Genomic DNA, 72,089 nt, shown 5'->3' with positions numbered 1-72,089 from the left:
GAGCAGGAGGGGAGCAGGAGTGCAGGCATCCTACAACAGATTCCAAGTTGTATGTGGTATTCAAACGTCCCTTTGTTAATTAGCATAGGTGAAAACCTTGTTTTTAATGATCTGAGCCTGGGACCAAATTCTATTTCACAGCAAACACAATGCGCAGGGGCTTGTGTGTGTGTATTGTTTTTTTGTTTTGGGGGGGGTGTGGTTTTGGCTGCAATGCGCAGCTTGTGGGACCTTAGTTCCGCAACCAGGGACTGAACCTGGGCCCTCAGCAGAGAGAGCGTGCGGAGTCCTAACCACTGGACTGCCAGGGAATTTGGGGGGGCTTGTTTTGTTTTGTTAATTTTTAATGGGCTTTGTTTTAGTTTTAGGTTTACAGAAAATTTGTGCAGAAATTATACTAAGTACCTTTATACTTCCTCCCCCCAACACACCCAGTTTCTTCTATTAACACCTTGCATTAGTGTGATACATTTGTTACAACTGATGAGCTGATGCTGATACATCATTTTTAACCAAAGTCCATAGTTTACATTAAGATTCACTCTTTGTGTTGCAAGGTTCTGTGGATTTTGACAAATGCACAATGTCTTGTATCCACCATGACAGTATCACACAGAAGGGTTTCATTGCCCTAAAAATGCCCTGTGCGCCGTCTATTCATCCTCCTCCCCCAAATCCTTGGCAACCACTGATCTTTTTATTGTCTATAATTTTGCCTTTTCCAGCATAGTATTTGCTTGGTTTTAATATACAGTGAATCTGCCAGGAAAGCAACCACCACATTAGTTGGGAACAGACCAGGCTGTGCTTGGTTCAAAATTTTACCTAGAACCACTCACATTCTGGACCACCATGGCCATGCATGTGGTGTTTGAGTTGTCAGAACTCCTGATTCAGCCCCCAGTTTCACAGTGATTCTACCCACATCCATGCCTTCCCGACTACAGTCGTCCCTTGGTATCCGAGGGGGATTGGTTCCAGGACTTCCCGCAGATACCAAAATCCGCGGATGCTGAAGTCCCTTATATAAAACAATGTAGTATTTGCATATAACATATGCACATCCTCCCATATACTTTAAATCATCTCTAGCTTACTTATAATACCTAATACAATGTAAATGCCACGTAAGTAGTTGCCAGTACGTGGCAAATTCATGTTTTGCTTTTTTAGGACTTTCTGAAAAAAAAATTTTTTTTTCTAATATTTTCAGTCCGAGGTTGGTTGAATCCTCAGATATGGAGGACTGACTGTACTTTGTGACAATACTGTGCCCAGATATTTATGTGTTGATTTATTCTAAATTACTTTCATTTTACTTTCTTTTATATTACAATTAAGGTATTATTTATGTTTAAAAATATGTGTCAATAGATTATATTATTTGTGAATTTCATTTTAGAAAAGAAGCGTTATAATTATGGTTAAAAGGAACACTGGGTCCCGATTTCAACCCACTGTTACACTGCATGACAATCACGGCTGCAGCAAGCACTGAGGAGTGCCACCCCTCATAAGGTACTGTGCTAGGAAAGCGACTTGCACGTATGAATCATTACATCTGCAGTTCCCTTACCAGGTGCTACACAGTGTGTAGTTTTACCCCATTTTACAGAGGGAGAAACTGAGGTTCAAGCAGAATAAGGTCCCTGAGTGGGACTGGAAATTGAATCCAAACCCATGCTTCTAACCCCCCAGCATCCAGCAGTGGATTTCCTTGGCCTCCTGGAAAGACCATGCTGTGCGAGCTAATCATCCTCAGGCCTTAAGGCCCCAGGAAAGGGTGGAGGCACATGGGGCAGCAGAGAGGTCAAGAGAACAGGTTATGACCTGGGTTGTCACTTACTCATGTGTGACCCTGGACAGTCGCTCCCCCTCTCTGAGGATTAGTGGTCTCACCTGTAAAATGGGGGTAATGTCACCAAAGTGTGGTAGGTACTGTCCCTTTCCACGTTACCAATGTTGAAACTATGGCTCATAGAGGGGAAGTGACCTACCCAGTGTGAAATGAGGGATGATGGGATTGTCCTCTAAGGACACACTCCATTGCCCCATAAGGTCCCCATGGCTCCTTCAAAGCCCAATTCAAGACTCACAGGTCACCAGGCAAAGGTCAGGGTCACCTGCCCTAGGCACCCATTCCCCAACCCAACCACCCACATGTGATTCCCACAAGGTAGAAGTATCTGAAAGCCCCCAGTGGGCTTGGAGATCTGGGGGGCTGTCTGTGGAAGCACTGGACCTCAGTTTCCCTGTGCTGGACTCCAGCTCCAAAACACAGCCCAAATCAATCCATTCCTCTCCATCTCCCCTACTGCTTCTACTCAAGTCTATGACACCATCACTTCTCACACAGCCCACCCCCTGCTCCCCTCCTCCTTGCTCCCCACCTAGGAGCCAAGGAAATCTTTCATGAGTGAAAAATCATATAAAGTCACCCCCTTGCTTAAACCTTCCATGGCTCCCTATTGCTCTTAAGCCAAATGCCTCTGTCCACCTCCCTCATCTCATTTCTCCCAATGTCCCCTCCACTCTCCCACCCGCCTCATGTATGTTCAGGTCCCACTGGTCTCCTCCACATGCCTTTAGGGCAACAGCATGCTCCTCTCTTAGGACCTGTGGCCAAGCTGTTCCTCCTCCTTGGTCAGCCCAGTCACGGCCCCCTCCTTGCCTTTACTGGGCAAACTCTTCCTCCCTCCCTACCCTAAGACAGCTTTTCCTGCTATGCATGCTCTTACACCACTCACTCATAGCCTAGCAAGAAGCCCAGTTGGTGATGGTAGATTTATCTGGTTATCTTCTCCCCGCTTGACTTAGGTCCACCAGGCCAAGGACACTGACTTGTTTCCTTTGTGTACTGAGAACCTAGAAGTGTCTGCCCAGAGTTGGCACTCAGGAAAACCTGCTGAATGGTAGAGTGCAGGCGTGAGTGGCCACCCAAAGGATAGGGTTGCCCATCTCCTCCGCCATGTGGACTAAGACACCCAGGACAACTTGAAGAAGAATGTGGGGGAGGGGAGAGAAGCTGGGGATGGAAGGCAGAGGAAATCCCAGGCGCAGCTCAGTCTGCTGTTCAGCATGAGCCTACATGTGGCAGATGCCATGCTGTGCGCTGGGGACAGTATGTACGCTGGGTTAGTGAGAGAACAAGCTCTGAGCCGCACTGCCTGGCCTCAGAGCCCAACTCACTGCTCACTAGCTGTGCAAGTTTGGGCAAGTCACTAAACCTCTCTGAACCTTGGTGTCCCCAACTACCAAAGAGGAGAAGTTACTTGATTACAGAAAACCCATGCCTTAGGGCATTAGAACTTAATATGCCCTTGACACTCCAGTGGACCCAGCAGTCCTATTTGGTTACTATTGCTGAATCACAACCACTCCAATCTTTAGTGGCTTAAAACAACCATTTTTTCCTCACTATCATGTGAATCAGGAGTTTGAAAGGATCAGGGGACAGCTCTTGCTTGGTTGCAGTCAGATGTTGGCAGGGGCCATGCTTATCTGAAGGCTCAATGGCTGGCTGTTGGCTGGAAGAACCAACAGGTGGCTTTTCTACCATGGTGGCCCAGGGAAGGCAACGTGTCACATTCGTTACCTGCACCCCTTCCTTTATCTCAATTTCTAGCAGCCAGCTCAATGACAGTTGCCTCCTATCTTTCTAGCTCACTCTATCCAGTACCCCAATGCCAACGACCCTTCAGCCCTACTGGGAGCTCTGATCCGTTGAGCCTATCACCTTTTCCCTTGTGTCCTCATTTGTCTTCTTGCTGAGTAAAGCCACAGGGCAGCATTATTCCCATGCACTGCACACCCGAGATGGCCCTGCCCCTCTCTGGCTAAACACCCACCAGTTGACACCCTCTGTCCCTCTGTGCTTGTTCTCCTACAGTAGAATGTGGCTAGGGATCAACACACCACCACGTGGGCTGGTCTGACTTTACATGATGGCTAGTCTCAATGAGGTCTTTAGCTCTGCCTGACAATTACGCTAGAGTTCTCTTGTCCATTAATTCTCCTCAGGCACTTCCTTCCTCTTTTCTCCTCAAACCTCTATCACCTTCTCCTCCGTTCTCACTCTTAGCTGAGGACCCTGCTTCCTATTCCACAGGGAAAACTGTAGCAATTAGAAAATACTTCCACAAGCTTCCACTACACAGCTACCTGCCTACCCTCATTGGGACCCACTTATAAATACTCTGCCTTCTCTTCTGTGACCAGGGACCAACTACCTGTGCTCCAAGCCATGGTCAACCCTCCACTGTGTACAGATCCCACCATCTTTCTCCCTTCTAGCCACTCTCTTCTCCCTCTTGCATCATCATCATTTCCAATCTACTGAATCATTCTCATCAACATAAAAACATGCTAGTATTTCTGCATTTGAGTAACTTCTCTTGACCCCCGTTTGCTCTCCACCTACCACCCCATCCTCAGTCCCACAGCAAAACTCCTCAAAAATTGTCCACACCACTGCCTCCATGTCTCTCCGTTACAGAAAAGGTACAAAAATAGTACAAAGAATAACCAAATACCAGTCACCCAGATTTTACCACCTTTGCTGTATCATTCTCTCTCTCTCTTCCTCCTTTTCCTGAACTCTTATACAGTAAGTTGCAGACATGATTCCCTTTACCCCTAAAAACAAGTGTGTATTTCCTAAAAGCAAGGACATTCTCTTACAATAATCAAGATCAGAAATTTTTACATTGATACAATTATCTGATCTACAGACCTTATTCAAATTTCACCAGTTGTCCCACTAATATCTTCTACAGTAAGTGAAAATTTTTTCCTGGTCCAGGATCTCACATCACATTCTAGTTCTTGTGTCTCTTTAGTCTCCTTAACCTAGAACTGCTCCTTAGTCTGTCTTTCTTTCATGAGCTCAGCATTTCTGAAGAGTACAAGCCAGTCATTCCGCAGAAACATCCCTCAATTTGGGTTTGTCTAATGTTTCCTCATGAATCAGTTATGCATTTTTGGCAGAAATACCACTGAAAGGATGCTGTGATCCCCTCAGTGCATCACAGGAGGCGGGACATGAGGTCAATGTGCCCCATTACTGGTGATGCTCACTTCATCACTTGGTTGATGTGGTGTCTGCTGGGTTTCTCCACTGTAAAGTTACTATTTTACTCTTTGTAATTAATAAGTATCTTGTGAGGAGATACTCTAAGACTATGCAGATATCCTGTTTCTTGTGAAACTTTAATCCACTATTGCAGCATCCATTAATGATTCTCTCCTGAAACAATGATTACTAGGGTGGTTGCCAAATGGTAAATTTCTAATTCCTCTTTTTCTGCATTTATTAGTTGTCCTTTTACTGTTAAGAGCTTTCCTTTCCCCTTATGTGTGTATGTATGTATTTATATCTTGATCTTTATAGACTCTCTCTTAATCCCACTCCAATAGGCTTTTGCTCCCACCATTCTACCTAAACTCTTTCCTGTCAAAGTAACAATGCCCTCCACTTGGCTGAATCAGTTCTTGGTCCTCACCTTCCCTGACCTCTCAGCAGCACTTGACATAGATCAGCAATTCTCCCCCCTTGAAATGTTTTCCTTACTTGGTTCCCAGGACACTTCCTTGTCTCTTAAGGTTGGGGGCCCGGGGTCTCAGTCCTTTGTCCCTGCCCTCTTCTTTGTCTATGCTCACTCTGTTGGAGATCTCACCCAGACTCATGGCTTTAGAAACCATTTCCACAATGATGACTCCTGTATTAATCTACTCTGCCATAACAAGATACCACAGACTGGGTGGCTTAAAAACAGAAATGTATTTTTTTATTTCTCACAGTTCTGGAGGTTGAAAGTCCAAGATAAAGGTGCCAGCAGGGTTGGTTTCTGTTGCGAATTCTCTTCCTGGTTTGCCACCCTCTTCATGTGTCCTCACATGACCTTTCTTCTGTACAAACACACACACACACACACACACATACACACAGGGAAAAAGAAAGAGATGGGGGGCACTCAGATGTCTCTTCCTCTTCTTATAAGGATTATCGGATTAAGGCCCCACCCTTGTGACTTTCATTTAATCTTAATTACCTCCTTATAGGCCCTATCTCCAAACACAGTCATATTGGGGGGTTAGAGTTTCAACATATAAATTTTGGGGAGACATAATTCAGTCCATAACAATTCCCAAAATTACAACTCCAGCTTGGGCTCAGATTCATACACGCAACTTCTAACTAGGCATCTCCACTTGGAAGTCTGATCGGTGCCTCAAATTTAACAAGTTCCAAATGGAACCGGTAATTCTCCCCTCCTTTCCCCTGAAACAAAGTTCTCCTCCTATAGCCTTCCTCATCTCAGTGAATGGCAACTTCCTTCTTTCATTCTTCTGGGCAACAACCTTGGAGTCATCCTCAATTCCTTTCTTTCTCAAACACTCCATACTCAATCTGTCCCTTTGGCTTTACTTTCAAAATAACCCCAAAGTCTAACCTTGGTTCAAACCATCACCGTCTTTTGTCTGGATTGTGGCGGTAGCCTCTTACCTGGTCTCCCTGCTTCAGTCCTCATTTATATTCCATTTATTCTACACCCAGCAGTTACAGAGATCCTGTAAAAATGCAAAGCAGGTCCTGTCCTCTTTCTGGTCAAAACCCTCCAATACGGCCCACCTCACTCACAGCAGAAGCCAAAGTCCTTACAATGACCCACAAACTGTACATGAACTAGTCCCAGGGGAATCTCCCTGATGTCATATTCAGCTCAGCTACCCTATCTACTGGCTGTTCCTTAAACCCACCAGGCATGAGTCCACTTTATGGTCTTTGCCCACCCTCTACTTGGAACAATCTTCTCCCATATACCCTCATGACTCCCTGCCTCACCTCTTCCAGGTGTTTCTTCAAGAATCACCTTCCCAGCAAGGCTTTCATTGACCACCTATTTGAATTTACACCACAGCACCCCTTCTCCCTTCCCTGTTTCATTTTCCTCCATAGCGCTCATCACCATCTGACAGAGTATACATCTCTCCACATGTCAGATGTGACACCATCTGACACATCTCTCCACAAAACATGAGATCCGTGAGAACAGGGACTGTTTTGTTCACAGTTGCACCCCCAATAATAATCACTCACATTGATGGTACCCTTGCTATATGTCAGCATATTTTTAAGGGCTTTACCGTATCACTTATTTAATCCTAACAAGGACCCTATGAGATGGGTATATCATAATAATAATGTTACATAACAAACCACCCCAAATGTCTGTGCCTTACAGCAGCAAATATTGATTTCTCCTTCTCCCTCTCCCATTTGGGGTTTGGCTGATCTTGCCTGGGTTCTGCTGGGTTTGGCTACTCTACGTGTCTTCTCATTCTTCTGGACCAGCCTGTTTGATGTTGGGGATTTGGATGGAAGCTATTGTTTCCCTAAATTGACACAGAACACTCTCTTCCTACCTCTTTAGCTTCCTGACATTCAAAAGAGATAGAGTTCATGAAAAAAAATACAATTTAAAATTTAATACAGGGAATTCCCTGGCAGTCCAGTGGTTTGGACTCTGCGCTCTCACTGCCAGGGGCCCAGGTTCAATCCCTGGTTGGGGAACTAAGATCCTGCAAGCCATGTGGTGCAGCTGACCAAAATAATAATAATAATAATACAAACTAAACACTAAACTACAAAACTATTTTTATCCCAGACTTTGCTATGGCAACTTTGATGTGAACTCTGTTTCAAAAGATGGAATGCGGGCCTCCCTGGTGGCGCAGTGGTTAAGAGTCCGCCTGCCGATGCAGGGGATACGGGTTCGTGCCCCGGTCTGGGAGGATCCCATATGCCGCGGAGCGGCTGGGCCCGTGAGCCATGGCCGCTGGGCCTGCGCATCCGGAGCCTGTGCTCCGCAACGGGAGAGGCCACAACAGTGAGAGGCCCGCATACCGCAAAAAGAAAAAAAAAAAAAAAAAAAAAAAGATGGAATGCACTAATGACAGCCCCATCCTTAAGGCAGAGGTGGAAATTCCAAGGGGGCAATTGAAAACATGAGAGATCTCTTAAGGCCTCGGCTGAACTTGCACATTGTCACTTTCATCCACATTCCACTGGCCAAAGCAAATCACATGGCCGTATCTAATACCAACGGAAAAGGGAGTATCAATCAGTCCTGACTGCAGGAGAGACTGAGTCATTGAATAGTAATCTAATTTGCTGCAAGATAGGTCATGCTGCACCCCAATGTTCACAGTGGCACTATTTACAATAGCCAAGAAATGGAAGCAGCCTAGGCTGCTTCCATTTCTTGGCTATTGTAAATAGTATGTGTATGTGTGTGTGTGTGTGTGTGTGTGTGTATACACAAAATGGAATATTACTCCGCCATAAAAGAAGAATAAAATATTGCCATTTGAAGCAACATGAATGGACCTAGAGATTATCATACTAACTGAAGTAAGTTAGAGAAAGATAAATATTATATGATACCACTTACATGTGGAAACTAAAAAATAAAACAAATGAACTTATTTACAAAACAGAAACAGGGCCTCCCTGGTGGCGCAGTGGTTAAGAGTCCGCCTGCCGATGCAGGGGATACGGGTTCGTGCCCCGGTCTGGGAGGATCCCATATGCCGCGGAGCGGCTGGGCCCGTGAGCCATGGCCGCTGGGCCTGCGCATCCGGAGCCTGTGCTCCGCAACGGGAGAGGCCACAACAGTGAGAGGCCCACATACCGCAAAAAAGAAAAAAAAAAAAAAAAAAACAGAAACAGATCCACAGACATAGAAAATAAACTTATGGTTATCAAAGGAGAAGTGGGGAGGGATAAATTAGGAATATGGGATTAACAGATGCACACTACCATATATAAAATAGATAAACAACAGGGATTTACTGCATAGCACAGGGAACTATATTCAGTATCATATCCTCTCCCCTTTCTTTCTTCCTTCTTTCTTCTTCTCTCTCTCCCTCTCTGTTTTTCTTAACAGGTAAGGAAACTAAGGCTCTGAGAGGTCAAATACAATAACTTCTCCAAGATTATACTGCTAGTAAATGACAGAGCTGGAATCCAACCAAGTTGGAGTCAACTTTACACATGCCATATACACAAGGCCAAGAGGTTTGGACTTTCTCTGAAGGTGACGTAATGCCACTGAAAACTCTTGAGCAAGAAAGATACATGGTGGTTAATAAACTTTCCTCCAGTAGCAGTGTGCAGAGCACATGGGAGGGGGAGAAAGCAGGGGGCCCCTACGGTAGTCACAAAACTTCAGGCCAGAATTGAAAAGGGGATGGGCTGGGGTAGTGTCAAAAAGAAAAAAACAACAAAAAAAAACGGTAAATGTAAAACCCAAATAGACAGAAGTGAGAGACAAGTTGAAGAACATTTTTTAAATGCTTTTTCCTTTGTTCAGTGTTGAAATAAAAATTCATGTGTGTTGCAAAAAGAAAAAATCAAACAAAAAATTCACACAGGGCAGGCACAAGTGTTTAAAGTTCTCTCCTCTTCCTGTCTCCTGAGATAAGCTCCATTAAGAGTTTGTGGGGCCTTCACTGGTGGTCCAGTAGCTAAGACTCCATACTCCCGGGTTCGATCCCTGGTCAGGGAACTAGATTCCCACATGCCACAACTAAGAGTTCACGTGTCACAACTAAAGATCCCATGCGCCGCAACTAAGACTTGATGCAGCCAAATAAATAAATATTAAAAAAAAAAGTTTGTGGTAAATCCTTTCTGAACTTTGTCTAAAACTATATAATACATATACATATACCCTTTTTTTTTTTTTTTTTTTTTTTTGCGGTACGCGGGCCTCTCACTGTTGTGGCCTCTCCCGTTGCGGAGCACAGGCTCCGGTCGCGCAGGCCCAGCGGCCATGGCTCATGGGCACAGCCGCTCCGCGGCACGTGGGATCTTCCCAGACCGGGGCATGAACCCGTGTCCCCTGCATCGGCAGGCGGACTCTCAACCACTGCGCCACCAGGGAAGCCCCATATACCCATTTTTAAGTGTGTTTTTAAAATGTGTTCTCACCAAACTCTTGTTTTGTCTCTTGCTTTTCCTCACATAATAGTATGGCAAGGTCAGCTTTCCATGTCCAGAAATTAAATGATCCTCATCACTTTTAACAGCTTTGCCACTTACTAGCTGTGTGACCTTGCACACATGGTTTAACCTGAGACTTGGTGTGCTTCATCTGTAGATGGGGATAAACATGTAACTGTGACATAGGGCTATTGTGAGGATTAAATGAGTTAACCCACGTAAAGCACCTTGTATAGTGTCTGACACATACTAAGTGCTCTCCCTGAGCACCATGTTTAGCTGTACCATAACTTACTTAACCAGTTCTGTACTCATGGTCACTTAGTGTGCTATGTTGTTTACAAAGATGGCCACAATGATCCCCCCACCCCCACACATGACTCTTTGCAATATGACTTTGATGTTTTTTCCATCAAGAGATGGAGTCTATTTCTAGTCTCCTTGAATCTGAGCTGGCCATGTGACAGGATTTGATCAATAAAATGCAGTGAAAGTGATGCTACAGCTCTTCCGAGCCTAGGCCTCAAGAGGCCTTGCTGCTTTCGTTCTTTTCCTTTCAGACGCCATCATGAAGAAGCCTGAGCTAGCTTGCTGAAGAAGCCACATGGAGAAGAACCTAGGCACTCACGCCAGTAGGCCCAGCCACCTGCCAGACCTGTGAACGAGGCCATATAGGACCAGTGAGCTTGCCGACTGGCTAACTGACTGCAAATACAGAAGCAAGCCTGGCCAAGACCACGTACGGCAGAAAAGAGCTGTCTCAGCTGAGACATGTCCAAGTTGCCAATCCATGCAAACGTAACCAAAAATTTATTGTCGTTTTAAACCACTCTTGTTTTGGGGTGATTTGTTGAGCAACAATAGAAAGCTGATATGCTGAGGCTCTTCTTATGCAGTGCCTATGGCCCTGGTTGGAATGTAAGCTCCATCTCTTGTATGTGACCTTGGGCATGTCCTGTAATCTGACTGAACCTCAGTTTCCTGGTCTGTACAGTGGGATACTTTTAGTTCCTACCTCATCAGGCTGATGTGAGGATTAAGTGAGATGATGAACATTCAATGTGTGGCACAGGACAAGTACTGTGAACATCTTAACTGTGGTTGTGGCTGTTGTTATTGTTGTTTGAAGGAAGTCTAGCCTGAGACTTGTGCCATGGGGGTCAGGAAGTGAGTATTAAAGATAACTGAGCTGGTCTTTGGAGGCTCCATAACTAGTGAACACTGGAGACTGATAGCTTTTTGGAACTAGAGACCTATACCAGGCTAGCCTGAGATGGCAGGGGCTGGGTCTCCACTGTGTCCTACAAAGTGCAAAGGGTTGTATGTCTGCGCCTTCGTGAGCCCTCTGAATCATGTCAGGGATGGAGGATGGAATTGGGTAGAAGAATGAAGAACTGAGGCTGTAGGAGGGGCCGAGATCATAGGAAAGGTGTGAGGGCTAAGTCTTGGGACTTACCCCCACTCTTTTCAAATGAAATTCCAGACTCCTAATCATGGCCTGAATGCCTTGGCCACCTCTCCCACCATATTTCCTACCCTTCTTCCCTTCACTCACAGTGCTTCAGCCCCCCTGGCCTCCTTCCTCAAACTTATCAAGCTCTTTCCTGCCTCAGGACCTTTGTTCTTACTTTTTTTTCTCAGAGGGAACTTCTGAACCACTCAAGCTAAAGTTCTCCCCTCTTTCATTCTTTTTCACAGCTACTTATATTTTTCCTTCACAGTACTTCTTCATTTTTTTATCTGTGCATTATTTGTTTATCACTTTAGAAGGTGAATTTCAGGAGAAACTGGTATCTGTCTTGCTCATGCCACATCCCCAGCGTCTAGCACACTGTCTGGCTCATGGCAAGTGATCAACAGCTGTGAATTGAATAAATGTGAATAAAGATAGGGGAAAAGGAGCCACAAGAGCTGAAAAGACATTATCCAAAAGCTAAGTGAAGGCCTCATTTCCTGGAAGACGGCCTCACAGAAACCTTGGAATCATCTTGTCTAACCTTCTCAGTCCACAAGTGGGGAAACCAAGACCCATAACGGAGAAATAACGGGGAAATAGCCATTTCTGTGGACTCTCAGCCCATTGCGGTCAAATGCCACAGACCTGCCAGATGAGGCTCAGAAAAGGTCATGGCCACCTCCCTGAGCCCATCACTATAGGTCTGCAGCTGCCACCATCCCATCCCACAGGGGAGGAGATTGTCTCTTTGGGAGCAGAGGCGCCAGTCAGCTGATGAACTGTGCAAGGAGGGCTAGGGAGGGTGGGGAGGCCCATCCTGGGTAGCAGCTATTCTGGGGCAGCTCAGGGATAAAAGCAGGTACCAAAATAATCCAACCTTCTAACACTTGTTCCAGACCTCACACCTCTGCCCTACCAGAGGTGAGGCTAACACTTGAATTCCTCTCAGTAACACACACACAAGCTTTTAGCAGGGCCTGCAGGGAACAGGGTGATCATCAGACTCAGCCCTGTCCACCAGGGGCTCACAGTGTGATGGAACAGGCAAGCTAGGGACCAGTCAGGTTGCTGAGTGATGGTGCCTAGGTCTGAGGGAACTAAAGGTAGGGAAGATCCCGAGAGGAAAGGATTAGCCCGATGGACATACAGAAGTTAGCCAGTCCAGGAGGTGACAGGAACAGAAGTAACTGCCAGTGCAAAGAGAGGGAGGCTGACAAGTTCCAAGAATAGTCTGCAGTTTTAGTGGGTGGGAGCATCATGAAATTGAAATGAGAGGGGCAGAAGAGGCGGCTTGGGGGCGAAGGGAGTGTCCAAATTATGCAGGAACTTGGATATCAAGTGAAGAGCTCGGGCTATCTTTGGTGCACAAAGGCAAGACTTGGGAGGTTTTAACCAAGAGGACGTCATGATCAGTTTTGCAAGATAGAAACTGCCCTATACCTGCCCTGGAGCCGTTGCCCAGGCAAGCGGGGTGGAGGGAGGCAGATCGAAGGGAGAAAACAGTGTATTCTGTCTGGATGGGCAGCTCTGCAAAGGGCCCCTGTAAGAGGCATGAATTGGGTCTCAGTCTCTAGAGGGCTAGTACCGTCACTTCCTCGACTGCTGCGCCACACCACTCCCGGGGTCCAACTTTCGTTCACTTGTTCCGGAACTCGAAGTTTGAGTAGAAAAAAACGTGCTGCTGGAACCCCAACCCTAGACGAGGGGCCTGAGCAGCAGACTTCAACTCCCAAAACGCTTCGCTCTCCAGCTCTGAACGTCGCGCATGCTTCTTTCCAAGAAAGGCGGGCCGGCTTGCCGACTGGTAAAACTCGCCAGCCGGGTGAAGTGCGGGAAACCTAGGGACCGCCATCTTACCTTGGGTCAAACCAATTATACACTTAGTGGGAGGTTCGTGTTCTCTCTCTCGTCAGTTCGTACAGGTACTGAAATAAAATGCGCTTAGTTACTGCAAGTCTCCTTATTATGCTTTACGTGGAGAACTTGTTCCATTTTGCGCCCCAGTCCGGAACTGAACTCCGAGGAATACAATGACACATCCCAGCATGGCACCGCACTCTGCGAGATTCCGCTGGGGGAGGAGTCGGAAGCGGTCCCGCCCCGCCTCCCGGTCGGAGGGGGGTTCCGCTTCCGGCAACGGCGGCTGCAGCCTCGCTCTGGTCCCTGCGGCTGGCGGCCGAGCCGTGTGTCTCCTGCTCCGCCGCCGCCATATTGTCTGTGTGAAGAGAGGGGAGAGCGGCCGCCGCCGCTGCAGCTTCCACCACAGGTACCGTGGGAGCCGCCAGGCGAGGTCGTTGGGGGGTGCGGGTGGGCCCAGGATGGGGCAGTGGGGCGCGGCCGCCTCTAACGCTTCCAGCAGACTCCCGAGCGGCCCTTCGCCTTCCCCTGCCCCCCCCAACACACACTAGCCGAGGCTCCTGCAGCCCATCGGGGAGGCCCTGGGCCACCCCCCAGGGCGAGGAGTGAGACTTGGGGGCAGAGGCTGATAGGAGGGTGGGAACTGGCTCTCGAGAGTCCAGCTTGTTGCGGGGGAGAGGGCTGGGCTGGGGCGGGGACTAGGGGGCAAGTTGGAGGAGGGGGTCGCCAGAGGGGGAAGCGAGCTGGAGGGGTGGGGCCGCCGGGGGGGATGCTGGGGGAGGGTGCCTAGGGGAGTGGTGCCCGCAGTGTAGGCTGGGGTGGACCCTCCCGCGGAGCAGAGCAGCTGTAGTGGGGGCCTTCTAAGGTCCCTCTAGGCGAAATTGGGCTTCCCACCTGCACACTGGGGTACAAGGTGAAGGGGACCCGGGGCGAGGTCGCTGAGGATAAAGGGGAAGGGACCATGAAGTGGGGCAGAACGGGTGGAGTTGGAGTTAAGGGTTAGTTGGGAGCCTGGATGGAAGAGGAGAGGTATGTAGAATGAAAGGTTGGCTAAGAGTGTGCCTGTTAGTTTGTGATCTTTGAAGAGTAGGACTTTTGTTTTTGTTTTTCGGTTTTTGTTTATATTTTTGCAGCGTTGGAACATTTCTAGCCTTGGCAGGTGATGGGTGGAGCTTATGTAGTTTGTTTTTGGGAAGGAAGGGTCAGGAGAAGTTGCTTCTCGGCTGTTGCTATTGTGGGAAGGAAAGAGTTCTGGAAAGGAGGTAGCAAATTAATTGAGGAAGACCTGATTACCTTTCAGCTGCTAAATTCTATTGAGAAGTGGGTGTGAGGAGAGGAAATGAAAAGAAAGCTAGAAAGGGAAGATTTTTCTAAGAGTTGGAAGACCCCATTCCATCTAAGGAGTGGCAGTAAATATCTGGATTATCAAATATAAGTGCCACTGTTATTTAGCTGTGTGACCTAACTTCTGTAAACCTCAGTTTTCCTATCTGTAAAATGGGGGTGATAATATTTCCTAGATGGTAAGTTTATGGTGAGGAGTAAATAAGATAATTTGTGTCAAGTGCTTACCACAGTGCCTGGTAGGTAGTAAGTGCTCCATAGACCTTACCTGTCACTTTTATTAAAGGGACTAGCTGCTATATATGGGGTTCCTTCAATCTAGGTAAAGTTTATGGTCAATAATCTGACAATAGGCAAGGCTTCAGAAAATTATATTTGTAGTTGTTGAGGTGTTTTTCTTTTGTTGTAAGTCAGTTGGCTTAACTGGCTTGGTGGACCTTGAGCTGAAAGACCAGGACCAATACTAGTTCTGCCTCGTGTGGTTTTTAAAAGTTCATCAGCAGCTTTACCTGGGCAGTTGTATCCTTCTGTGACTTTGAAATACTTGCCTTTCATTTGCTATTGGGGGAGGGTGTATGACTTGAAGAAAGAATGAAAATATCTGAAGTTTGCTTAGATTGGTTTATCAGCTGATTACAAAATTAGGTCACCCTAATTTTGACCAAGTTTGGGTAACTTTTGTTTGAAGACCAAGTTTTGGGTAACTTTTGTTTAAATGCAAAAACCAAACATGCCTAGTTATATCCTGTTATATGGAATACAGTAGAGAAGAGGCGCACACATTTAAGGGGGAGCAATAGGTTAGTTTCTACCTAATGGGTTAATTGCCTAGCTGTTTGGGAATGACACAAGTTGCTTCTTTTTTTACAGTGTATTTTTGGTTCTTTTGCTTAGCCACAGTCTTCCAGGGTGAGAGTCCTTGATTTTACCATTGTCTCTGTCTCTGAACATATAGCTTTACTTCACATACTCTTTTGGAGAAAGGAGAAGTTTTCTTTGGTAACTAAGTTTAAAACTTTACATAGGATTTGGGTTTGTAGTAGGCACAGTGACCACCACCACCACCCCCAAGATGTCTAAACTCTAATTCCCAGAATCTGTAAATATGTTACTTGGTAAAAGGGACTTTGCAGATGTAGTTAAATATCTTAAGATAGGAAGATCATCCTGGATTTAGTGGGTAGGCCCAGTCTACCCTTAAAAGCAGAGAACTTTCTCCAGCTGGGAGTCGAGAGAGATGGGGCAGAAGGGGAAATCAGAATCGAATCATGAGAGGGACTCCATTTGCTGTTGCTAGAGGGGGCCACGTGGAAAGCATGAGAAGGAATGCGGGGAGCCTCTAGTAGCAAAGACCAGCCCCAGCTGACAGCCAGCAAGGAAATGGAGACCTCAGTCCTACAACCACGAGGAACTGAATTTGGCCAACAACCTGAATGAGCTTGAAAGTGGATTCTTCCCCAGTTTCCAGCAAGGATAACACCTTGATTTTGGCCTTGTGAGACCCTAAGCAGAAGACCTAGCCAAGCCCACCCAACTTCTGACCTACAGAAACTGTGAGACAATAAATTTCTATTGTTTTAAAGCCGCTACGTTTGTGGTTTTGTTACGGCAGCAGTAGAACACTAGTGTAGATTTTGGTACCAAGAGTGGGGTACTATTACCTGAAAATGTGAAAGCGGCAGTAGAAGAGGCCAGCAAATTTTTGAGGAGCATAATAGAAAAGACCTAGAACAGATCATTAGTAGAAGTAGTGAGGGCTGAGGTGGAAGTGAGGTGTGCATTGGAAACTGGAGGAAAGAGGATCTTTGTTACATAGTGGCAAATAAGCTTAGAATTGTGTCCTGTGGTCAGGTGGAAAAGAAAACTTATAAGTGATGAACTTGGATATTTAGCTGAGATTTCCAAGCGAAGTATTGAAGGTACAGCCTGGTTTATTTGTGGGGTATGAGTCTCAGTGAGCTCATGTGAAATTCATGTGAAGCCCACTAGGTTCTTGAGCGTTTTATACTAGGAAAAACAGTGCCAGCTTGGATTGGAAAACACGAAGTAGTAAATTAAAGAGAGCTCTCAACCCCCCCCAACCCCCACCCCCAGTTTTACTGGTAGGAAGCAGGCTGGTAAAAAAAAACTACTTAGATGTGAATGTGCTCCTTTTCATCAAAAAAGAAGAATGACTCAGAGGGTGGAACCAAGAGCCCAAAGAGGTGGAGTCTGAAGGCCGCAGAAGAGTTTTCCCTGGCTTTGAAATGGAATGGAGTTTGCCCACATTTTGAAACTGCTTTGGACCGATGGATCTGCTTTTTCTTATATTTTACGTACTTTCTTTTATATTTTCCCTGTTTGAACTAGAATGTCTATAAGTTGCCTTATGCTGGTCTCAACATTGTATGTTGGGAACAGATAACTTTTTTTTTTTTCCTAGGAATTGTGCTCCAGAGGTTGCGCTTAATGTATTACAACCAGAGCTTCATCCACATTTGATTTAGATGGTGAGATTTGGGAATTTTGAATTGATGAGCTTTAGATGAGATTTTTGGACTTTAAGTTGATGCTTTAACGGAATGAGACCTTAGGATAGAATGGATATATTTGCATTTGGGGGAGATATGAGTCTTTGGAGCCCATAGGGTGGACTGTGTTAGGTAGAATGACCCCCCAAAGATGTGCCCTAACCTCTGGAATCTGAATTTGTTACTGTTTTGTGGCAAAAGGGACTTTGCAGATGTAACTGTGGTTTAAGGATCCTAAGATAGGATCCTTATCTTATCCTTATCCTGGATTTTCTGGGTAGGTCCAGTCTATGCACAAGAAAGCAGAGAACTTTATCCAGCTGGAGTTAGATTTGAAGCAGGAGAGGGACTCACCCTGCCATTACTGGAGGGGACCACGTGGAAAGCACAAGAAGGAATGCTGACAGCCCCAGCTGACAGCCAGCAAGGAAATGGGGACCTCAGCCCTACATCCGCAAGGAACCACATTCAGCCAACAATCCGAATGAGCTTGAAAGCAGATTCCCCACCCCAGAACTTCCACCAAGGAACACAGCCCTATGGACACCTTGATTTTTGGCCTTGCAGGACCATAAGTAGAGGATCCAGCCAAGCCTACCTCACTTCTAGCCTTTAGAAACTGTAAGATAATAAATTGTGTTGTTTTATGTTTGCGGTAGTTTGTTACAGCAACAATAGAAAACCAATTAGAAAATTTAAAAATTCTAAGAAAAAGAAAACTAATTCGAGGGGTTTTGCTGATTTTATTTAAGAATCTTTGGGGGATTATTTTCTAGAGAACAAAGGCAGCAAAGATTATTCTGTAGTGATTTGGTTCTGGAAGACTTCACAGAATAATGGTGTTGAGAGGAACCTAGGCCTCTTCCCTAGATGTTTAAGCATCCTGTTACTGTCATTAGATGCAATTTGAAGGGGCTAAATGACCAGCTCAGTAAAACGTAGATTCTAGAGCTCTAGGCCATTCTGGTAGAATTTCTATAAATTGATAATTCTTCCATGCCTATAATAAACGTCTTGGATAATTCCTTCATTCATCTTTATCGGCTGAATAAGGCATTGAGTTTATTTGACAACCCTTTGTAGACTTAATTCCTATTTCTTAGAAGAGATGGAAATGAGTGATTATTTTTTATGAATGGATAACCACTACTATATACAGTAGTCTGTCTGGTCTTTCATACCTCCCACCCCAACCCAAAGTTGTCGTAAGGTCTTTTCTCCCTGTCATTGTCATTTGAGGTTAGTAAGATTTGGGTGTGTAACTAAATCACTTTGCTGTACACCTGAAACTATTACAATATTGTAAATCAACTATACTTCAATTTCTAAAAAAGCCAATACAGTTAAAAAAAAAGAATAAAGTTTTGTGATCATAATTGCAGAATAGAGTTCTAGCTTTTAAGAAAGGCTTTTTTGTTGTTTATCTGTATGCTATTGATTAGATTCATAAAACGTGGACTCTCAACTTTAGTGAAGGGAACTTCAGAGGATGGAGGAAATAAGGCAGTTTCTCTTTGAGTTAGTTACCTGAATAGAAGGATGATTACAGAATTAGAGCATTTCAGGGTACGAAGGACTTTTGTGATTATCTGTTTGACTTTTAGGTTTGGAGTAAAAGAAATTGGGCCACATGAAGGTTAAGTGACTAAACCAAGTATCTCAGCCCTACAGCTGGCCTAGAATCCTGGTCCAGGCAATGGGGATTCACGGCTTTTAAACTATATTCCCTGTGTACCCCTGCCTTGTCCTTTTTTTAGATTTTACCTTAGGTTATCTCTCTGTGCCTCAGTTTCCTCATGAGGGTCATTGTGAAGATTAGTTGAGATAATGCACGTAACACATTTAGCATAGTACCTAACACAGTTGAATGCCCAAAAGATGTTCACTGTTATAACATTTATGATAATTGTTTTGACAACTGTATGACAGCTTTTACGTAAATATTACAGTACAATTTGTACAAGTTCAGAAACTGAGAATGATATGATTTGGCATTGGATTAGGTAAGGAATTAGCATTTTAAGGTAATGCTTGTGATACTTGGTTTAAAATGAGAAACCGGATTTGATCGTCGGTCTATCACAATTCATTGGGTGACTTGGGCCAAGTTTGTTTCACAAGGGTGTTAGTGTGTTCATACACCTAAATTTCTTTGAACTCTTAAGATGGATAATTTCAAAGGTAGTACTATATCATTTAGTTGTTTCTTATTAGAGAGAAATCTAGGCCAGCTAGCTTTTCAAATGAAGAAATTCCTCTAGGATTATTAAGAAAAGGAACTGCTGTCATTTGTCACTGTAACAAATATTTACATTGGGTTATAGACAACTGGTAGTTTTTCTTAAATATTTGGTATGATCCAGGGTAGATTGCAGCTGACCAATTTGTTGAGCAAACTTTTTTTCCTTTACATTATAGAAATCAGACTGAGTTTTTTTAAAAGTTTAAGGTGAAAGAATTAACAGTATCCTACTAGGAGTGAGATTTCACTGGTTTCTACAAATTCTGTGTCTTTCAGCCTTAGACATAAGTGTACTTAGCAATGGTTACTGTGGTGGGCAAGCTTTTTTTTACATTAATGGTGATAGTGTTTTCTTGCATAGGGTTTTCTTGCATAGGTTTCTTGGTTTTAGGGTTAAATACCAGGGTACACTTAGAATAATGTTTTATAATTTTATGTGTCACATCTTAAATGCCTTTATATTGGCCACTTTCTTCTTTTCATACTTTCTGGTCTTGTGGATTTTCTGACAGGTTTTTATTAGCTGAAACATTTTAATCTGCTTGGAAAAGTGAACACTTGAAATTTTTCTGAAGTTATGACTAATGCACTAATGGGCATTTCTCAATTTAGCTAGCTCATTAATATTATATAATTTTTAAGAAAGCAACCTTGTTAAAAATGAATGTGTAAATTATTTTCCTAAAAATTTAATCATGTCATATCAGAAAGTACAAACTAGCCATTTGGCTTTATTGAATTTATAACCAGTTTTAAACAATGTTACTCTTTCAACAAGCCCTGAGTTCTTGCTACATTTCAGGTAGGTGCTGTGCTGAAGCTAAATTATCCCTGACATCAAATTTAGCCCTGAGGCTAAATTATCCCTGACATTGTAAATTTGTCCAGTGACATTTTGTAATAATGCATCATTCCATAACTTAGTAGCTTTCTGGAGTGTTTTCTTATGAAAACTCCTTTGGCTTTGTATCTTAGGTATAGTTTCTGAAACAGCTGCAGAAATTTGGTGGGCAGTGGATTGAGAATTCCTCATTCTGAATGGAATTCTTTAACAGATTACTGGGAGGACTGGGGGAAGGAGGCAACAGGATAGTTGGGAAGAGCTCCAGCTTTGGAGTGAGACAGACCAAGTTTGGGTTAAGTAACCAAGGTTACTTAACTTACTCTTAAGCCTGGATTTTGTCATCTCTGCAGTTAGGATAACAACTACCTTGGGCACAACTTTTTTTTTTTTTTTTTTTTTTTTTTTTGTGAGGTACGCGGGCCTCTCACTGTTGTGGCCTCTCCCGTTGCAGACCACAGGCTCCGGACGTGCAGGCTCAGTGGCCATGGCTCACGGGCCCAGCCGCTCCGTGGCATGTGGGATCTTCCCAGACCAGGGCACGAACCCGTGTCCCCTGCATCAGCAGGCGGACTCTCAACCACTGCGCCACCAGGGAAGCCCAGCACAACTTATTTATTATTAGCCTTCTGTTTCTTCATCTGTAAAATGGGGGTCAGTACTTACCTCAGAATATTCTTGTGAGGATTAATAGCTAAAGTGCCAGCTAATGTTATCTCAGGGTAACTCTGAGTATTAAAGGAGATAATTTATAAAATGCCAGGTGCCTTTCCTTTCCCTGTCAGTGAAGACAGTGTGTTCATTGCCAGTGCTGCTGTACTTCTGTTTCTGGTGTGGCCTGCTGGGTGGGTGAGGTACTGAATTGCTGCTGCTTAGGAGTGGGTCAGTATGTAACTCATGCCCAGTGTAGATTGCCTCAGTTACTCACCTTCAGTGTGCATTGCCAAAGTGGTTATCTGGTCTTGGTGAATCTAGGGTTCTCTTGCTTCTAGATAGAGAAGTGAATCTTCCCATCGCAGACTTGGGGAAAGTTCAAACTTTGCTCACCTGTAGACTTGTGAACCTGGGATCAGAGGCCTTATTCCCAGTGGTTCTTTGATCACAGTTTGGGAATTAGCTTTTGTGTGTTTGGAGGAGAACTTTTTCCTGCATTAACATGTTCTCTGTGTCTTGCTCTCTCAGGTAATCCACTAACGTGCTTTCTTTGCTCTGTATTCTTAAATCATACATACACTCCTTAGGCAGAGCAGGAACCTGTCTTTATCAGTACTTTACAGTACTCTGTATTTATGACTCTATAGAATGAATACAAATAGCCATCTGCCTTGGGAGTTGTTCTTCCATCTTTTCAAACGTGATTTTGTATACCACTGTGACCTGGTGGCCAGCCCATTCAGATAGGAGAATAATGAAGACTCCAGATTGTTGAAACTCATATCCCTCACCCCTCACCTTGCCTCCAAATTTAAAGCAATCCATTTCATTGTCATATTACAAATGTAAGCCATTGTTGAATTAGTGTGCAGAATTGGGGAATTAGTGTTGAATTAGTGAAAATAACCTATTTAGGCTTTGAAACCTAACATTTGACTTGGGTTCAAATCTGGCCTCTGCCACTTAGTATCCTTGTGACTTTTGGCAGGTTATTTAACCTCTTAATCTATGTTTATTTCTAAAAAGAGAATCTACATCTCATACCACATCTAGTTTATAAGAGGCATTCAAATGATAGTTATTACATACATAGATGGACTCTACTTTAGATTACTCTAGGTCGCAAATGAATCTTTTTTTTTCCAGAGGGTTGTGGCCAGTGGAATAAAGCTTCAGATTGTGACTTTATTTCGCTCGTGTTGCCTGGTAAAAAGATACACAGATGATAGCTTCTTTGCCCATCGTTTATTATATTTTGTATTATTGGAGGCTACTGTACTTCAAACTTATGTCAAGTGTTTGAGATATAACTGTTAATTCAAATCAAACCAAACTGCTTGGGTTTTTTTGTTTTTTGTTTTATTGAAGTGTAGTTGATTTACAGTGTTTCAGGTGTACAGTAAAGTGATTCAGAGATATATATATATAATATATATTATTTATATATATATATAATTTTTTTTCATATTCTTTACCATGCTTAGGTTTTCTTATAATTCTTCCCTTCACTGGAAGACCTCCCACTGTTGCTATGTTATTTATGTAACACTGACACTTTGATTCCTTTTCTGGCTTAAAGGTGGAGAAATGAAATTCACACAGAAGGCCCAAATGCTAATTTTTTTTGTGATTCCATACTTGCTGGTTTGTTTTATGGAAATGCCTGAGTGTATTGCCTTTAAAGCAAGAATCCTGTGAGTTTTGCAGATGGGAATAAAAATAAGGCCCAGTGATATATTAAGATTATAATGTCTTGAAATCCTGCAGGGTTATGCAAGCAGTAACTTGATAACTTCATGAAGTTATCGGGTGTTATTGTGAATATTTATATTCTGAATTCAGACCCTTAACAGGGCCCGAAAAAACTGATACTCTTGGCTTTGAACAGGTAGTTTTCTTGCTTATTCAATGTGCACTTGGAGTCTTGGGATTTGAGGGTTGGAGTGGGTATGGGGAACTGTCAAGGAGCTATTTGTTAACCTTTTTGGCCTGTTTATTTTTCCCCGATTAAAAAAAAAACATTATATGGCGTTAGTTTGATAAAGTAGAGAAAAAAAAGATAGCTTCATTTAATCTTACATTCATTTTCCCGACTAATCTATTTCCTTTTGATTTATTTCAAGCTATAGGGTTAGGAGGTTTAGGTTGTTTTTGTTTACTTGTGCCAATGACCTCCAAATAGATGATCTCCCAGAAGGAATGGTAGTATATTAGTGAACTGTACTTGAAAACTGCAAAAGGTGATTGCTTATCTCTTGAAATAAAGGGGAGCTATGAAATAAAGGGGAGCTATGAAATAATAGTAATAGTTTTCTCAGCCTACTTGCATGGATTTTGACTATTGAGCTTACGATCTCTTTAGGTTAATTAAATCAGAATTTTTCAGCCAATGGACTATATCAGGGAGAGTTACAGAAGTGCTGAGATTCTGGTCCCCTCAGCCTTCTGGCCATTTGTGCAGGGTACAGGGCCTCCAAGCCAGTGATCTTAGGTCCAAAGGTCTTGATCCTTTATCCAAGTCTGCCATATACATATTTTCTCTTTGTGTTTTGACTTTTTAAAAGCTGTAAGCCCTAATTCAGAAAGTTCAGTAATTGAGTATCTTAACAGTTTTAAGACTCTAGGGGATTCCAGTCTTAAAGTAGTCTTGGCTTTAAGTTTAGAAAAAACCATTTTAAAATCTCTGACCCTGAAGCAATTCTCTTTCCATGTATATTTCAGGGGACATACTTTATTTATTTATTTATTTATTTATTAAGTTTATTTATTTTATTTATTTATTTTTGGCTGTGTTGGGTCTTCACTGCTGTGCGCGGGCTTTCCCTAGTTGCGGTGCGCGAGGGCTACTCTTCGTTGCGGTGCAGTCTTCTCACTGTGGTGGCTTCCCTTGTTGTGGAGCACAGGCTCTAGGCACACAGGCTTCAGTAGTTGCAGCATGTGAGCTTCAGTAGCTGTGGCTCGCAGGCTCTAGAACGCAGGCTCAGTAGTTGTGGCGCAAGGGCTTGGTTGCTCCGCGGCATGTGGGATCTTCCTGGACCAGGGCTCGAACCCGTGTCCCCTGCATTGGCAGGTGGACTCTTAACCACTGCGCCACCAGAGAAGCCTCAGGGGATATACTTCAAAGTGTAAGATTAAACAATTAAAGTTTGGACACTTGTAAAGAAATTCAATTTCTTATTTTTTTAAGCAGTAATGGAAGGCAAAACTGAAGTTCCCTTGTGTAAAACTGGTGTCCTCCCCTGACTCTGAATGCCACTGTACCTTTTCTGAAGCTGACATTTTGTTAATCATTCATCAAGCATGGGTCTCATGCTGGAACATAAATAAATTGAAGCCTAGGATACATTGTCTTCCCCTCTTCCTTCAGGAAAAAATGGGATATGCGTAACTTGAGAAATTTAATTGTTTAGTATTTATGTAAATTATCAAGTTAACCTTTTTTTTTTTTTTTTTTTTTTGCTGCTCGCCTTGAGTGATCTTAGTTCCCTGACCAGGGATCGAACCCGTGCCCCCTGCAGTGGAAGCACGGAGTCCTAACCACTGGACTGCCAGGGAATTCCCATCAAGTTAACCTTTTAAAATTGACATTTTGCAATGTGAAAAATGTACCTTTCCTTTTGTCTAATTCAGCGATTCTTAGTTTTCCTGGGGTTTACAGATTTCTCTGAGCCTGTAATGAAAGCTCCTGATCTTTTCTTCAAAAAAATGTACCTGTACAATGCTACTTTGTATATACTTTAGGGAGTTAATGGACCTCTGATCTCATTGATAAACTCCATTTTGAAATAATTTGTATGGTCCAAATAGCAGTTTCCCCTTTTTATTATTTTTAATACAGTAACACTTGCATGACTTATTTGTCACAGTATTATTTTTTTTTAATTGAAGTGTAGTTGATTTACAACGCTGTGCCAATCTTTGCTGTACAGCAAAGTGACTCAGTTATACACATACGTACATTCTTTTTAAAATATTCTTTTCCATTATGGTTTATCCCAGGAGATTGGATATAGTTGCCTGTGCTATACAGTAGGACCTTGTTGTTTATCCATTCTGAATGAATAGGTTGTGTCTACCAACCCCAAATTCCCAGTCCATTCCTCTCCCCCTCCCCCCCGGCAATCACAAATCTGATCTCTATGTCTGTGAGTCTGTTTCTGTTTTGTAGGTAGGTTCATTTGCACCATATTTTAGATGCCACATATAAGTGATATCATATGGTATTTGTCTTTCCTCTTTCTGACTTACTGCACTTACTATGATAACTGCACTCTAGTTGCATCCATGTTGCTGCAAATGGCATTATTTTGTCATTTTTTATGGCTGAGTAGTATTTCATTGTATATATGTACTACATCTTCTTTATCCATTCATCTGTCAATGGACATTTAGGTTGTTTCCGTGTTTTGGCTATTGTGAATCGTGCTGCTGTGAACATAGGGGTGCATGTATCTTTTTGAATTATAATTTTGTCCCGGTATATGCCCAAGAGTGGGACTGCTAGATCATTCTATTTTTAGTTTTCTGAGGAACCTCCATACTGTTCTCCATAGTGGGTGTACCACCTTACATTCCTCCCAACAGTGTAGGAGGGTTCCCTTTTCTCCACACCCTCTCTAGCATTTATTTGTAGACTTTTTAACGATGGCCATTCTGATTGATGTGAGATGGTACCTCATTGTAGTTTTGATTTGCATTTCTCTAATAATCAGTGATGTTGAGCATCTTTTCATGTGCCTCCTGGCCATCTGTATGTCGTCTTTGGAGAAATGTCTGTTAAGGTCTTCTGTCCATTTTTTGGTTGTTTTTTGTTATTGAGTTGTATGAGCTGTTTGTATATTTTAGAAATTAAGCCCTTGTCGGTTGCATCATTTGCACATATTTTCTCCTAGACTGTAAGGTGTCTTTTCATTGTTTTTTGTTTTTTTTGTTTGTTTGTTTATGGTTTCCTTTGCTGTGTAAAAGCTTGTAAGTTTGATTAGATCCCATTTGTTTATTTTTGTTTTTATTTCTATTGCCTTAGGAGACTGACCTAAGAAAACATTGGTACGACTTACGTCAGAGGGTTTTGCCTATGCTCTCTTCTAGGAGTTTTTTTTTTTGTTTTTTTTTTTTTGCTGTACGCGGGCCTCTCACTGCTGTGGCCTCTCCCGTTGCGGAGCACAGGCTCCGGACACACAGGCTCCGCGGCCATGGCTCGCGGGCCCAGCCGCTCCGCGGCATGTGGGATCTTCCGGGATCGGGGCACGAACCCGTGTCCCCTGCATCGGCAGGCGGACTCTCAACCACTGCGCCACCATGGAAGCCCATCTTCTAGGAGTTTTATGGTGTCATGTCTTAGTCTTTATGCCATTTTGAGTTTATTTTTGTGTATGATGTGTTCTAACTTCAGTGGTTTACATTGCAGCTGTCCAACTTTCCCAGCACCACTTGCTGAAGAGACTGTCTTTTTTCCATTTTATATTCTTGCCTCCTTTGTCAAAGATTAATTGACTGTAGGTGTGTGGATTTATTTCTGGGCTCTTTGTTCTCTTCCACTGATCTGTGTGTCTGTTTTTATACCGATAGGACACTGTTTTGATTACTGTAGCTTTGTAGTATTGTCTGAGGTCTGGGAGAGTCATACCTCCTGCTTTGTTTTTGTTCCTCAGGTGTCACAGTATTCTTTCAACAAATATTTCTGAAAGGTATTCTATGTCAGCTTCTGTGGTAGATTCCTCAGGATACAAAGGCACTCTTCACTACTTTTGGAGCTTTGTTTAGCTAGGGCAACAGATGTGTAAACAGTACAGTGACACTGCTAGATGGAAAAGGTAAGCAAAGTGTGCTGTTGGAGTACAGAGGAGGGGTCTTGATCATTAGAAATTTTCTGTAAATCTGTGGTTAGGTCTGTATTTCTTAATTGGCAAAAAGCATACTGCAAAGTACTCCAAGGTGTTTTTTGTTAAGTTCTAACCGGACTAGTAATGGAAACTAAATCAAGGAGCAAATGGTGTTAAGTTGAGAGCTTAAACCGGCTTGCTGTTGCATCTGATAATGCTGAATGTCTTCTTTGCCCATATTTTTCCCCAGTTACCTTTTTAAAATATATCATTTTTAATTTACTTATATATTTATAAATTTATATATTTAGTATAGAGCAGGGATTGCTAACTGAAATACTTGCAGGAGTCGAGCCAGTAAGATAAATGTATAGAGTTGTCCAGGTTTACCTGTGGCATCTTCCAGTGGGTTGGTTTTAGAGCCCTTTGTTGGATAATCACCGTTAGCAGATCCAAGTGATTTTGTCAGTGCAGGAATGCAGAATCATTGTTACCAGAAAGACAGATCTTTTCTCCTTCTTTCTTAAGAGAAACTGAAGGTTGATTTGTTTTTTACTGTTGGCAACCAAGTCACACTTAGAAATATTTATTATGAAAATCTTTAACAAATAATTGAACTTAATATCTGATTCACTTTTTTTTTTTTTTGCGGTACGCAGGCCTCTCACTGTTGTGGCCTCTCCCGTTGCGGAGCACAGGCTCCGGACGCGCAGGCTCAGCGGCCATGGCTCACAGGCCTAGCCGCTCCGCGGCATGTGGGATCTTCCCGCACTGGGGCACGAACCCGTGTCCCCTGCATCGGCAGGCCAACTCTCAACCACTGCGCCACCAGGGAAGCCCCTGATTCACTTTTTAAAAACACTGTGGAAAACTTGCACAAGAATGTTCATAGCAGCATTACTCATAATGGCCATAAAGTGGAAACAAATGTCCATCAACTGATGAATGGATGAACAAAATGTGGTATATCCTTACAGTGGATTCAGCCATAAAAAGGAATGAACTACTGTAAAGCTACGTCATGGATGAACCTTGAAAACATGCTAAATGAAAGAAGCCAGATACACAAGGATACATATTATGTGATTCTGTTTTTATGAAGTGTCCAGGATAGACAAATCTATAGAGACAGAAAGCAGATTAATGATTCTTAAGAGGTGAGGGGGTATTAGTGACTGCTATGGGAAATTCATTTTCTCTGGAGGTGAAGGTAATGTTCTGGAATCATATGGTAGTGATGGTTGCATGCTACAAACATACTAAAAACCACTGAATTGTACACTTTAAAATGATGGATGTGATGTTGTGTGGATTTTATCTGTTTTAAAAATTGGAAGAAAAAATACTGTGTGAGCCAAATAGGACATATATGTTTGCTATAAAGCAGAACGAATAGGCCGTGAATCTAGACAGAATATTTTAAAATCACCACCTCATTGTGACACTGTAAAAATTGCTCAGATTCACCTTCTGTAAAATGGGAAAGGTATTACCTAGGTCTTAGACTTGTTAGGTTTAAAAGTGATAAATATAAATCCCAAGGAGTAGTATAGGCATAGGCGTTCACATTTCTTTAGAATTGGAAGCTGGAAAATGTTTGCTGCCCTCTGTTCCAGCCTATTATCTGTTGTTAGCAAGTCTAGGACAACCCACCCTATTAATTATTGCTTATTGATCACCTGCAGGGAGTATCTCCTGGGTAACCTATCTCCATGATAGTAAAGGAGGGAGAGGGAGAGGATATTACGCCTTATATTCTGCAGTTTCCTCACTGTAATCAGATAGGTTAAATGACAGATCCAAGGTCATATTTGGTCCTAGTGGCTCCAGTGTTCCTGTTCTTTTAAATCCAAGGTTCGCATTTTTCAGTAATAGAGTACTGAACTGTTTCTGTAGCTCTATCAAGGATTGTACGGCACTGTGCTCATCACCTGGGTAAAATGCATGGCCTCATAAAACTTGTGGTTCCAAAGAAACATCTCTCACACATACTGACTGGCTTCACATCTCATTGGGAAGTGATAGTATGACTGTTATGTGATAAAATTTACATGCAAGACCAAAGAGCATCTTTAAAATTGGCTGCACATCAAATATCCATTATACTTGTACAGCCAAACTGCTTTTCTCAGTTCTGAACAGGAGCAGGTCCGTATGCAAGGAAATTTGATTTTTGCCAAAATATTGTCTATTACTGTCTTAATATCAGTTCATCAGACATTTATGGAACATATCAACATGCTTAGGCACTGTGATAAACACAGGGTATATACCAAGAGAAATAAACCATGGTTCAGGTCCTTGAATTGATAGTTTAATGAGTGGGAAGTATGTAAACAAAACACATGTGATAATGTCATAAGTATATAGGGGTGCTTTGGCACCACAGAGGAAGTATTTTGGTTCATTTTGGAGAGTTGTGGAAGGCTTCATTGTGGACGTAAAAGTTGCTGATTCTTGAAGGGTGAGTAGGATTTCCCCTAGCAAGCTGTATTGTGGAGGGCATAAAGTATAACGGCACAGAAAAGGCGGGGGGAGCATGTTCAGTACTCATTTGCTTAACATTTTAAAAAGTTTTAAACTTTTTACAAAGTGTTATGGAAATACTAAGCTGTGCAGTAGGAAGACATTCGGATAGAATGGAGGTTGAAAACTGATAGCCAGTTACAATACTGATTGAAATGGAAATGGCTGGATATTCAGGATTTTCATTTCTTCTTGTATCAGTTTTCCTAAGTCTTTTTCCCCTAAGTATTTCAGATATGTTCTTCATGTTATCCTGTGTTTTAGGATACAGCATATGATAGGATTTCTCCCTTTTTTTAATTTAATTTAATTTTTTATTTAATTAATTAATTTTTTTTTTTCTTTTTGCGGTATGCGGGCCTCTCACTGTTGTGGCCTCTCCCGTTGTGGAGCACAGGCTCCGGATGCGCAGGCCCAGCGGCCATGGCTCACGGGCCCAGCCGCTCCGCGGCATATGGGATCCTCCCAGACCGGGGCACGAACCCGTATCCCCTGCATCGGCAGGCGGACTCTCAACCACTGCGCCACCAGGGAGGCCCTAATTTTATTTTTTAAATCAGTATACAGTAAAATTGATTCCTTTTTGTGTGTACAGTTCTGTAAATTTTGACACACAGAGAGTCAAGTAACCACCATCACAACAAGGGGACAGGACAATTATATCACCTCCCTCACATTACCCAGCCTCCCACCCCTATTCTCTGGCAACCACTGTTCTGCTCTCAGTTACTATAGTTTTATCTTTTCACAAATGTTATATAAATGGAATCAAGCAATATATAATATTTTGAAACTGGATTCTTTCACTCAGTATTTCTTTTGAGATTCATCAAAGCTGTGTGTATCAGTAGTTAGTTCCTTTTTATTGTTGGGTAGAATTCCATTGTATGGATGGACCACAGTTTGCTTATCCATTTAAGATTCTTTGGTGATTATGAACAGAGCTGCTGTAAATCTACATGTATAGGCTTTTATGAACATAGTGAGTGGGGCTTCTGGGTTACGTGAAAATTTTTAACTTCCTAAGAAATTGCCAAACTGTTTCCAGAAGGGCTTTGTTATACTATTTTGCATTCCTACTAGCAATGTAAGATCTCTCTAGCACCTAGTATTGTCCACATTTAACTTTTAATTTGAAGTAATTTCAGATTTACAGAAGAGTTGCAAAGATAGAATCCTCATATACCCTTCACCCAGCTTCCCCTAATGTTAACGTATCACATAACCATGACACTTTATTAAAACTAAGAAATTAACACTGATACAGTACTATTAACTAAACTGTGGACTTTATTTGGATTTTACCAGTTATGTCGTTTTTCTGTTCCAGGATCCAGTCCAAGATACCAAATTACATTTAGTTGTTTTGTCTCCTCTAGTCTGTGACAGTTTCTCAGTCTTTCCTTGATTTTCAAAGCTTTGACAGTTTTGGAGAAGACTGGTGAGATTTGTAGAACGTCCTTCAATTTAGGTTCTAATCTTTTTCTAATCTCTAATCATGATTAGATTATGGTTATGGCTTTTTGAGAATGCCACAGAGGTGATGTGCTCTTCTCATTACATATTTAGGGTATATGATATTAACATAACTGATCTTTAGTGATGTTTAGATAGTGTCTACCAGGTTTCTGCACTGTAGAGTTGCTATTTCTCCCTTTCCATACTTATTCATTAGAAGGGCTTTCCTAAGTCCAACGCACCTTCAAGAGAAAGAACATTAAGCTACACCTCCTCGAGGGAGGCATATCAAATAATTTGTGGACATATGTTAAAACCATCATAGTAGTTAGTGAGTATCCTGGAGGAGATACTTAGAGGCTATGCAAATATCCTATTCTCTTAAAAATTTTACTAACCAATTTTAACATCAGTCAGTGGATCTTGCCTGTGGCGATTACTGTGCTGATCTAATGGTAATTTTCTATTTCTTTTTTGCTTTCTACATGTGTAAGTTGAATTCTTGTATAAGGAAGATTTTTTTAATTTATTAAATCATTTATTTATATAGTGTGGACTCGTGGATGTTTATTTTATTCTTTGGGGTTACTATCTAATGCTGTCATTATATTTTATTCAAATTGTTCAAGCTTTTGCACTTGGAACTCTTTCAGGTTGGCTCCCATGTCCCTTTGACTACAAGATTTGCCAGGCTATCCTATGTTTTCCCTGCCTCGATCCTAGAATCAGCCGTTTCTCTAAAGAGCCCGCCTTCCTTTTATTGGAGAAAGGTATTGAGAAACCAAGGTTTGGACACTATTCTTGTTGCTACTCATTGACACTACTTCTAGGTGCTCTTAGTGGACAGAGCTAGGAATTTGCATCCAGAAATGTCCGCTGTTCGTGGTGCACAGTTCTATGGGTTCTAACAATACTTAGAGTAATAAATCCACCTCTGCAGTATTAAACAGAACAGTTGCATTTCCATGTGTCAGTCACTCATGTTCTGTCTTCATAGTTTTGCCTTTTTCAGTATGTCATATAAATGGAAACATACAATACCTAGCTTTTTGGTTCTGGCTCCTTAACAAAATATATTTAGGATTCATCCATGTTGTTGTACAAATCAATAGTTTGTTTCCCATTGTATGATTATACCACCATTTATTTATCCATTCACTTGTTGGACATCTTGGTTTTTTCCATTTTTTTGGAATTACGAATAAAGCTGCTGTCAACATTTGCATACAGGTTTTTGTGTGAACATAGATTTTCAGTTCACTTGAGTAAATACCTAGGAGTGGGAATGCTGAGTTATATGGTGTTTATTTAACTTTATAATCAGTGGCCAAATTTTTCCAAGATTGCTATACCGTGTTGCGTTTTCATCAAGAATGAATTAGTTTTTGTTGCTCCTAATTAGTTTCTGTTACATCCTCACCAGCTTTTGGTGTCGTCAAATTTTTATTTTTAAGGTATTTTAATAACTCTTTGGTGGATCTCATTTTAATTTGATCTTTTGTGAAGTGTCTGTTCACATCTTTTGCTTGTTTTTTTTTTTTGGTTTTTTGGGGTTTTTTGCGGTACGCGGACCTTTCACTGTTGTGGCCTCTCCCGTTGCAGAGCACAGGCTCAGCAGCCATGGCTCATGGGCCCAGCCACTCTGCGGCATGTGGGATCTTCCCGGACCGGGGCACGAACCTGTGTCCCCTGCATCAGCAGGCGGACTCTCAACCACTGCACCACCAGGGAAGCCCCCTTTTGCTTGTTTTTTAATTGGAGTGTTTTCTTATTGTTGAGTTCTTTGTATTTCATACATGCAAGTCCTTTATCAGGTATGTGATTTGCAAATATATTCTATCTGTGGCATTTTTTTCATTCTGTTCACAGGGTCTTTTACAGAGCAGAAATGTTTTAGTGTTGATGAGGTCCAGTTTTTCAGGTTTTACTTTTATGGATTGTGCTTTTGGTGTCATGTAAAGAACTCTGCCTAATCTCAAATCACAAGATTTTCTTATAAAGGTTTGATCATTTTACATTTAGATCCACAATCCATTATGAGTTGTTTTTTTTTATAAGGTGTGAGGTTTAGATTGAAGGTTGTGATTTTGTATATGGGTCACCAAGTTTCCCAAGACTATTTACAGAAAAGATTATCCTTTCTTCATTGAACTGCTTTTCCACCTTTGTCAAAAATCATTTGGCCATATTTGTGTGGGTCTATTTCTATACCTCATTCTGTTCTATTGATTTATGTTTTATCCCTTTGCTAATGACACAGGTTTAAAAACTGTAAGCTTTGCAATAAATAACTTAAAATTAGATCGTATGATTCCTTTAGCTTTATTTTTCTTTTTCAAGACTGGTTTGGTTATTCTGGTTCACTTGGATTTCTTTTTTAATCCAGTCTGACAGTCTTTTGTCTTTTACCAGAATGATTTATTTCATTTATATTTAATATAATTAGTCATATTTGTGTAACTTTTTTCTCTGTTTTTTCTTCTTTTTTCTTACCTTTTTTTGGATTCTTCTTATTCAATTCCCCCCCCCACCGCCAATCTTTCTAGTTTGGAAATACATGGTATTTTTGTTCTATCAGTAAGATACCATCATAAATATTGTAACTTGGAGCCATAACTTACCAAAGATTTTTTTTGAACTTTTCCATAAATTTTGCTCTTCATTTTCTCTTTCAATTCAAACCTTCCAAATGGGATTATTGTTCCTTATTTTCTTTCTTTAGAGATATTTACTGGATGTAGATTTTTTTTTTTTTTTTTTTTCCAGTAGGCGGGCCTCTCACTGTTGTGGCCTCTCCCATTGTGGAGCACAGGCTCCGGACGCGCAGGCTCAGCAGCCATGGCTCACGGGCCCAGCTGCTGCGTGGCATGTGGGATCTTCCCGGACCGGGGCACGAACCCGCATACCCTGCATCGGCAGGCGGACTCTCAACCACTGTGCCACCAAGGAAGCCCATGGATCTAGAATTTTAATGTGGCAGCGGGTTTTTTTCCCCTCAGCACACTATAGGTATTAAACTGTCTTGGCTTCATTGTTGCTTTTGGAGAAAACTGTTCTAATGTTGCTTCTTTGAATGCAGTCTGTCTTCTCTGCTTGCTTTTCAAATTTCTCTTTATCTTCGGTTTTTCTTCTGTTTTATTGCATGATTAGTTGTGATTTCTTTTTATTGATCTTGTGTGGTATTTGTTGGCTACTGGAATGTGATTGTGTCTAATTGCTTCTGGGACTTTCTCAACTGTTAACCTCTTCAGCTATTGCCTCTGCCCTGTCCCATTTTCTCCTTTTCTTCTAGTTCCAATTAAAAGTATATCAAACTACTTCACAGTGTTATTCTTCTCTTATTTTTTCATAGTTTTGACCTTTCTGCTACACTGGGGATAATTTCTAGCCTGTTTTCTAGTTCCTTAGTTTTCTCTTCATCCTTTTGAATCTACCTTTTTTTTTTTTTTTTTTTGGCCCCACCACGCAGCTTGTGGGATCTTAGTTCCCTGACCAGGGATTGAACCAGCGCCCTCCATATCAAGAGTGTGGAGTCCTAACCACTGGACCACCAGAGAGTTCCCTGAATCTACTGTTAAATCAGCCCATTTCAGTCACTTCTTATTTCTGAAAGTTCTGTTTTGTTCTTCCATGTTTTGAAATCTGCTGTTACTTTTTAAGTATCCTGTTCCCTGCAGATATTCTGAAACTTATTGCTGTAAGCATAGTCCACATAGTTGTTAAGTCTCTGTGGGTTTTTTCTGTTGTCTGTTCTTTTCTGCCAGTCTAACTATTGGAGTCTTCAACACCTAGTTATCTTTGATTACAAGTTGGATATTGTATATGAAAAATTATTTGTAGGATTCATTTGAAGCCCACAGCAAGCTTGTTCATGTCAGGGGTATCTGTGGACATTACTGGTCCAGGGACCACCTTAAAACAAGCTTTAGATCAGACATTCCCTCCAAAGGGCTATAGTTCTTCCCTGGATCTTCTACTCGCTGTTCACTCCCACCCTAAGATTGTAACTCTCAAGTCTCAGCTTATTATGTTGAGGGCCTCGTCTTTATCCTCCCTCCCTCCCTTCTTTCCTACCTTCAGTTTATTTATTTATCTATTTATTTATTATGAGGAGGGACTCCTCACCTTGTGAGAGCCCTGGGCTTTGGTTTCTGTCAGAGCAAAATTCTAATTCTCAGGGATCAACAAGGACGCTTTGGGCTTCCTTGCTTGCTTACTGCTCTGGGTTCTCATTTTCTCTTCACTTTTGGCTATATGCTTGTCCGTGGTGTGTGTGTGTGTGGGTGTGTGTGTGTGTGTGTGTGTGCCATTCTCTTTGGTTCTCAGTAGGAGACTTGACCTGAATAACCTAGCCCGCCATTACTGAAGACAGGAAAGTTTCCTGCAAAAATCTTCACTTTGAAAACTGAGAAGAGATCACACTTTCAGGGATTGTCTACAAGCTCTAGCTACTTGTCCTTTCTAGGCATTTCGCTTTGTGACCTCTGCAATAGAACTGATTTGTTAGAGGAGTGGAGAAAGGAAGAGAATGAGATCTAAAGTGCAGTGGTTGTGAATTAATCATTGTTTCGGGGGAGAGGGCCACATATAGTAACAGTTGAGCAGAGTGCACTAGTGTTTTCCACCGTAGGTGTTAAAAGGTTGTTGATCTGATGTGCTTCTTATAGAGGATAACAGGGTGTGCCAGCTTTTGGTCATCTTGGGATACAAAGTTATAGGTCTTTAAAATTCCTAACTTAAAGAATTGTGCTTTACAATTTGTTGTATTGGTGTTTCTCATCTGAATAATTCCTGTGCATCCTTCAAAACTGAGCTTAGATGTTATTTCTTCCCTGACTGCCTTTCCCCAAACATTGAGGTACTCCATAAATATGTATTGAATGGATGATAATGGGTTGGTGGGTGACTTCAGTTCCCTTCAGTTCCTGCAGAGCACCCTGACTTGATTCTTTCAAGCACTGATCAGAGATTTTAATGGTCTGTTTTCTTTGTTGGAGGGCAGAATTACTTTCTCTTTATTCTCCAGGGCCTAGAGAAAGGATCCCTTCCTGGCAATCAAGCATGTTTCCTGGTACATAATAAGCATTAGATAAATGCTTAATGAATGAACATTCTGCTCTTGATTTTGAAAGGAGGAGATAATTGGAAATTAAGGGCAACTATGGACATTTGAAACAAGTAATTCAGATAGTATTAACTACTTATGCTTTTTTTGTGTTCATTTGACCTTCTAAACAGTGCCACTTTGAAAGGGGAAAGGACAAGTTTGTATGACTAAATGTTTGTCTTTGCTTCTACAACAAGGCAAAAACATATACGTAGTTTGTTCCACAAATCCTCTTACCAGTTTTTGCTGCCTGATTGCTAAGAAGAATTCATTCTCTGCTGCAGTGCTTCAAAGGTGTTTTTTCCTCATACAACTGCTTTTCCTCTAAACAAGTGGTCCTAAATCACGCAGTCAGTGCAATATAAGCACATTCCGCATTCTTTACTATAGAACTCTTTGTCCTGCCTGGACGAGTATGAGCTCTTGTTCATTAACTATGGTTGATCTAGGGATGGGCAGGGGAACTTTTTTTTTTCTCTTAAGATGGAGACCCTAATAAATATTAGAGTTAAAAGACATAATAAAACTGTGTCACAGTTTGAAAAATTTTTAAATTTAGAGTTCCAGAATAACCTTTTCTAGTTCTAATACTAGAAAATTGATCTATAAAACTACATTAGTACAAATGACTGATTAGACTTGTGCATTTTCTGATATTGGTCCATTCACTAAGCCTCTGATTTTCTTTTTTAGTTGCCAGATTGAAAAACAGAAATCACATGGAGTAGAAGAGATTAGAGGGAGAGACTGACTGAAGAGGGCAAAAGGAGTTTTTTTTTTTTTTTTCTTTTTGCGGTATGCGGGCCTCTCACTGTTGTGGCCTCTCCCGTTGCGGAGCACAGGCTCCGGACGCGCAGGCCCAGCGGCCATGGCTCACGGGCCCAGCCGCTCCGCGGCATATGGGATCCTCCCAGACCGGGGCACGAACCCGTATCCCCTGCATCGGCAGGCGGACTCTTAACCACTGCGCCACCAGGGAGGCCCAGGAGTTTTTATTGAAATTAATTAGTTCTGTTACATTTATGTCAATAAACTTACTAGTTTCACAGTACATATTTTAGCCTGATGATTTAGTGAAGTTTTCTTTTCCTTGCATTTTATTAAAATATAGGTCAAGCAGAGCCATGTATTAATAATTGGCTTTGGTTACAGGTGTGGTCTGACTTTAGTAGGGAAAATCGTGTTGACAAGATAATTTGTCATAGTTGATTAATTGGCTTTTATTAGGCTAAGCATTGAGCAAACAAAACTTAGCCATGTCTTCAGAGTCAGTCTGAGGGCTTTTAAAATAGAATTAGTGATCTGAAATTTGAAATTATTAGCCATGAAAGTTACATCTCCTTTTATGCAATACATGAGGACAGTAAGAACTAAGTAAGGTCATTTAAAATGGAAATTAGGGCTTCCCTGGTGGCACAGTGGTTGAGAGTCCACCTGCCGATGCACGGGTTCGTGCCCCGGTCCGGGAAGATCCCACATGCCACACAGCGGCTGGGCCCGTGAGCCATGGCCGCTGAGCCTGCACGTCCGGAGCCTGTACTCCGCAATGGGAGAGGCCACAACAGTGAGAGGCCCGCGTGATGCAAAAATAAATAAATGGAAATTAAAAGGAAAGGTAATACTTTTTCTGTAAGTTATATTTTTTTAAGGTATACTTCTATTGTGAATGGTAGGTAGGAGAATTGACCTTCAGGATACTCAGGACTCAAGCACTTTTCCCAACTTTCAGATAAGCCATTGTAAAAATTGCTGAACTAGAGTTTCTTCAGTATTCTCTTAATTCTAATTGTTGTGGGAGAAAAGTACAAATCTTAACTGTGGCCCTGTTATTTAATAGAAGAAGCTATAATGGTAGGGCGGGGAGTGAAGAGAAAATTACTCAAGAACTCTTGAGTTAGTCTTTTAATTTTCCTAGCTATGTACCAGATGACCTGAAGTGTTTAGGGGTACTCTACCTTTTGGAGGCAACTTCATTTTTATTTCATTTTTTTGAAAATAAACCAACATTGATTTGATTGACGAATAATATTTACTGGACCTCATACAAAATGCAGAGACTTGAGCTGGGTACTGTAAAATCAAAAGATGAATTAGATAATGGATCTTGACTTCAAGGAGCTAAGGGTCTAATAAGGAAATTAAGGTATGATGTAGAAAGTGATAAGTTCAGTTCGATAGGAATGAAAAGACATGAACCTTGGGGGCCAGCCATTTTGGCTTTGAATCCCAGCTCCATCTCTACTGGATATTCTTGCCAAAGCTACTGAATTTACTTAGGCTGTTTTCTTATCTGTAGATTAGGAAAAGAAATGCCTGCCACATACAATTCTGGGGGAGAGGTGTGGGGGACAGGTATTTAAAGCTGAAAAACTCTTTTAGCTCCAGACTTATAATACCTGATTGCCTTTTCAGTACCCTTTTTAATATGTCAAAGAGCCATTTTAACCTTATGTTCAAAACCTGACTTGTGAGCTCTTCCAGAATGTTTTCTGTCCTCATGAATGGCATCAACAGTCTCTCTAGCCAGAAATCTAAAAGTCACTTCCACTCCTTACCCCATTATCCAGTCCACCCAGAGCTATTGATTTTACACCATAAATTTTGTTCGTCATATTAGTTCACTTATCTCCTTTGCTACCACCATAGGTCAGGCCTTCATCATCTGTCTTACACAGGCTACTGTTGATAGCTTTCTGTTTCCCTGAAACTATTCTCTCTTGCCTGTCTCACACCCAGCCAGAGTAAACTTGTTCAAAATGTACATATGGGTCACTTTTCTGCTTAAAATTCTTCAATGAATTTTCATTATCCTTAATCTGCAGATAAAATCTTAAAGGCACATTCGTCTCACTGTTCTGCCTTGCTCATTATTGTATTCCCAAAGCCTAGCATAATACTTTTTCATAGTAGATGCTCATATATTTAAGGGATGAACAAAGGAAGGAATGTCTGAAAGAACCAAATCTGTAGTTGAGAGATTTAGGCTGTCCCTGTATTTCCTTCCTTTTAGGCTGCATGTGAATATACATACACATTTACAGCAGTACAAGTGAAATAGTATTTCTGAATAGAATAATGTTTATCTTCTTTTTTCTATCTTTTCACATCCCCTCTTTACCCCATTCCATCACCCTCCCTCATCCCTCCCTGCACCATTTTATTTATCTGAAGTTGCTAAGCTATAGTTTAAGAACACACACCCCACCGTCCCCCACCCCTATTTTCTTCTCCCCACATAATTAATGAAGGCCAACTATTTGGAATTCATGTGAATGACTCTCTTACTCTAAGCAGATTATTTGGTATGCATGACAGTAAAGTGAAGCACCTCTTTGGGTTACTGCAAAATAGCTCGTTGCCCTCCCAGTGGAGAATCAAATTCACCAGTTCATAAATTAGGTCCCAGTTGATGAGGCACAAAGCTGCAAGGGCCAGTCAAACAAGTACTTGAGAATCTCAGGAGTTTCATTAGTGAATAGCCTTGCTCTGTGCTTCTCAGAGAATGCCAAGGCCTTATGAGAGCAGAAGACTGGGTGGTAAGAGTGTGATTGATACATGGGCTAATAAATGGGAGTTGGGGAATATTTTCCATGTGAGTCAGATGATTTCCGCGGAGAAATGAGGTCTCATTTTGTAATGGCATGTCCACCCATGAGTTGGCCCTCAGAGGCTGGGAGTTAACCACAGCTCCTATAATTTCTGTACTTTGCAGAAAACTAGGAGTGAAGACCACAGGCTTTTAAGGTTAGGCTTCTGCTTATTAGTTTTCACTAAGGAGCAATGGCCTAGTAATCATTTAATAATAATTTACATGTGTTCAGTGTTTTTGAGCCCTTTCTGGAAGATCATCTCACTTGAGCTTCCCTTCAGTCTGCAAGTGCAGTTAGGCAGGTTTTATAAGTGATGAATCAAAGCTGGAAGAACCCCAGTAGAGGTCCTGTAGCCAAACAGGGATTTGAACCCAGGACTCCACTGCTTGCTTCACCACATTGCATATTGCATCTAATCCCATTTATTAAATTTGTGCTGATTTTACAAACTTCTTAAGTTCATTGGGGAAGAGCTTTGAGATCCAGGGTGTCTTACAGAATATCAACAGAAAGAATAAAATACCTATAAAGGAATATAGAGACTGAAGAGAAAGATACTGTTTCGGAGAAGAAGGTAAGAATTTAAGAGTTTAGTAGTGTTAAAATTCATAAATTCCCGGGACTATTTTTGCTGGTTTAATGCTGTTGTCTATACCGTTTTGGCTATTTGCGCACTTACACACACCTTTACCCATCTCCCTAGTGTCTTTTGCTGTTGTTAGTGCAGTGATAATCATCACCAAAAAAGCCAGCAGTCCTAAAGCACAAACGACCTTGTTTCTTTGGGAAGAAGAAAAATTACAATAAAAGTGTCTGCTTTCTGGTTTTTTGCTTGTTTGGGTGTGTGTGTGTGTTTATACTTAATCGATATTAGGTAAAGATACATTAGGTTATTATCACCCAGGTGGTTTTATAAAACCAAAGAAATAAATATTTGGAAATTATTTTAAAGACGGCTTTGGTCCACTTTTTAGTAAGTATCTGAATGATTTTATTGTGTTCTGGCCATTTAAGTTGTATACATATGGAACCCCAGAGTTGAACAGAGGCAAGTTATAGGGGCTTTTATGAATTGGAGAATTCGTAGGTAGACATATGGATCTTTTGATCTCATATATTGCTGGGGGGGCGGAGTATCATTGTTTGTCACACTTTTGGAGGATAGCATTAACCCCCATCCTAGTCTTTCTTGCTTTTCCTCTAAAAGCTTTAAGCCGCTGAAATTGTGGGCATAAGGAGACATCTCTTCTGGCTTACTTTTTGGTGTAGTAGCTAAGCTCCAGCTTAAATACAACATTGGAAAGAACATGTAGATTGTTGTGAGTCTCATAGAGGTCTCAAATAGGCACAGTTCTAAACACTTTACACTTATTAGCTCATTGAATCCTCACCACAAACCTGAGAGGTGAATACAGTTATCTCTGTTTTGTAGTCTGGTTAAGTGTCATCAGCTCCTGCTAGCTGTGTGTCCTTTGGCAAGTTACTTAACCTTTCTTTGCTTCATTTTCCTCATCTTTAAAATGGGGGTAATGGTAACTGTCCTTACCAGTTCCTTGTGTGGTAAGGGTTATGAAATAATTCACATAAAGCACGTAGTGAATGCTTGTAGGTGTTAGCTGTTGTTATCTAACTAGTTTATGATTACATGGCAAAAAAGATTATCGTCACAAGAATCAGAAGTTTGGTTTCCAGTCCTTAACTCTCCTGTTAAGTAGCTATGTGATTATAGGTAAATTTTCCTCTTTCTGGGCCTCAGTTTTCTTATACCCATTTTTAAAAAACTTTTTACTTGGAAGTAACTTCAAGTTTATAAGAGACAGAAATAAAAATAGTACAGATATGACACCAAAAGCACAGACAACAAGACAAAATAGACAAATTAGAGTTCATCAAAATTTAAAAGTTTAGTGCATCAGCGGACACCACCAACAGAATAAAAAGGCAGCCCACAGAATGGGAGAAAGTATTTGCAAATAACATATCTGATAAGGGATTAGTATCCAGAATATATAAGGAACTTCTACAACTCAACAAGCAAAAGAAAAAAAAATTAAAAATAAAGGACTTGAATAGTCATCTCTCCAAAGAAGATAAATAAATGGCCAGTAAACACCTGAAAAAGTGCTTAGCATCACTAATCATTAGAGAAGTACCAGTCAAAACCACAGTGAGATACCACTTTGTATCCCTTAAGATGGCTGCTATTAAAAAAAATTACATAAATGCTGGAGAGGATGTGGAGAAATTGGAACCTTTGTGCATTGCTGATGGGAATATAAAATGATGCAGCCACTGTGGAAAAGAGTGTGCTGGTTCCTCAAAAAATTAAAGATAGAATTACTATATGATCCACAGTTCCACCCAAAAGAATTGAAAGGAGGAACTCCAGAAGATATTTGTACAGCAGTGTTCATAGCAGCGTTATTCACAGTAGCCTAAAGGTGGAAACAACCCAGGTGTCTATTGATGAATGAATGGATAGACAAAATGTGGTATATACATGCAATGGAGATACTCAGCCTTAAAGAGGAAGGAAATTCTGGCATATACTACAACATGGATGAACCTTGAAGACATGCTAAATGAAATGAGCCAAGTGTAAAAGGGCAAATATTCTACAATTACACTTACATGAGGTACCTAGAGTAGTCAAACTCAGAGACAAAAAATAGAATGGTGGTTGTATAAGGAGCTGGGGGAGGAGGGAGTTGGTGTTTAATGGATACAGAGTTTCAGTTTGGGATGGTGAAAATTTTCTAGAGATGGAGGATGTGGTGATGGTTGTACTAGAATGTGAATGTACTTAATGCCTCTGAACTGTATGCTTAAACATTGTTAATTTTGGTAAATTTTATGTTATGTATATTTTACCACAATTTTAAAAAATATATGTTTCAACAAAATTAAAATAGTACAAAGAAACATCTGTATCCCCATTTACCCAGATTTACTTACTGTTATATTTTACCCCATTTGCTTTATCATGTGTGAGTGCATTCTTGTATACACCTAATCTAAATCCAGTTTTGTCATTTGATCTGATAGTATTTGTAATAGCATTTTTTCCCCTCTAGTACAGGATACAGTCTAGAGTAGGACATTGTATTTAGTTGTCATGTCCCTTTAGCCTTCCTTTATCTTTTATAATATTGACATGTTTAAAGAGCACAGTGTATTACTCCCTACCCCTGAATTTTTTAGTAGAAGCTTCCTCATTTTCTGTTTGTCTTTGCCTTGTAATTAGATTGAGGTTACACAGTCTTGGCCAGAAAATGCATGGGTGATGTGTCTTCCTCAGGTTATAACATCTGGAGACTCAATATATTTTTTTTAAATATGATTGGCTTTATTCTGTGATTTATGCATCATCGGACAGTGTCCCATCAAACAAACAGAATAAAGGTGTTCCCTCAATACATTTGTAACTAAATGCAGAGTAAAGGGAGTCTACAAATGCTATAGGAATCTCGGAGAATGGAGATAACGAGATTGGAGTGGTCGGGGAAGACATGAAGGAGACTTAGTTTACTGATTTGGTAGAAAGCACATTTCTAAAATTTTACCAGCTTTTCCTCGGTATCAAATTCTGCATTAGGTCAGCCAATATATAGTACTGTCTTCCACCAGTTTTTTTATTTACTTATTTTTTAATTAATTAATTAATTAATTAATTATATTTATTTTTGGCTGCGTTGGGTCTTCATTGCTGTGCTCGGGCTTTCTGTAGTTGCGGCGAGCGGGGGCTACTCTTTGCGGTCCACAGGCTTCTCATTGCGTTGGCTTCTCTTGTTGCAGAGCACGGGCTCTAGGCGTGCGGGCTTCAGTAGTTGTGGCGAGCGGGCTCTAGAGCGCAGGCTCAGTAGTTGTGGCGCACGGGCTTAGTTGCTCCGAGGCATGTGGGATCTTCCCGGACCAGGGCTCGAACCCGTGTCCCCTGCATTGGAAGGCGGATTCTTAACAACTGTGCCACCAGGGAAGCCCTCCACCTGTTTTTATTAAGCTTGCTCCTATATTAAATAAATCAGGAGGAAATTACTGGTTTCTTTCTTTTTCTTTTTAATGAAATCAAGTGTATCTTTCAAATGGTGATCACTGGCCTACGTATTATTATGTAAAGTTACCCAAATAATAAAACGACGTTGAACTTTGATGTATGAGAACAAGTCTTTATTCTCTTCCTGGTTTCATCAAATATTAGAGTCAGGCTAAGGTTTGTACTCTTGACTTTGCCACCATTCTAGAGTGTTTTAGCACCCTTACTTGAGCTGTAGAAAGCTGTTGAAAGGAAAGTGCTGTTCTTGCTAATACTTTTTTTTTTTTTTTTTTTTTTTTTGGCTGCATTGGGTCTTTGTTACTGCACGCAGGCTTTTTCTACTTATGGCGAGCCAGGGCTACTCTTCATTGCGGTGCACGGGCTTCTTATTGCCGTGGCTTCTCTTGTTGTGGAACGTGAGCTCTAGGTGCGCGGGCTTCGAAAGTTGTGGCTCGCAGGCTCTAGAGTGCAGGCTCAGTAGTTGTGGTGCACGGGCTTAGTTGCTCCGAGGCATGTGGGATCTTCCCGGACCAGGCCTCAAACCGGACCAGGCCTCAAACCCGTGTCCCCTGCATTGGCAGGCATATTCTTAACCACTGTGCCACTAGGGAATCCCTTGCTAATACTTTTTGTAGAATGTATAAATAGTAGTAGTGCTGATGGGCTTATCCACAATGCCATTCTTCCCTTTCAGGCTATCTTTTAAAGAGCATCCAAACTTTAGATGAAGAGGTAACAGGCTACTTTGTAGAATAGGATTAGGGCCAATATAGGTTTAAGTATGTTTCTTGGGATTTTGGTGTTTTGTTTTAACTTTTCCCCATGTTTCAGGAAACACTGTGATTGGCACAGTTGGGATATATTCATCGGTTAACATGTAGGAGAGCCAAAGGTATGTTTGAGGCCATTACTCAGGATGATTTTTTTTCTTCCTATATGCTTTTTAAAAATGGTTCCTTGGCCTTTGTGTGTTTTGTTTCTGCAGTTTGAAGAAAACAGTTCTGAAACGAGGTCTTAACCCCCAGCTGCCTCTCAACACAGTGATTGCCATCTCTCCAAACGTCAAGTCCAGCTTTGTCCGCCAACCTGTCTGACATGTCGGGACCCGTGCCAAGCAGGGCCAGAGTTTACACAGATGTTAACACGCACAGACCCCGAGAATACTGGGATTACGAGTCACATGTGGTGGAATGGGGGTAATAATTTCCGTTTACTTCACTGTACTCACCCAAAGGGCTGACTCTTGTTTATTTGTTGCGTAATTTACAACAGGAAGCTTCCCTGACTGTACAGTTATAAACCTCAAGATTGAACGCAATTTTTGTTTTCTTCCACAGTAAAGAAACAGGGTATTGGCTTTGGTCAGTTAACAGTTCTGATGGGTTTACCATTTAAAAAACATTTTGGTCTCTTATTCTTTTCTCCGATGTATATATTCTGTATGGTAACAAAGAGTTATCTATTAGCTTGCTCAGCTAAGGGCTTTGCAGTTTGGTGAGAATTAATACTTGAGAGACTTTGAAAACACCAGGCTCTTACATAAAGTATTTTTGAGGTCAGAGAACGTTGTCCCATGATGATACTGAAGGATAAAACAGTTCTCCAGAAAGGTGTCCTCTTTCTGATGAGAAGCAAAATTAAACCCTTAAAACATTTGCCCTTATCATGAGGCTAGCCATGTGTAACGTGGAATTCAGCCCAAATTCCATCCTGAACAGTTGCAGTCTGCCTGAACAGCTGTGTTTGCCCTCCTAATTTTCTGTGCAGTCTCATTTGGATGTTTGCATTTCTTGTCCCAACATAGTATGTATTTAATTGATCAGCTCGTACCTTTTGTGATAAAATTATTTTGATATTCAAATGCAAAAGATAGCAATTTGAAAGCTTGGTAAAGCTGCAGCTCCCATACACTACATTTTATATCTGTCCACTTGTGATTTTCATAGCATGTAAATGGTCTTCAAAATTTGTCATAGGGTGTGTTTTAATGCTGATTGGGCCATGATTCTTAACGGTAAGTACATTATCTCTGCACAAGGAGGTACAGTGTGCTTCAAAGATACCATTAAGAACCATGGTACAGTGCCAATAAGTGTTATCATTATTGATAATCTAACAATTTTCCTCTTACATCACATGTTTCGGACTCTAGGAATACCTGAATTTTACTGCAGACATTTCAACTCTCTTCAACTTAAGTGCTTTGAGCTTAGTTCTGCTTAAATGGCACTAAACAACCCTTTTGAGTTTTTGGCATGGTGCTGTTTGCTTGCTTGTATTTGTTTTCTGTGCCCTCCCACAGGAAAAGAACTCGACCAGAGCTAAGAGCTTCCTTCCCTAGACCTGCCGTGATTATTACATTGTCCATTGTCCTTAGTACCTTTTACCTTCTCTGTTCATTCACTTTTTTTTTTTTTTTGCTTGAGAAAAATGAATGACTGATTTTTTACATTTTTTACACTGAATTTTCAGTGTCTCCAGCAGGAGTAAATAGCATTTAGGCCTTATTGAAAAGACTCTCATTCTTTAGAGCAAATTCCTCTAAGTTGTAAGCAGAGGCAGGGAGAAAAACTTTAGCATTTCCCTTATTCTTTTTCACCTCTGATGTTGCTTAGTAGTCTTGGAATATGGGTAAAAGTAGGAGAAGGGACACCTAACTGTGGTTCATGATCTGTGGCGTGGTTTGCAAACTTCATTACGTGGACTGTCCTCAGAGCTTTGGAGGGCAAGTTGGAGGTCAAACCTATATGTTTGAAAGCCACTTAGCTGCAAAGAGACCCATTAAAAATCGGCTGCTCCCAAAGTGTGGCTGAAATGAAATATTCTTGTATTGACTTCCTGTAAGATGCCAACACTGAGCCAGGCACTGAGGGACAGGAATATATAAAAATTATTTTCCAAGGGAAAGCTGTCTGTTGTTGGAGACAAACATACATAACAAACCCCAATACAAGCTATCTACGTGTGGTATGTCAATAGAGATGTGAACAACTTGGGATTTGAAAGAATAACTGAAAGTCTTAAATTTTTTAATTCTGGGATTTGGAACACACATTTTAAATTGGCCAAATTTTTTAAAAATACAAAGAAACCAATTTGGGAATTATTTGAAATACATTTTATTTCTTTTACTCTACTGGCTATAGTTTTGTAAGTTGAATTAGTGCTTGATAATTTGAACTTTTTAAATCATTGTGACTGACTCTTTTTGTTCCCAGAAATCAAGATGACTACCAGTTGGTTAGAAAATTAGGCCGAGGTAAATACAGTGAAGTATTTGAAGCCATCAACATCACAAATAATGAAAAAGTTGTTGTTAAAATTCTCAAGGTAAGTACAAGAAGAGAGATTATAACTTCACAGGTTTTGGGAGTTTAGAAATTTTTTTTAAAGTAGCACTTGAAAGGGTTTTTGGAGTGCTTTAACACCTTGATTTTATTGCTCCTTTGAAGTCGATAGAAGAGATTATCTTCATTTGACAGATCAGGAAACTGAAGCAAGAGAAATGTTTGACTCAAATCGTACAGCTAGATTGTGGCAGAGGGAGGGAGTAAAGATGCAGTCTTCTCTGTCCTAGATCTTGCCTAACACTGATTTCCTATTTCTTACATTTTTAGTTCTATTCCATGCTTCTGTTTTCAATGAGTTTTTAGCTCTACTGTGTAAAGATGAGGAGCCACAAATGCAGACTTTTAGAGGACAGGTGGATGACATTAATTAATGCAGCTAATCTGATTTAAGTGCCCATGATTAGAAGATGTGAGTGATGGGTACTATGGCATGTGCTCCAGCTCCAGCTGATGATTGCCCAGCAGCAATGCAAGTCTAATGTTGTTTGGTACTGTTTTGCAAAAAGAAGCTAGACATTTATATTTGTATACTAATTCCCCTGGTTTTTAAATGTTGGCTCGAGTTTTTTAAAACACCATGCAGGCCAGATTTGGCCAATGAGCTATCTGTATGCAAATTGTGATTTAGTTATAACTGTACTGTACACTGCCATATATCAGGAACTTAGCGTACAGTTCCTTGCCACAGGAACTTTTCCATATTTGACACGAGAAGCAGAGGGACCCAGACTTTCTCAATTTATAGCACCCATATTGCCTCAGTGACTCTCACAGTACCCCTAAGCCAAAAGAAATACAGTTTTGTTTATTAAGTAGTTAAGTCCAAATAACTAAAAAAGGTATTTATGTTTCAACTGGTAGCCATTTAAAAAATTATACACATAAGTTGAAAGAGAAAAGTAATTTTATTTTATTCTTATATAACCATAATTAATTACTATTGGGATATGTATACCTGTTAGTCACTGCACAACTTCTCAAATGTTGGAATCAGATTGGACACCAGCAGCCTCATTTCCTGTTCCACATTGATTTTTGCACAATACTTGCTTTTTGTCACAGCAACTGCTGAAAACCCAGTTTCACAAAAATATGCCATTAAAAAGAGAATGTACTGCAATCTAATATTGAAACTGAACTACCTCAGGCTGGTGGTGTACTCAGTAACTGACAGACAGCAAGTATTAATTGGCGTTTTCCCTCAAAAATTAAAAATCCCACAGAACACATGTGAATTTGCTGGGGTTGTTTTGGCATACCTTTCGGGAACCAAAGTTTAAGTATTTATATGTTGTGTAGAAAGAGAACTAGGCTGGAAATCGGGACATTTGGATTCTAATCCAAACTCTAAAAGTAATTAGCCATGGTAGTCCTTTTAATTATTTAAGACATATTGGTTCATCTGTGAAAATGAGAGTTACCAGGATCAAATACAAAATTGTATATAGATATATACTTTGGAAACGGAAGTTCTGTGTAATTGTAAAATGATATTCCTATGGAAAAGTATATGATAGACTGAGGTGATATATTATTTAGAGTCATCTGAAGGCATAAATAGTGAGTCTTACAGTTCAGAAGAGAATAGTGATGGTTAGGCAAAGCTCCCTGGAACTGTTTTCAGGCCCTGAGTGGGAGAAGGATTTGGATTGGTGTGCATGGGAGCATGGAAGGGAAGCATAATCTAGAATGCACAAGATTAAGAAAAGAGGAAGAAATAAGTGAGAGAAGTGTTACATGTGGAAGCTGTCATGTGATCATACATGGGAAGTAAACTTGGAAAGGGAGATTAAATTAGTGATGGCCTGGGAAAAGATAACATCTCCATTTCCTTCCAGCCTTGAAAAATATGATTTTTATCTCATCTAGGTTGTTGGGAGCCATTGATGGTCTTGAGTGATGGGTGGTTTGGAAAGATTTTTTTTTCTAGCTCAGTCTTTTCCTAACTGTACTGTATATGTTACTGTAACTGTGTAGCTACGTGGTATAATTATAGATTAAGTTCACTCATAACTATATTTAAATTTTTTAATTTTCCCCCATTTATTAGACAAAATGTGCATTGATCACATTAAATTAGGATTTAAGTGACCTGCCTGCTCTGTCTAGCTTTTGTAAGTTTATAGATTTTAAGGGTTCTGTAGAATAAAGGTTTTGTAGCTTTCTGCCATCAACCAGCAGTTGGGATATAGTGATTTAGTAGAAAACAGGAGAGAGATTGATGGATTAGTTCCTGGAGAGTAGAAACATCTCCTAGATACTCCAGCAGATCAGAAAGAACTGGTAGTCGAAGCAAATAGAAAACTTGTGATCAGCTTGTTTCCTAGCCAGTGTAGTGAGTTCTGATAGAAGCAAGGCTGAGGCCATGGATTGAATTAAATGTGGAATTCGCTATTAGTAAAACAGCTTCCATTTATTTATTTACTTTTAATATTTTTTTTATTTTTTGGGGGGCCACGCCTCATGGCTTGCGGGATCTTAATTCCCTGACCAGGGATCGAACCCGGGCCCTCGGCAGTGAAAGCTCGGAGTCCTAACCACTGGACCGCCAGGGAATTCCCAGTTTCCATTTATTGACTGTCTACTTTGCATTGGGCCCTTTTGTAGCTGTAGTATTTACATCACAATTCTGCAAGGCAAGTGTAAAGTTCAGAAACACTTAAGTGCTTTTCCCAAAGCTACACAGCTACAAAGCCAGGTTTTGAGCACAGTCTGTTTCCATAATGTGCTTGCTTCCTGCTGTACCATGTGCTTAGGACTCAAGAAAAGGTTAAAAGAGTCTATACAGTATTGTTTGATAGTTCCTAGATCTGGAATATCAACCCGAGAAGTGTCTAAAAATAGATCTCCAGCTCTGTTCTCAAGATTCTGATTCAGCAGATGTATACAGTTTGTATATTTAAAAACCCAGGTTGATAATCAAAGTTTAGTAACCAGTAGTCTTGTTAATGAAGAGATGATATATACTTAACAACAGTTTCTAAGAAGCGTATGCAGTGCGTCAGTAGTCTGAGGTGACCAACACCAATAGGAAAGATTGCCTGGTCCAGTGTGGCAGACACAGGTCACACGTGGTTATTGAGCATTTGAAATATGGCTGGTCCAAACTGAGATATTCTGTAAGCATAAAATACAGCAGATTTCAAAGGCCTAGTACAAAAAAAAGAATATGAAATTGCTCATTAGTAATTTTTATATTGATTTACATGTTGAAATGATAACATTTTGGTTATATTTTTGTTAACTAAAATGTATTATTAAAATTAATTTTGTCTGTTTCTTTATATTTTTTAAATGAGGGTACTAGAACATTTAAAATACACCTGTGGGGAATTCCCTGGCGGTCCAGTGGTTAGGACTCGGCACTTTAACTGCCACAGCCTAGGTTCAGTCCCTGGTGTGGGAACTAAGATCCCACAAGCCGTGAGGCGCGGCCAAAAAAATAAAACAATAAAAAATAAAACACACATGTGGCTTGCATTATATTTCTTTTGGACCAGCACTGTTTTAGACTGTTTAGAAAGAAGGTTTTGTAGAGGAGGTGCATTTGGACCAAAGCCCTTCTCAAAAAAAAACAAGAAAGAGATTTCTGTACCAGAGCAGATGGGGAAATGATGGGTGAAGATAAAGGAATGTGGAGGATATATTGGTTATAAGGCTAGATAGATATTATGTGTTATGTCTCAGCCATATTCTGAGGTCTTTTCAGGTACCTCATTTGATTCTTGCAATAATATTATGAGATAAGTACTCTTGTTGATTGTTTTACCCATAATGAAAGGTTTAGAGAGGTTATGTAACTTGCCCATAGACACACAGCTAGCAGGCAGTGAAAGAAGGATTCACATTAGGCACACATTTAACCCAAAAGGTTATACTGCACAAAGATGGTGTGGCCATCTTTGCTGTTGGTCCTGATCTCCTTCATTTCTGTAGGGTGTTTATAAGACTTAGAGAAAGGAATGGAAAGAGCCCCATGTTTCATGCTAATTAATAAAAAGATTTTTCTAGATATATCTTAGTATTACCATTTACATTCCTAGTTTGTATAGTTTTTAAAAGTTAACACATTAGGACTGATGATTGGAATTAAATGGTAATTCTGCAGAATTTTGGTCTTTGGAGTGGAAATCATTTTTTCTTTCAATTCAGTATTTGCTAAGTACCTGCAAAGTACCTGGTACAGGGCTAGGAGAAGGGGGATTCAGAGATAAATCTGACACATTTCCTTCCTTCAAGGAGCTCATAAGTAAGCCATTCATGTATTACATTACCTGTTGAAATATCCTGAAATAATTTTTTTTAATTATGTACTTTTACCCTTTCAGCCAGTAAAGAAGAAGAAAATCAAGCGTGAAATAAAGATTTTGGAGAATTTACGAGGTGGTCCCAACATCATCACACTGGCAGACATTGTAAAAGACCCTGTGGTGAGTATAATAGGTGCTAGTAAGGCCCACCAGGGCTGAGGTGGTGTTTGACCCTGAGCACAACTGGCCTCTGTTTGTTCCTCCTTCTACCATTAAGTCCTGCTTTAAAAGTGCTTAATCAGTTATACCACTTAACTAGCTTGGGTCTTTCTTTCAAAGAGATCTCCACCCACAGACTATTTCTTATTCTTCTAGGCTAAGAGACTGATAGCACTGGAAACTGAAATGTGTTAATCCATTTTGCAAACTCAGGTCCGATGCCGATGGGCGATGGGCGCATTGTTGGGCTGCCTAGAGCCTGGTGAGACTTCAGCTCCATGTGTTCTGTTTGAAATCCATCCCCAATATGACCTAAGTGTGGTGATGATCAGAGTGGGGAGGGCTTATAGCAATAGAGGGTTTCCTACTACTGAGGCAAGGACTGCCAAATTAACCACGTAGTGTCCGCAAACATTGTGCCCACTAAAGCTGCCAGGGCTGTTACTAATGTGTGTTTTCTTTTTCTTTCCCCTAGTCACGAACTCCCGCCTTGGTTTTTGAACATGTAAACAACACAGACTTCAAGGTATAATATATAACCAACCATTTCAAGCTGTTGGGTTTTTAGACCACATAGAAAGTCTTTCAGGGATGTTACTGTTAGAAGAGCTTCCTTCTAACTTACTTAAAAAGAGCTTTTCATCCTTACAGTGCTAATTTTTTTTCCTTTCCTTCCTCCCTTCCTCCCTCCCTCCCTCCCTCCCTTCCTTCCTTTCAGCTGCATCGGGTCTTAGTTGTGGCATGCGGGATCTTCGTTGAGGCACACGGGCTTCTCTAGTTGGTGGCGTGTGTGTTTTCTCTCTAGTTGTGGCGCACGGGTTCCAGGGCACGTGGGCTCTCTCGTTGAGGCACCTGAGCTCAGTAGTTGCGGCATGTGGGCTTAGTTGCCCTGAGGCATGTGGGATCTTAGTTCCCCGACCAGGAATCGACCCCACGTCCCCTGCATTGGAAGGCGATTCTTTACCACTGGACTGCCAGGGAAGTCCTCTTACAGTGCTAAATTTAAATATAGACATACTCTTGTATAAACAATGCTCACTTTCCATATCTTGGTATTTTGCCTTTTTATTTGTTTAGTGCTCTTTCTAATGACCAGTACTTTTATTTCTCACCATTTGACAGTTTACCATTCGTTTTGACAGTTTCCAGTGATGTCATACTTAATGAAAGCAACAGCTCATGTTTAGTCAGGATCTGGCCTTAGGACATTTCTCTTTAAAATGACAAAGTTCAAGAAGAAATGTATTGTGTATATATAAAAGCAAGGACTGCTTGCTTATACCTTAGGATTCCTCAGAAGCTTTGGATTCTAGATCTTAAAAAGAGATGGGTGGGGAAGGGTAGCGTAAATTCTGGTAAAGCGCAAACCTCTGCAACAGATATCTCTGACTTCTGGAAATTCTGGAGAATTTCGGCAATTCTCAATTCCAGCACAACAGAAGAATGTAGGCACTCTCTTGGGTTTTAACTTGTAAAGGTATTTGACTTGCCTTTGCACCAGGCCAGTATCATTCGGTATATGGGTCTTCCCTGGTGGTGCAGTGGTTAAGAATCCGCCTGCCAATGCAGGGGACATGGGTTTGAGCCCTGGTCCAGGAAGATCCCACATGCCACAGAGCAATTAAGCCCGTACGCCACAACTACTGAGCTTGTGCTCTAGAGCCGGCAAGCCACAACTACTGAGCCCGTGTGCCACAACTACTGAAGCCCGCGTGCTTAGAGCCTGTGCTCTACAACGAGAGAAGCCACTTCAGTGAGAAGCCCGCGCACTGCAGCAAAGAGTAGCCCCCACTTGCTGCAGCTAGAGGAAGCCCGCACACAGCAACGAAGACCCAATGCAGCCAAAAATAAATAAATACATAAATTTTTAAAAAAGAAATGTTAGGTATCAATAAATGAGTGAATTCTTTTGCTGAGTGGAGGAAAAAAGGAAGAAGAATTGTTTTAGAATCAGAATGATAACTTCAAGGAGAATGTTGTCAGAGGACACCACTGACCATTTAATGATATGTACTTTTTTTTTTTTTAAGTCTGAAACTCTTTAGAAACTGGGAAAGATACATGACATGTTCAGAGTTTACTTTCATGACATGTTCAGAGTTTACTTTCAAATTGGGACAGTTCTGTTAAATTGGCTCAGCAGATTTGACAGCAATCCATCTGCATACCAACTGGTGATCTGCAGTGCCTGTAACTAGGCCAAAGGTGAATTAATTCCCTACTAAGGAGGCTATGTGTTTGCCCACATGTGTTTTATGAGAAGATCTGGAGGTAAATGAAAAACTACAAATGTATATCAGTGCGTGTTGCATATGTAAATTGGTATGTTCCCAAAAGTAGATTATAGCTTCAGCAATATGAACTTAAGTAATTCTTCACTTTTATATATAGAGTTAAAGACCCAAAGTATCTCTTTCGTGTTATATTGGAGAAGTAGAGACTGATGAACAGACAGATTTTAGAACAGTGGTAAATGAGCCCAGTCTTGATTTGAATTACTACAAATGAGGATGAGAAATGTCCTTCCTTTCAGTACTGTTTCATGGCTCAAATGTTGCATTTGTCTTTAACAGCAATTGTACCAGACGTTAACAGACTATGATATTCGATTTTACATGTATGAGATTCTGAAGGTAAGAGAACCTTGAATACTAAATATCTTTAGATCTCCCCTTTGTTAAATAATCCAAATGACTGTAGAAAAGCCAGTGGGTTAACTTTGTAAAATATGGGGTTTGGGGGTCTGTTTATATAAATTTTAAATAAATTAGTAGCATCAGAATTCTTATGCTGATATAAAGGTTATGGAATAAGGGTCTAGTAAGAATATAATTTACAATGCTTTGGAAGGGGTATTTAGAAGAGAGGTGGGACTCCTTAACAAATATTTGTAATCTCTATCTTGCTCTTATGAAAGTTACAGTTAAATTGTCAAAACTTGTAAAAAAAAAAAAAAACTCCTGGTGTACTTTATTTTACTTAAAATTGAACAAGTAAAACAGTAAACTTTAACTCAGCCCTCAAAGGGCCATTGTCCTAAAGATTATGTAAATCTGTGCTTAGAGATTGGTGATTTAGAATGAACTTTGATTCCTGAAGTGGGATCACCAAATATATTGCTTCCAGTAGTCAGAAGATCAGCTTTATAGATAAGAAGATTGCTAAGAGTTGCCTAGTGTCTTACTAAATGAGGATTGACATAAAGCCTGCATTTGAACCTGAGAAGTATCCTGAAGAGACTAGGCCCGCAGAAATATCTGATCTTTCCATTGACTCGTGCATTCTTGTGGCAAGCAGGACTTCCGAAAGTTAAGGATATGCTTGCCTAACCCTGGGAACCATAGGAACCCAAGTTGCCCTTCAGAAAGGACAAGAACTTGGCTAATGACATCAGCTGACTTGAAGGCCTGGATTAGCAAGCCCCAGAGGTTATGCCACTCACTAGTTTGAGATTGGACATGGTTTTCAAATTGGGTTTGATGTCATAAATCAGGAGTTGGCAAACTCCTTTACAAGGACAAATGGTAAAATATTTGGCGTTGTGGGCCATAGGGTCTTTTCTCACACTACTCACCTCTGATGTTGTAGCATGAAAGCAGCCACAGGCAACATGCAAACAAATAGATGTGGCTGTGTTCCAATTAAGCATTCACAAAAACAAGCAGCAGGCCATATTTGGCCCATGGGCCGTGGTTTGCCGACTTCTACTGCATAGTCTTAGCTGCTAAAGAATTACTGTTCTTTGAATACGAGGTTTGTAGTACAGATCATTTTTCTTCTTTTGAGGGACTCGTGTTTGTAAAAATAATCCAGGCTTTGGGTAAGGGGGAGAAAATGGAAGTCATGTAATTGGTGTACACTTTGAGTCTTTTTAACAAAAAGGATGTTGAAACAACTGTGCAAGAACAGGATTTGAAGTTTAGAGGCCATGCATGGGTTTGCACAAGTCTCTAAAAGATACCTGCGGAAGTGATTGTCCTTACTTTGACTCTCAGGAGTGTTGTGAGGCTAGAAGGAAAACTGTGGAGGAAAACGTAAGGGACTTTAACTAAAAAATCACTCTTATACAAGCTAACGCTTTCCTTTCTTACCTGTTCTTCCCACAGGCCCTGGATTATTGTCACAGCATGGGGATTATGCACAGAGATGTAAAGCCGCATAATGTCATGATTGATCATGAGCACAGAAAGGTAAAGTGATAGATGGACAAGTCTTATTTATCAACATGATAGAGTTAACAGCCCATCTTTAACATTTTATTCCTAGCATCTGTCATAGTCCGTGGTACTGTTAGGCACTTAATAAATATCTGATGAATGAATGAATGAACAAATCAGTGTGGAATCTACAATATGACATTAATGAACTTATCTATGAAACAGACTCACAGACACAGTGAACAAACTGGATGCCAAGGGGGAGGGGTGGTGGGGGAAGAATGGACTGGGAGTTTCTAGAATAGATAAATAACAGGGTCCTACTGTATAGCACAGGGAACTATATTCAATATCCTGTGATAAACCCTAATGGAAAAGAATGTATATATGTGTATGACTGAATCACTTTTCTTTACAGCAGAAATTAACATGACATTGTCAATCAACTAGAATAAAATAAATTTTTTTAAAAAATCACGATGATTAAAACATCATTCATTCATTCATATTCCTATCAAAAAGAAAACAGATTAGTGTAGTGGGTAAAACATTAGTTTTGGCAGGGAACCTGGTTTCTAGTCTTATTTATTGAAAAACTACTCTCTTGGGAAATGCCTTTCTCCTCATCTGCCTCTTTTTTTTTTTTTTTTTTTAACCTATACAGTGGGTATACAAGTAATATTTGTCTTGCATGCCACTAGGTTATTGTGAGAATTAAGTGTGTACAGTTGTGAAATTGATGAAATATTCAGAAAATGCTGCTGCTTATTAGCAAGTATCATGAGGCCCCTGAGCTCTACAAGTACTTTTAATGAAAGCTGCAGTGTTACATTTCTGTTTTTCAAGGTGACCCAAGCCCACCTTTTATGCAGTGATGGCTCTCTGTTGTAGGCTTTGGGGATATAGATGATTTGTTCATTCAGTTAGTATTCTTTTAAGCACATACTATGTAATAGGTATTGTTCTGGAGGCTGGGGATATATGTGTGAGACAAAAATAGATAAAAAATTCTTGTCCGTAGGAGTTCACATCTGGGGGAGACTGGTAGGATAGAAAGTTAAAAGTGATGTGGAAGGGGCTTCCCTGGTGGCGCAGTGGTTGAGAGTCCGCCTGCCGATGCAGGGGACACGGGTTCGTGCCCCGGTCTGGGAAGATCCCACATGCCGCGGAGTGGCTGGGCCCGTGAGCCATGGCCGCTGAGCCTGCGCGTCCAGAGCCTGTGCTCCGCAACGGGAGAGGCCACAACAGTGAGAGGCCCGCATACCGCAAAAAAAAACAAAAGTGACGTGGAAGAAAAAATAAAACAGGAATAGGCAGTGGCAGAGGGTGTTGCAGTTTTAAACAAGGTGGTAAGGAGAAGGTTTCATTAGGAAGGTGACGTTTTGGAGAACACTTGAAGGGAATCAACCATGCAGTCTTGGGAAGAGGATATAGCAGATGCAAACCCCTGAGACAAGAATGTGCTTGGCGTGTTGGAACAGCACAAGGATAGAGCTGGGATAGAATGAACACGGGGAAGAGGGGAAGGAAAGGAGATCAGAGAGATAAATAGAACCAGATCATACAAAACCTGGAAGATCACTGTCAGGCCTTTTCTCCGAAGACACGGGTTTTGCAGGATTTGAGCAGAGGGTTGGTAAGTTCTCACTTGCGTATTTAGAAGTTCACTACGCATCTATTAGAACAGCTAAAGTAAAAAATAGTGACAGTTCCAAATACAGACAAGGATGCAGGGTAACTCAATCTCTCATACATTGCTGATGGGAATGTCAAGTGGCATACTCATTGTGGAAAATGTCAAACTATTGTTTTGTAGTTTGTCAGTTTCTTTAAAAGCTATAAACAATCCAGCAGTGACATTTATCCCAGAGAAACAAAGACTTAGGTCCACACAAAAACCTTCAGTGCATAAATGATTCATCAAACTCTGGTGTATCTATACCATGTAGTATTGTTACTGATTAGTAAGAACTATTGATAATGCAACAGCTTGGATGGGTCTCATGCTGAGTGAAAAAAAGCAGTCTCAAAAAGTTAAACTGATGGTTCCATTTCTATAATACTCTCAAAATGATAGAGTTAGAAAACAGGTTACCAGGGGTTAGAAAGTGAGAGGAAGGTATAGCACAAAGGACGTCTGTGGTGATGTCCTTTATCTTGTGGTGTAAACTATATGAAGCTGCACATGTGATAAAATTGTGTAGTACTATACACACACTTATGCATGTAAAACTGCTGAAAAAGAAAGGTCTCTGAATTGTCATTTTCCTGGTTTTGATACTGTACTATAGTTACGTAAGATATTACCATCAAGGGAACTGGTGAAGGGTACACAGAACATCTCCAAATTCCTATGAATTTATAATAATTTTTAAATAAAAATACTTTTTAAAAGGATCATTCTGGTTCCTGTGTGGAGAATTGAGGGTAAAAGTGAAAGGTAGACCAGTTAAGAAAAGCAGCTATTGTAGTAAATCAGAGATTGGTGATGGCATGGACCGGAGCAAGGGCAGTGGATGTGATGATATGGTCAGAATATGGTAGAGCCAACAGGATTTGTTGACAGATTAGACTTGGGGTGGAAGGGAGACAAGAGTCCAGGGTGAAAAGTTTTTGACCTGGGGCTTCTGTGGTGGCGCAGTGGTTGAGAGTCCGCCTGCCGATGCAGGGGACATGGGTTCGTGCCCCGGTCCGGGAGGATCCCACATGCTGCGGAGCGGCTGGGCCCGTGAGCCATGGCCACTGAGCCTGCATGTCCGGAGCCTGTGCTCCGCAATGGGAGAGGCCACAACAGTGAGAGGCCCGTGTACCGCAAAAAAAAAAAAAGAGTTTTTGACCTGAATGACAGGATAAATGGAAGGTAACAGAGGAGGAGGAATCTGTGGGAGAAACAGGTTTTGCAGGGAATTATCAGAGGTTTAGTTTTGAGATGTCTGTTAGGTGATCACAGAGAGATGGCTGGTGATATGTGTGGGCTAGAGAGTATAAGTGGGAGAAGCAGAGATACTGTGTGTGAGGCCACAGACCAGAAATAGTCATCTGGGAATACTTATTGATAAGACAGGAAGCTCAGGGACAGCTCTAGAGCACTGATATTAAGAGGTTGAAGAGAAAGATGATAAAAAAAAGTGATATTTTCTTTCATACCTTTTGTTATATTTCCCTTTGTTTACTAAAAGAAGACACTGAACCTAATTAACAGTGAACTTTTGGAGACAGTGCTGGAGCAGTCAGGCATTACTCAGACCCTACTGCTCACACTTCAAATCCTGGTCATGGTTTGCACACAAAGGGCAAATAGGTTGCCTTTTTTTTTTTTTTTTAATTGGGGTATAGTTGCTAAGGTTGCCTCTTGTCCTTGCTACTACTGTTTCCACTTTCAGGATACATTTTGGTAAGAGCTGTTTTGTGTGGCTTTTCTCTTACTGCATTCACTCAGTAAATATTTTTAGGTTTTCTCCTGTGTACTGGGCATTACATTGAATTCTAAAAATTAGCAAAGGTGAATAAAACAGTCCCTACCCTCAAGGATCTTACCGTCCATATTTTTTTTAAACGTTTTCTTCTTTACTCAGTTTTTTTTTAATAAATTAATTTTATTTATTTATTTTTGTCTGCGTTGGGTCTTTGTCGTTACTCGCAGGCTTCCTCTAGTTGTGGCAAACAGGGGTTACTCTTCATTGTGGTGTGCAGGCTTCACATTGCGGTGACCTCTCTTGTTGCAGAGCACGGGCTCTAGGCACACGGGCTTCAGTAGTTGTGGCATGCAGGCTCAGTAGTTGTGGCTTGAGGGCTCTAGAGTGCAGGCTCAGTAGTTGTGGCACACGGGCTTAGTTGCTCCGCGCTTAGTTGCTCCGCGGCATGTGGGATCTTCCCAGACCAGGGATCGAACCCACGTCCCCTGCATTGGCAGGCAGATTCTTAACCACTGCGCCACCAGGGAAGTCCCCAGTCCATCTTTTTTTAAAAGGTAGCAAACAAATATTCAGTAAAGAGCTGTAGGTTCTATTAAAGAAATTTATCTGAGGTTGGTTGGGGGGGGGGCATATCAAAGACAATAGTTGCTTCTATTTGCATAATTAGAAAAGACTTCATTAAAGGAGCTAACTTAAATAACTCAAAAGATGAGGTGTTCACCACAGTAGGAGTCTATATTGAATAGTGGAGACATTCTAGTCAGATGAGCAGTTTAAGAAATTTGCAAGCAACCGCATAGCACAGGGAGATCAGCTCAGTGCTTTGTGACCACCTAGAGGGGTGGGATAGGGAGGGTGGGAGGGAGGGAGACTCAAGAGGGAAGAGATATGGGGACATATGTATATGTATAACTGATTCACTTTGTTATAAAGCAGAAACTAACACACCATTGTAAAGCAATTATACTCCAATAAAGATGTTTTAAAAAAAATCACTAAAAAAAAATTTGCAGAAGCACAGAATGAGATTGTATTTTTCAGGAACTGTAAGTCTCACTAGAGCAAAGGAATTAGATCCTGGAGAGAACCCTGTATGTCAAGCTAAGAAGTTTTATTTTCATCCTAAATGCAATAGGTGGTCACTGAAGGGGTTTCAATAGAGAGTGACATGGCTGTTATTTTTAAAAAGATTAGTCTAGGGAATTCCCTGGGGGTCCAGTGGTTAGGACTCTGTGCTCTTGCTGCCGAGGGCCCGGGTTTAATCCCTGGTCAGGGAACTAAAATCCCACAAGCTGCACAGTGCAGCCAAAAAAAAAAAGAGTACTCTAATGGCAGTGTGAGGGGTAACTTAAAAGATAAAGTCACTCATTATTTATTATCTTTTTCTTTCAGCTACGGCTAATAGACTGGGGTTTGGCTGAGTTTTACCATCCTGGCCAAGAATATAACGTCCGAGTTGCTTCCCGATATTTCAAAGGTCCTGAGCTCCTTGTAGACTATCAGGTGAGAAGAGGAGGGCAGATAAAATTTTGGTCCTTGTGTTTATTTTGCACATAATTTGCCAAAAATGTCATTTTGCACTTTTGAGTAGGCCATTTATGCACATCCATGGCTATCCCTTTTATATGAATGTAAAATATGAATCACTTCAGTTCATCTGCCACAACTTACGTTTGTATTGTCATAATGTCAGTAGAATATGAATAGATCTGCATTTGATCCTAACTGAAGAGAAAGACACACAGCTAATTTGAGAATTGTAAGCTAGATTTAACCAACCTTAAAAGTAGGGCTTCCCTGGTGGCGCAGTGGTTGAGAGTCCGCCTGCCGATGCAGGGGACACGGGTTCGTGCCCCGATCCCGGAAGATCCCACATGCCGCGGAGCGGCTGGGCCCGCGAGCCATGGCCGCGGAGCCTGTGTGTCCGGAGCCTGTGCTCCGCAACGGGAGAGGCCACAGCAGTGAGAGGCCCGCGTACAGCAAAAAAAAAAAAAAAAAAAAGTAAACTGAAAAAAGTGTTCTCTTCTTAAATTATACCTAGATATAAAGACCTTCCCTCTACCAAAAAAGAAAAGAAAGCACTCTTCTCACGGAAACAAAATCCTTGGGAATACCTTTCCTGTCCCAGTCCTCCCAGGTGTTATTATCAGATACCTTAAAAAGTTCAGACTCTGTCCTAGAAATTCCTTTTCTGGGGTCTTGAGGATATAACCCTGAGTTCAAAAAACATTTTATACATAAAAATATTCTTTACAACATTATTTATAATGGTGAAAAACAGAACACTATCCTGTTGTAGGGGAAGTTAAAGATTAAATTCTGAAGCATTCATGCAATAAAAAAAAGATACACGTTAGAAGGTTTCCATAGGCTGACAATTGGGTTGTTCTTACATAAGTTAAGAAAGTCATTCAAAATAGTACGTACAGATTTAAAATGAGAGGGTGGGGGAGCATGGGTGGGAATGCACAGAAGAAAAATATGTTTTTGGTATTTGGACTTTAAGTCAGTGGAGTGGTTTGTTTTTAATAAAAAGCTTTTCTAAAAAAATTTGAAGTGACAGGATTCATTCTTGTCATTTCATGTGTGATGACGACATTTTCTTTAATGCAGATGTATGATTATAGTTTGGATATGTGGAGCTTGGGTTGTATGCTGGCAAGTATGATCTTCCGGAAGGAGCCATTTTTCCATGGACATGACAATTATGATCAGGTGATATATGTTGTTCCTATTAGGACATTTACTGGTCTTACCTAGTGACGGCCAGATCTGCTTACCCGCTAGAAACTGCAGTGGATCTTGCTAAAATACAGATGCCTGGTCCCCCCCCCACACACCTGAGAGCTATTAAATTAATAAGTTAGAATCTGAGAGTGGGACCCTAGAATAATTTTCAATTAATGGCTTGTCAGCCAACCTGACATTGATCCTCAGATTGGTGTCTTGGGAACTATTGGTTTAGCTTATTGAAATTAGAGTTTTTCCTTTGCATTGCTTGTTTAATTGTGAGATATACTTGTATATACATGTTTTAGGAAATATTTTACAATTCAAAGAATAATAGTTTAAAATATAGGATATTACCTTAGAATCTCCTAATGTGAGCTTTCATTAGGGTTAGGAATGTTTTCTCCAGCATGTTGGTTTATATGTGGTATTTCTGTGATCCTTTTGTCTCGTCATACGGATTGAGTTGACGTATGTCAGTAGAAATATAGATGGTATTTTTTATACTAGCTGCACTTCCCCTTGTAGATCAAGGGGCCATTTCATTCAAGGGAACCTGGAATGATTCTAGGGCCTTGTGGAAGGTACTGTTGCCTTGTTTGAGCACAATGACTTTTTTAATTAAACTTTATTTTGAGGTAATGTAAATTCATGTGAAGTTGTAAGAATTAATACAGAGAAATATGGTGTGCCTTTTATCCAGTTTCCCCCTAATATAACTTTTTGCAAAACTATGTACAGTATCACAACCAGGATGTTGATATCAATATAACCAAGGTACAGAACACCTCTGTCACCTCAAGGATCCTTCATTTGCCCTTTTGTAGTCGCACCAACTTCCCCTCCCCCTCTTTCATGCTTCTCTGTTGTAATCTCCATTTCTACAATTTTATCATTTCGAGAATGTTATATACATATGATGACCATTTTTCACATGAGTCGAAGAATACCATGTGAATTCAGTTAAAATCAGCAACTCTTTATCAGGTGCCATGTAGAATTGAGGAATATAGACAAAAAGAAAAAATAACCCCTCATCTCAAAAGTTCTTCATAGTCTATCTAGCAAGGGAACCAAACATATAAGAAAGTAAGTTACAGTAGTAAATGTCAGAGTAGAAGTGTAGACAAGATACAAAAGACAGTTGTAATGGGAATGAGTGGTCTGAGTATATGGGGTTTGGGGGGAGCTTCCCAAAGGAAGTGACATCTTCAGCTGGGTTTGTAAGGGGGAAAAAATAAGACTTCACCAGAAGGAAGGAAGCAGGTTATAAAGTGGTTTGCTTTTTCTGTTTGATACATTCACATCAGTAATAACTTAGGGAACGTTACATGGAAATCCATTCATGTTGTGCAAAAAAATTTGAAGTAAATTGGGTGTAACATTCATACCTGTAGCCATGATGATCCCGTTCTGTTAATTCAGTCATGGTTAATTGTTGATTTAATCATGTAATATGCTTTTGGTGTGGGTTTTGTCTTCTTCAATCCTAGTTGGTGAGGATAGCCAAGGTTCTGGGGACAGAAGATTTATATGACTATATTGACAAATACAACATTGAATTAGATCCACGTTTTAACGATATCTTGGGCAGGTAAGTCACAAAATAAAATCTTTGCATCTGTGCCTTAAGCAGTTTGGGTGTAAACTGGTACTTTGGATCCCCAGAATAGTTATGTTCTCTTTGCCAACACTGCTGAGGTATCTCTGGTCCACTGCTACAGAATGCTGCATAGGCAGGCCTGTGATAAAGCATTGGATTGAATGGCCATTTCCCCAGATTCACTCACAGGATTCTGAGTGTGGAGGTTGTAGTCAGAAGATTCCTGACTATGTAGAGTCTAGTAGAAGGGTTACAGTTGAGTCAGAAATCAAAACCTCCTGATTCAGCTTGCTTCTCTAAATGACAGAATTGTCTGTAAGAGAAAGAAATAGTCATAGAATAAGTACATGCTTCAAGACTGATGTGCAGACAACAGACTCTAAAAATAGTGACTAGACACAATACTAGCTCATTCACCACTTAACAGGAAGAGGTGAACTTTCTTGATACAAAGGCTTTTGCTGGCCAAGTGGCAAAGATGCCAGGAAAGGGGGTGTGGGGGATGGGGAGGGAGGCCTGGTTAGCCCAGCCACCTGGCCCTCCTTGCTGTGCAGGAGCATTCAGTCCTGTAAAGTAACCTGAATTATGTGTCATAAAATTGTGGGGACCCAGATTTCTCTTTTCTGCAACACTGCTATTTCCAGTCTCTCCAATTAGTTTTGTTGTCTCTGCAGTGGCAGAGCGGTATAAGACTAGTCTCTGGAGTTTTTATTTCTCTTGTGATTGGCTGGAATCCTAGCCACTAAGGAAAATGTAGGAGTGAAATGTTGGGCACTTCTCTGCCCCTTGGTCCATTTCTCATTCCCCCTTTTGGCTTTGCAGACATTCCCGTAAGCGATGGGAACGCTTTGTCCACAGTGAAAACCAGCACCTTGTCAGCCCTGAGGCCTTGGATTTCCTGGACAAGCTGCTGCGGTACGACCACCAGTCACGGCTCACCGCAAGAGAGGCCATGGAGCACCCCTATTTCTGTGAGTCCAGCTGTTCAGTCCACAGAGCCTGTGCAGGCCTGCCCAGTAGATTGTACCAGGCAGGGGAGAATATATGCTGTGAAGGAAGCTCTGGGCCCAGAGCCCTACAGAACAGAATTGGAATTCCAGCCTCCTGTGCTTAGCTTCACCCACAATGAGCCTTGGTTTCTTCAGTGGGGACCATGATTGTTGAGAGGATTCTTATCTAACAGAGTACCTGACTCATGATCACTGCTAAATAAATTGCTTTTCTTACTGTGTGGGTGACACTTCTCAGTGGCTAGTCTGCAGTGGTTGGATTAGAACATACAGCCCTATATCTGTCCTGTCTCTTGTTAATCATTTGTTGGAGAGAGCCAGAAAGGCTTGAAAACCTTATTGTATGAACACCTTGACCTAGGTTGTAAGTATAGCTAACTACTGTCATGAGTGAAAATGCCACTTAGCTGCACCCATCCTCACTGGGTTGGGTTGTTCCTTGGGGAGTGGTGGGATGGTATTTTAGTGAATCAATTACACTCTTGCTCAGTCTCCTGTACCTGAAGCAGACTGAAAGGCTGATGGAGATGTAGAGTGAAGTCTGTGGTCATAGCACTAATTTGCGCAAGCCTGTAGTTTTGGCCTATTTGGCACCAAGCTGTGAACTGCAGTAAAACCAATTCACTCTGATAATATATTTCTGTCTGGGTAATGGTAGATTGTATTATGTCATTAAACTCTAACAGGATTGGTTTTGTTTTAAATTAGCTCTACTATGGATAATTACCTCCTTTTCCTACTATTTAGTTTAGTAGTTGGCCTTTACCACAGTTTGACAGGAAAGATAGTTCTATTTTGTATTACTTGTTCAATTCATAGTGGGCAGTTGACGCCTTAATTCTATTACTAAGGGAATAATATGGAATACAAATAAAATGTAAAGAATGAGGATGACTGCTTTAAGGCCCCAGCCCATTAGTTTAATCCTTCAAGCATAACAGAATCTAACCTTTTTGTCTCTTTTCTAGACACTGTTGTGAAGGACCAGGCTCGAATGGGCTCATCTAGCATGCCAGGGGGCAGTACGCCTGTCAGCAGCGCCAATATGATGTCAGGTCAGTTCATTGGTAAATTTATTTTTTTAAAAAAAGATAGAAGTCAGTTACCATTCTTAATTTTGCTCCCTCTTTGTGACCTGATTTCAGTGGCCCTCCCTCTTCTCTATAATGATTACCTTATTGACATACTGACCTGTATGGCTCTCCCCACCAGGTTTCAGGATGCTTTTGAAACCTGGTATACCTTAATGGCCCTGCCTTGAGTAAGAGTATCAACAGTCTCTTCTAGGCCAGAATCACAAAAATTATTTGGGACTTGAAAGTCTCAACAAGCCATGAAGAGTAAAGAGATCCTTTCATCTCACAGGTTAGACTGACAGTAGGTGATGCTGTCCTCAGAAACAAGATGAAGAAAATGAGGGAGAGTAGAGATGGGGTTTGTACATGGGTATATATGCATATAAGAATGGTTCTTGGGCTTCCCTGGTGGCGCAGTGGCTAAGAATCTGCTTGCCAATGCAGAGGACACGGGTTCAAGCCCTGGTCCAGGAAGATCCCACATGCTGCAGAGCAACTAAGCCCGTGTGCCACAACTACTGAGCCTGCACTCTAGAGCCCGCAAGCCACAACTGCTGAAGCCTGTGCGCCTAGAGCCCGTGCTCCGCAACAAGAGAAGCCATTGCAATGAGAAGCCTGCGCACCGCAACGAACAGTAGCCTCTGCTTGCTGCAACTAGAGAAAAGCCCGCGCGCAGCAACAAAGACCCAACACAGCCAAAAATAAAATAAATAAAATAAATTAATTTAAAAAAGAATGGTTCTCTGAGTTTTTCCAGAGCAACTACAGTGTGCCTAGTAAATTATAATGGTTTATATGAAATTATCTTTAATGTTGTTGAGTCATTATGATTTAGAGCGAGTTTTTACCCAGAAGAAACCACAGTTACCCAAAAGAAACCATAGGCCTGTCCCCTAAGAATTATATATGTGGGCAGCATCCACATGGATATACTCGTGATTGTGAGGGCACTTAACTCAGACACCCTCAAAGAATTGCTGTTGTCTGAATTCTTTTTTTAAAGAACTAGCTGCCATCTAGAGTTTATCCTCTGGGTATCATGCCAACGTGCAAAATTATATATGTCCAAGGTTACTCATTCTAGCCTTATCTGTAATCAAAGAACATTAAAAACAGCTCCGTGTAGAGTAGGGAATTGATAAAATGAATTACAGGGCATCCATTCAGTGGAATGCTATATGGCTAGAGAAAAGAATGAGTGTTTCGTGTTCTTGTCTAGTTTCAACTCCAAAGTAGTAATGTGAAATGAAGAAAGCAAGATGCAGGACCATGTCCAAGACCGGGAATGGGCAAGAATATATAATCACATTCTTATATGTGATTCTTATATGCATATTTTTATAAAATTATATTTAAGTATATACATAAAATATTTCTGGAAGGATACACCCCAAAAGTGGTGCCATAAGTTGGCCAAGTGACAGGACAAGGGAGAATTCTCACTGTATACTCTTCTCAGCTGTTTTTGAGTCATATAACTATATTAGCTATTCAGAAAATATATAACATTTTGAAAATGTAAAGAACCAGCTGATTGAGGGCAGTCTAACAGGTAATCTGATCATGGGTGGAAGAAACTAAATGGAAGTAAATCCTAAAACACTATTTTAGTTTACAGATGAAAAATGATCCTTTCTGCACTGAAAATGCTGGCTAACAAGGGAAGGTGGTCATGAGCATGAGCTTTGACTCCAGCCTTCTACTGTTCAGTTCATAGTGACTAGCCACATGTGGCTATTTATATTAACTGAAATCAAATAAAATTTTAAAATCAGTTGCTTAGCTACACTAGCCACATTGCAAGTGCTCAGTAGTCACATATGGCTAGTGGCCATCACGTTAGTACAGATTACAGAGCATAAAGTTTGGTTGGACATGCTGCCCTAGACAGGCTTGGGTTGGAATCCAAGCATAGATGCCACTTACTAGCCATGCACCTTGGACAAACTGCTTAAACTCTCCAAACTTAGATTTATTTACCTGTCTACTAAATTTATTGGAGCTTGTCATTTTAATTTGTGAAGATTTAATTTGAGATTAGATTTACTTTGTAAAAATCTAAGGAGAGGCCTTTAATAAAATGAGAATTTGTGTCACTTTTGCGATAGGTGCTCTGAAAAACTGGTGACTAAGATTTCCATGGTTAGTGTCTCTAGCTCACTGTCAGCTGTTGTCTTTCAGGGATTTCTTCAGTGCCAACCCCTTCACCCCTTGGACCTCTGGCAGGCTCACCAGTGATTGCTGCTGCCAACCCCCTCGGGATGCCTGTTCCAGCTGCCGCTGGCGCTCAGCAGTAATGGCCCCTTCTGTCTCCTGATGCCTGAGCAGAGGTTGGGGAGTCCACTTACTCCCTTGATGCAGCTTACGCCTGGCGGGGAGGGGTGAAATACTTCAGAAGCACCGTGTCTGAACCGTTGCTTGTGGATTTATAGTAGTTCAGTCATAAAAAAAAAAAAAAAAATTACAATAGGCTGATACTCTTTTTTTTCTTTTTTTTTTCTTTCTTTTTTTTTTTAACTCAAACTTTTCATAACTCAGGGGATTCCCTGAAAAATTATCTGCAGGTGGAATATTTCACGGACAAATTTTTTTCTCCCCTTCCAAATTCAGTTCCTCATCACTAAAGAACAAAGAAAAACCAGCCTCAATTCTGGCTGCTGCGTTTGGGTGGAGATTTCTTCCCGTGCCCACCATTGCTCCCCTACCATCCCACACTTTGAGGGGTTTGTATTTCACGCTCTCCTCCGGAGATTACAAAAATGTAGTCTCTTGAAGGGAGGTGGGAAGGAAGGAGGAAGGAAGGACCCAACCTATAAGAGCAGTGTACTGCTAGTCACTTATATCACTTTACTCCAAAAGTGCTTCAGTGGGGTTATACTGGTGAATCTAGTGGAAATGTGTCTTAGTTACACTGAGATGCTGAAAATCTACCCAAAGTGCAGACAGGTCCTGAAAATGTCTGTTCAGTATGAATCATGTCTTGACCTAACCTAAATCCAACTCACTTATAATTTAGTTTCAGTTCAGTTTCACACTTCAATACCGTCCCTCCCAGGCTCCTTCCCTTGGTCCTCTTCCCCTTTCATCTCCCAACATGCTGGTAGGAGGGGGAAGGCAACATCTTTTTCAGGTTTCTTGGACTTGGCCCTTTTGAATTCAGTTAGTTACTGGGTATAATTATTTTTTACAAAAGAAAAAAACATTGTCTATGTTGGTTTCATGCTAGTAATTCTTGAAGAGCTAATGAGAGATGTGGCCACTGCATTTTACTTTAAGCTTTCTACCTTCTTTTCCTCCTACCTTCCCCTTCCCTCACATGCCATCCATTGAGCAGACCTGCCCCTCAGTCTTGTAAATGGACCTGAGAGGTAGGAGCAGGGCCACTATCTCCAGTGAAACTGAAATGGTAGACCTGGAATTGTGGGAAAACTAAACTCTCTTGTTACAGCCCTGCCACCCCTTGCTGTGTGTATATATATAATACTTTGTCCTTCACATGTGAAAGATCCAGTGTTGGAATTCTTTGGTGTAAATAAACGTTTGGTTTTATTTATCAAGGTTAGATTTAAGTTCCCTGTGTAAAGGTCTCGCTGGGTGGGTGGCTCACGTTCACATCTGAGGGGCCTGCAGCCCTGTACCGTGGAGGCTTCCCAAGGCCCCCATTTTTATACAACCCTCGTGCAACCCATGGTACCGGGCAGGCAGAGAGGCCTTAAAAAAGCTCCACAAGCCAAAGCGTCTCTGGGGATTAAGGATCCTTTGCCATAAATTCATTTTGTGTCTCAGCAGTGCAGGGATTGGGGGTGGGAAAAGTCGCCAGTTTTTGTGTGTTTGTGTGTGTAAAGTGGATTTTCCACTGTAATCCAGCCACCTAAGTTTATCAGGTGCTTCACTGAGGAAGCCTAGTTTTTTAAGCACAATAGCAAAACCATCAGCTCTGTATTTTCTCCTGTTGCTTCATTACCATAGCTGCTTGTGGGGACTAGGAAAAATTCTTCCAACATATTTTAAGGCCTGAAGTCTTAGTTCCCCATTCTCCTACCTTTATAGATTCACAAGTCTTTCTCACCTGGGCGTCATAGATAAACATAATTGTTTGAGGAGTTGAATTTAATGAACTTACCTAACTTTGTAACCCATCTTAGCTCTAGTAACTTTATCAAAGGTGGTGGCTTTAGTGAATATAATGGTAAACTTTAGAGGAAGCTAAAGCCTCCTTTTATAATGCTTCTCAACCATAGGGAAAACATTCTGACTATGTGGCAGGGTGATCTCCTTCGTGGCCACTTACAGTGGATATTTATTGTTCTCGACCCTTTTATGCCCTAGAATGCTGTGGGGGTTACCATGTCGAATTTGTGCAGAACCTCAAAGCACCAGATGTGCCAGAGATGCAGTTTGAGATTATGTTTGCACTGGATTGTGATTTGAACAGGACACTTACGACTGATGAATTATTTCTTTTGAGGTGGGGAGGAGGGCTGTAAATCAAGACTTCACATCCCACCCTTGTAGCTCAGAGAACCTAGGTGTAGCTGAGGCTGATGTGGGGAGCTGCAAACAGCTGGACCTCCTGACATGCATCAGACCTTGCAAGAAACGTAAGGTGAATGCAGAGGACTCTGAGATGCCACCCAAGAGCCTTTTAAAAGAAATAGAAGTATTTAAAATGCTACTTAAGGAGTCACTGCAGAAGCATGAAAAAAAAAAAAGACCCAATTGGGTGGGTGGGTGGGGGGCAAGGGTTTACAGAGTAACAACTTCTGTGTTGTTGTAAATTACCTCATCTGTATACCTTGTATTGGGACACTTCATTTCTCAGCACTACCTGTGTCTGCACTGATTAGATGGCAGGAAATGGAAAGCCAATGTAAGATAGTTGTGTTGGCAGTTACTCTGAAAGGTTCTTTAAGTATTTTTTTAACTTTGTTTGAAGTGCTCCCTCCCCCCTTTTAAGTTTGAAGTCATAAGTTCCCCCTCCCCACCTTGATGATTTATTGGTTGTAATTGTATTGCATTTGGTATAACTAAAACATAACTGTGCTGGGAAGAAGTTGTGCCATGAAGGTCTTTAATTTTTTTTAAATAAAAACATTTAAACAAATGAAAAGTCCCTGCAGCCTGAGCAATATGCTTCTCCAACCGACACCGTGTGTGTGATAGATGGCTTAGTTCTCAAGTGCTTTGAATTTAATACTGGGCTGATGGAGTTGTGAAGTGGGATGAATTAAGGTTGGTTGAGGGCCACTGAAGTGTAGGACATTGAGATACAGTGAAGAGAGCATGATGTTGTTGCTAAACAGGACTGGTTTCATCCTGCCCTCATCACATACTTGGCTACTTGGCAAGTTACTTCTGAATCTGTTTCATCATCTATAAAATGGAGCCACTGCTTCTTTGGGATTAAATGAGAGTAAATGTCAAGTGTCTGGCACCTGTTATGCCCTTGTTCAACCTAATACCCCTGGCCCCTGGTATGGGGGATTAGTCCTTGGCCCTGACTTTGCAAGTAATTCACAGTATGATCTCTCCTCTGGCTCACTTGGGACCAGTGTGTGTTCAGTCAGGGGAGTCTGGATGAGATGTCTTCTGAGTTCCTTTTCAGCTCTGACACTATTTTAGAAAGTTTGAGTTGGTGCGTAAATACAGAGGTCCATGGAGACAGTTGGTTTGTTAGCAGAAAAGACCAGCAGTGCTCAGTGAATGGCAGTAAGCCCTGTGGAAGCTCAGCCTTGGAGAGACCTCCAGGGCAGGAGGCAATGTGCAGTCTTGGTGCCTGGAATGAAAGTATGCTGGTGAGCAAATGGGAACATATTTGGCAGCTTTAATAGAAACTACCAAAAGGGCTGGTAAAAGAGGTGAAACAGAGTCTACTTGTTTATTAATGTCAAATGAGTAAATTCTACAACAGTATATACTTGAATTTTCATTTATTCTTTCTCATTTAACAACAGTTGAAAAGTTGAAAGCAGGAAATGCTGTTATCCCGAATTCTTAGTTTCCTTTAAATGTTCAGTGCATCCACATGTTAATAATATTGGGAGTTGAGAAGTGTGGTTTAGATAAAAGGAACCATTGTGTAATATCTTATACCTGAAATGCCTAACTTACATGAACATTAATTTCTCACATTTACTCTTATTTTATCCATGAGACAGATAGGAAGATTAACTTGTTAGAGTGGGCCTGTTAGAGACAGAGGAATATATTTTGTAAAATTAGATCTTCAGGGTATGGCTAATTACTGTAGTCCTAAAGTAGTAGAGAAAATTGTGGGTTGGTTGACAGATTTTGAATTTTTTATTTCCTCTCAATCTTTAAATTTCATCTTGTTTCACCTGTTGTCAAGTGTGGTTACAATTAGAACTGACCTTTTGAGTATCTCTTGAAAAAATCTAGTTCTGTCACCACTCCCACCAGCAGATTTCTCCTGAGATTAGAATTGGGTTTGAGTAGTTGTTTAATCGTAACAGTCCTTGCCCATACTTCCCTGCTGGTAATTTCCTCCTCCCTTGTGCTGATTGATGCTCTATCCTATGTAAAAGTCACCTCTCTCTGCTTCCCCCACTGCCGTCACTACCCCTGCGCCCTTTTTCCTTATAACACCTGACCTTATGTTACTTTTGTCTCTCGCCCCACCTGCATGTAAAGTCCCTGATGACCTTGTATGTCTTACTTATCTGTGCATCCTCATAAAAACCTTTTTTTTTAAGTGTGTTAATATCCTTTAGAATTGAAGAGGATCAAATGGAGTAGCACAAGGAAAATGCTTAGCACCATACCAGGCTCATAACAGATGCTCAATAAATAGTAATTCCATCCTCCACTC

At 41.1% G+C, this 72,089-nt stretch overlaps 1 protein-coding gene and 1 non-coding gene across 3 annotated transcripts; one reads left to right on the top strand and one right to left on the bottom strand.

Annotated features, from left to right (window-relative positions):
- Positions 1-13,587: 13,587 nt before the first annotated feature.
- Positions 13,588-70,370, top strand: CSNK2A1 (casein kinase 2 alpha 1). 2 transcript variants are annotated; one of them, XM_060120494.1, is made up of 13 exons: positions 13,588-13,731; positions 44,435-44,645; positions 46,668-46,779; positions 51,128-51,229; positions 51,744-51,794; positions 53,842-53,901; positions 55,375-55,458; positions 60,234-60,344; positions 61,455-61,556; positions 63,065-63,165; positions 63,997-64,145; positions 65,153-65,239; positions 67,442-70,370. In XM_060120494.1, the coding sequence occupies exons 2-13, from the start codon at positions 44,545-44,547 to the stop codon at positions 67,555-67,557; spliced, it is 1,176 nt and encodes a 391-aa protein (XP_059976477.1). In that variant the 5' UTR covers positions 13,588-13,731; positions 44,435-44,544; the 3' UTR covers positions 67,558-70,370. The 2 variants fall into 2 exon arrangements, with proteins under 2 accessions (XP_059976477.1, XP_059976478.1); XM_060120495.1 differs by lacking the exon at positions 67,442-70,370 and adding an exon at positions 65,705-65,966.
- On the bottom strand, positions 34,204-34,276 carry TRNAK-CUU (transfer RNA lysine (anticodon CUU)). The gene has a single exon. It is a non-coding gene; the product is annotated as a tRNA-Lys (tRNA).
- Positions 70,371-72,089: the final 1,719 nt, after the last annotated feature.

Source organism: Mesoplodon densirostris, chromosome 16, assembly GCF_025265405.1.
Source record: "Mesoplodon densirostris isolate mMesDen1 chromosome 16, mMesDen1 primary haplotype, whole genome shotgun sequence".
Classification (NCBI taxonomy): Eukaryota; Metazoa; Chordata; class Mammalia; order Artiodactyla; family Ziphiidae; genus Mesoplodon; species Mesoplodon densirostris.
The sequence above is the reverse complement of the archived record's forward strand: the minus strand, read 5'-3'. Positions and strand labels throughout refer to the sequence as shown.

Excerpts from the sequence above, each read along its gene's own strand:
- CSNK2A1 (XM_060120494.1), top strand. The coding sequence starts at position 44,545 with ATGTCGGGACCCGTGCCAAGCAGGGCCAGAGTTTACACAGATGTTAAC. Across the intron at positions 64,146-65,152 it reads CATGGAGCACCCCTATTTCT|ACACTGTTGTGAAGGACCAG; the intron begins GTGAGTCCAGCT and ends TCTCTTTTCTAG. Across the intron at positions 65,240-67,441 it reads CAGCGCCAATATGATGTCAG|GGATTTCTTCAGTGCCAACC; the intron begins GTCAGTTCATTG and ends GTTGTCTTTCAG.